At 35.7% G+C, this 72089-nt stretch overlaps 2 protein-coding genes and 1 pseudogene across 3 annotated transcripts; 1 reads left to right on the plus strand and 2 right to left on the minus strand.

Annotated features, from left to right (window-relative positions):
- Positions 1-405, minus strand: part of LOC148873221 (microtubule-associated protein 70-2-like) — a 648-nt pseudogene extending 243 nt beyond the window's left edge.
- Positions 406-12905: 12500 nt separating this feature from the next.
- On the minus strand, positions 12906-17481 carry LOC148873222 (protein VERNALIZATION 3-like). Its single transcript, XM_088964703.1, has 4 exons — positions 17184-17481; positions 16683-16744; positions 14268-14308; positions 12906-13342 (listed from the first exon to the last, which is right to left on the minus strand). Exons 1-4 carry the CDS (start codon positions 17379-17381, stop codon positions 13119-13121), a joined length of 525 nt encoding a protein of 174 aa, XP_088820829.1. The 5' UTR covers positions 17382-17481; the 3' UTR covers positions 12906-13118.
- A 15559-nt stretch (positions 17482-33040) lies between these two features.
- On the plus strand, positions 33041-59572 carry LOC148873223 (uncharacterized). 2 transcript variants are annotated; one of them, XM_088965641.1, is made up of 11 exons: positions 33041-33252; positions 33727-33821; positions 37257-37314; positions 37667-37861; positions 48175-48251; positions 50969-51051; positions 51248-51299; positions 55111-55179; positions 58457-58543; positions 58641-58702; positions 59264-59572. In XM_088965641.1, exons 1-11 carry the CDS (start codon positions 33135-33137, stop codon positions 59433-59435), a joined length of 1068 nt encoding a protein of 355 aa, XP_088821767.1. In that variant the 5' UTR covers positions 33041-33134; the 3' UTR covers positions 59436-59572. The 2 variants fall into 2 exon arrangements, with proteins under 2 accessions (XP_088821767.1, XP_088821768.1); XM_088965642.1 differs by having other exon boundaries at positions 33068-33252; positions 58500-58543; positions 59264-59509.
- The last annotated feature ends 12517 nt before the right edge of the window (positions 59573-72089 follow it).

The following is a 72089-nucleotide window of genomic DNA, read 5'->3' on the forward strand; positions in this document are numbered from 1 at the left end:
AACCAATCTGCTACTGCCATCAAATGATCTTGATGAGCACTTGGCCTGCTTTAGCAATACACTTGCACTACTTGAAGCCACAGATCCAAGTTGAGAATTTGATGACCACCTTAATGAAAAGCCATTGGAAGATGGCCTAGATAGGTTTTCTGCCCTACCAAGGGACTATCGCCTAGAGGTCCCATTGCTTATGCTTCTTCCTTCTAATGTGGTATGGCCATTTACACTAGTCACTAGGGGAGTGTCTCGATCCTTCTTCAAGAACTTTGAGTTGCAATTGATATTTTTCCTAAAATCCAGATCAATCAATAAAAAAAACATTTAGATGAGGTTAAATTGTTAAATAAGCCTTGGATAACCACCACAATTGGTAATTTTGCTCACCTTCAATTGATATGTCCTCATGACTCCAAAGTATCATTCTATTTAGCCTTACACAGTTTTGAAATCCATTCGTTAATTAGAAAATGCTATCATTCTAAGTTTTTTTAACATTTCCCTACCAAATAACCCCGTAGGAAAGAAAATAACAAGTGCCCTTGTAGTTTTTTGGCTTTTCCTCTTTCCTTGAAAAGATGTTCTTGGACACATTTCTTCTAAATAAATTTCAATGCATTTGATTAATCAAGGAGAAGATGACAAAGACCCCAGATGAACTTATTGAGAAACATATCTTCAAGATGAGAAATGTGGCTTTGACACTTCCATTATAATAATTACTGATGAGGGCTGATTTGGCCCTCCAATGAAATTATGACACCTGGCACCTCATGACAGCCAAGGAGCTCGACAGCTCTCCAAGGAGCTCACCACCAAGGAGCTCGACAACTCAAAAAAGGAGCTCGCCAAGGAGCTAGGCAGCTCTCCAAGGAGCTCGCCAAGGAGCTCGGTAGCTCTCCAAGGAGCTCACCACCAAGGAGTTTGGCAGCTCTCCAAAGGAGCTCGTCGCCAAGGAGCTAGGCAGCTCTCCAAGGAGCTTGGTAGCTCTCCAAGAGCTCACCAAGGAGATCACCACCAAGGAGCTCGGCAGCTCTCCAAAGGAGCTCGCCAAGGAGTTCACCACCAAGGAGCTCTATAGCTCTCCAAGGAGCTCGCCACCAGGCAACTCAGAGTTCATCACCAAAGAGCTTGTCCGGGGCCTCATGAGAAGCATTCTGTCTGACAGCCATACCAGAAGACTGTACCCATGCCTCTCGCCTGATGGCACCATACCTGCCAACTCTGGTGGCTGCTTACTGCCTGACAGGACCGTACCCTGCAACGGTTACCTACGCCCACCAGCTCAGCCCTGGCAAATAACGGCTGCGGTAGAGAATCAGAGGTGGTTACATGTCAAATCACTAGTATATAAAGACCTCACCCCTCCCCACCAGGGAAAGGGGGATGAAAAATGGTGGTAATCCCTGCTCTCTAGCTCTCTCATTTCTTTAATATCATCTTCAAGCTCTCTACTATCAGAGTGCTAACTTAGCCATCGGAGTGGCCCCGCCGGGTAAACACCCCTGGGTCCTCTGATTTAGTTCCTGCAGGTTCCTCGGCTCCCGCCATCTACAAAGAGGAGCTTATCATCTCATGCAGAGGGCAGTCGAGGTGCACTACACTAGGAGGCTTGCCACCAAGGTAGCGCACCCAACAGTTCATCAAGGTAGCTCACCACAAGGGAGCTCGTCACCAGGTAGCTCACCACCAGGGAGCTCGTCACCAAGTAGCTCACCACCAGGGAGCTCATCACCAGGTAGCTCACCACTAGGGAGCTCGTCACCAGGTAGCTCTCCACCAGGGAGCTCGTCACCAAGTAGCTCACCACCAAGTAGCTCATCACTAGGCTGTTCGCCACCAAGGAGCTCCATCATCCTCTGAGTCACAGGCTACCTAGGAGCAGGTCAAATGATGAGTTACTTAGCCAAAAAATTGGTACATCACAAAAAAAATTTGGTATATGACCAGAACCGGTCGCATCAATTGGCACCGTCTGTGGGAAAACGCTATAAAAATCTAAGTTCTCATCCTACAAAAAACTAAGTCCTCTCCTCCCAAAAAGCTAAGTCCTCACTTTTTAGAAACTGAAGCTCTCGCTTTATAGTTTCATTTTGTATGAACTCAAAGACTATGAAGGGAGCTAACAGGGTAAGTAGCTCTACCAACTTTACTTTCAATTAAGATAAAACCTCGTCAGTCCTCTTCGTGAGGTCCCCCCTACAAAGATGAGCTCTTTGTGGCTTCTGCAGAAGTTGGCGGTCAATAGACTGCACGAGCGCCCTTGCTGGTCGAGCCTTCCAAGGCTTCCATGTGAGTTGGCGACATAAAGTTAGTAGTGCTGCCCTCGAAGGTCGAGCTTTTAATACCTTCTTGTAGGAGTAGGTGATCGGCATTACGAGGCCGACGTAGCGCAATCATAACTCTAAGGCACCTCACAGGTAGCTCGACACCTGGTCAGCTCGGCGCCTTACAGGCAGCTTGACAACTGGTCAGCTCGGTACCTCACAGGCAGCTCGACACCTGGTCAGTTTGGCACCTCATAGGTAGCTTGACACCTAGTTAGCTCGGCACCTTACAGGTAGCTCGCCACCTCACAGGCAGCTCGACACCCGGTCAGCCCGACACCTCATAGGTAGCTCGGCACCTGGTCAGCTCGGCACTTGGTAAGCCCGATACACATAAGTCCCGGTCGCCTCTTTGAAATGGGCAAAGTCAAGAAGAGTGGACTACGAGTCGCTCCCAAAGCCTACGAGCCACATTACTGCTGAAAAACCCAATCGCCTCTACGACATGGGCAACACAACTGCTTAAGACCCAGTCGCCTCTTCGGCATGGGCAAAGTCAAGAAGAGTGGACTACGAGTCGCTCCCAAAGCTTATGTGCCACATTACTGCTTAAAACCTAGTCGCTTCTTCAGCATGGGAAAAATCAGCAAATGTGGACTATAAGTTGCCCCCTGAGCCTAAGGGCCACAATACTGAACTATCGAAGACCTCCTCACCTTACAGGCAACTCCCAAAACCTAAGGAATTGGATCAACACTTATTAGCTCGTCGAGTTACGGGCCAAAATGAGAAATCTACTCCCTTCGTCGAGTTACTCTCAGCTTGGGAGTGGGGGGGAAATGATGAGGGATGATTTGGCCCTCCAATGAAATTATGACACCTAGCACCTCATGACAGCCAAGGAACTCGACAGCTCACCAAGGAGCTCACCACCAAGGAGCTCGGCAGCTCTCCAAGGAGCTCGCCACCAAAGAGCTTGGCAGCTCTCCAAAGGAGCTCACCAAGAAGCTCACCACCAAGGAGCTCACCAAGGAGCTTGCCACCAAGGAGCTCGGCAGCTCTCCTAGGAGCTCGCCAGCTCTCCTAGGAGCTCGTCAGCTCTCCAAAGGAGCTCGCCGAGGAGCTCATCGCCAAGGAGCTAGGCAGCTCTCCAAGGAGCTCGACAGCTCTCCAAGGAGCTCACCAAGGAGCTAGCCACCAAGGAGCTCGGCAACTCTCCAAGGAACTCGCCAAGGAGCTAGGCAGCTCTCCAAGGAGCTTGCCACCAAGGAGCTCGACAGCTTTCCAAGGAGCTCGACAACTCTCCAAAGGAGCTCACCAAGGGGCTCGCCACCAAGGAGCTCGATAGTTCTCCAAGGAGCTCGCCAAGGAGCTCACCACCAAGGAGCTTGATAGCTCTCCAAGGAACTCGCCAAGGAGCTCACCACCAAGGAGCTAGAAAGCTCTCCAAGAAGCTCGTCACCAGGTAGCCTGGAGCTCATCACCAAGGAGCTCGCCACCAAGCAGCTCGGAGCTCATCACCAAGGAGCTCGCCACCAGGCAGCTCGGAGCTCATCACCAAGGAGCTCGTCCGGGGCCTCACGAGAAGCATTCTGTTTGACAGTCATACCAGAAGACTATACCCACGCCTCTCACCTGACGACACTGTACCTGCCAGCTTTGGTGGTTGTTTATTGCCTTACAGGACCGTACTCTACAACGATTACCTACGCCCACCAGCTCAGCCTTGGCAAATAACGGCTGCGATAGAGAATTAGAGGCGGTTACATGTCAGATCACCAGTATATAAAGGCCTCACCCCCAGGGAAAGGGAGATGAAAAATGGAGGTAACCCCTTCTCTCTAGCTCTCTCATTTCTCTAATATCATCTTCAAGCTCTCTACTATCAGAGTACTAATTTAACCATCAGAGTGGCCCCGTCGGGTAAACCCCCTCGGGTCCTCTGATTCAATTCCCGCAGGTTTCTCGGCTCCCGTCGTCTACAAAGAGGAGAAGATCATCTCATGCAGAGGGCAGTCGGGTTGCACTACACTAGGAGGTTCACCACCAAGGCAGCGCACCCAGCAACTCATCAAGGTATCTCACCACCAGGGAGCTCGTCACCAGGTAGCTCACCACCAGGGAGCTCGTCACCAAGTAGCTCTCCACCAGGGAGCTCGCACCAAGTAGCTCATCACTAGGTAGTTCGCCACCAGGGAGCTCGCACCAAGTAGCTCATTTGACATGCTCGCGACCTGGGAGCATGTCAAATGACGAGGTACTTAGCCAAAAAATTTGTACATCACAAAAAAAATTTGGTACGTAACCAGAACCGGTTGCATCAATTACCATACAAATCAATATAGAAAAGGAACAGTTGTAGCAAAAAATAGTAAGGAAAATACAATAAAGTGGAGGGCAAACTATAACATGCCTAGAAAAACCTTCTCTCTTCAGGCCACTGCTTCATAGGCATAACCTTGTCATTGGCATCTTTCCATTCATTTCAACTTCAACTGCAACTCGATTTGAGTAACCTTTGCACGAGCTAGTTCCAGATCAAGAGTTTTTCTTTCTTCCTAATCAAGGATTTTAAGTTGAGTTTTGCTGATCACATTCAGGATAGATATCTTTTCTTTTGAGAGAGAGAGAGATATCCATCTATTATTTTGAAAGAAACAATAGATATATATTACTTAAAAGAAATATGCATGTAAAAGAGAATAAACTCACAGTCATCTCCTGTACTTTTCGTTGGTAATCACGCACAGCATTTGCAGCAGCCCCACTAGCAAGAACAGCCTCCTCTAGCTCATGGGCAGTTGGCTTAGCTTTTCAACCTCTGCAACCTTTTGCCTATGCATTTTGTCTAAGATCTTATTCTCCTCCTGCCAATAAATATTAGAACCAATCATTCATACAAATAGTAGATGGTTACTAACATGCCAACAGAACCATACAATTGGCTATACACAAAAGTAATTACTTAAATATCAAACAAGCAAAAAATAAAAATAAAACCTGGCAAATTTCAATCTGATTCATTAACTCCTAGTTCTTATTTTGAAGATCCTCAACCAATGATGCTTTTGCCAAGGCAATCTGTACAGTTCTCTCAGCTTCAAGTAGAGCAGCTTCCTTTGATTTAGTAAGCCGAATTGTAGCTTTGCAACCTGACAAATCAAAACCCAATTTCAAATACATACATAGATTAAACATATCCTTGTTGTTCTTCCTCATCTGTACTATATAATGCCAATACTTGCATTGGCTTCACATCCATGCCATAAAAGTTAAATCTGAAAATTTTAATGGCGCCATATAATGTCAATTGTAGCAAACAATAGTTGTCTAAATATTCTAATTTTTAAATCCACTCACTGAGTTAAGATATTTTAAGTATCATAAAAAAAAAATTCAAAACCCAAAAGTCATTTTATCTTTTTACTCTTTTATTTTTACTTGAATACGTGCATGGCATGTGCCTGCCACTAAAACTTGAGCCCATTCACAAGCAGTCGTCTAAGAATCAAATGCATGTATATCATGAATATTATTAATATGCATGTTAACAAGAAACTATGGCAGTGATCATACACAGTAAAACTTGAACATACCTCAAGCTTAGCAAGCTTTAGCTCTGCCTCCAGTGGAGTGATGATGGCTTCAATTGGAGGCATGTCATCATCCTCTTGAGCAGCGTGGACTCTACCAAGTGTGGCTTCTTCTGCTGCAAAATGTGCAGCAAGAGGTGCTTTTTCTCTCATCTTTTATCTTCTTGATCTCAAGGTTCTATAGAAAAAGACAGACAGGCTATGTCAGCACAAAGAAACTAGAAACAAGCAATCCACAAGCTAAGGGGAACGGTCTATGGGTAAAAAGTTTTTTCTTTTGACGGTAATTTTGTTCTTGGTAAAAGAATTACTCAAGTAGAAAACTACCTCTTCTACAACCAAGGGAGAAGAATAATTCCATTCAAGAATATCAGTTCAATTGATATAAGTGTATGACATATAGAATCTCCACATCCAATTTAATGGCAGCTTTTAAGCTCCAAAATAAACATGATTGTGAAATTTAACAAATTTTCTCTTATTTCATTTTACTTTCTTTTCAAGTATATTTCCAGTATTTCCAGATGTATATAAGTGCATGACATATATAATTGAGGCAATGCACAAAATATGTGCCCCCACATTAGAAGACCTTATATGAAAAGGATATACACAATTCTCAAATTAAATTAATACCTTCTACCAAATTAAAAAAAAATCAAATAATACCCTAATACATTGTAAAACCAGATATTTTCTGGTTTATTCTTTTTATGTGTTTTGTTCATTGAGAATTCAAGTATATATACACATGAATACAACCACTGAACCTCCTAAGCTTATGACAACTAGAACTCCTAAGTTTACAAGGACTCAAACATATCTTCCATATCCTATCTGAACTATTCATGATAAGGAAAGGATAAGAAGATATATACAAACAAGATAATACTGAACGGACTCCTAATCCTAACACCCCCTCAAGTTGGAGCATGCAGATTGTGAATGCCCAACTTGCGGAGAAAGTACTCAAATTCTCTGCGACCCAGTGCCTTTGTAAAAATGTCAGCCAACTGAACACTAGTCGACACATAAGCATGACGAATGCAATCATTTTGAATCTCATCATGTACAAAATGGCAATCAACTTCAATATATTTCGTATGCTCATGAAACACTAGATTTACTGCAATATGCAAGGCTGCCTGATTATCACAATATAATCGCATTGGATTTGAATGCATAACTAGAAGAGCCAATAACAATCCCTTCAGCCATTTTAATTCACACGTGGCCATAGCCATAGAATGATACTCTATTTCCGTTGAAGAACCAGCCACAGTATGTTGCTTCTTAGTTTTCCAGGAAATAAGTGATTTTCCAAGCAAAATAAACCATCCAAACAGAGAATGTCGGGACAAAGGACAGCTCGCCCAGTCTGAATCACACCATGCATATAACTGTAAGCCACAATCTGAATGCAAGAAAATTCCTTGACCAGGATTTCCTTTCAAGTAGCGCACCACTCGCAATGCAACCTCCCAATGTCTTTCTTGCAATTGCTGCGTAAATTGGGACAGAACATGCACACAATAAGACAACACTAGACGAGTTTCTGAGAGATAAATAAGCCTGCCCACCAAGCGCCTGTATCGCTCAGGATCAGATAAGAGAGGCCCATCTGTCAAGGCGAGATTGTGATTCTGCTCCAGAGGAAAAGGAGCAGGTTTTGCACCAAGTAATCCAACTCCAGAGATAATATCTAAAGCATACTTACGTTGAGACAGAAAAATTCCTGTTGAGTTTCGGGCAACTTCAATGCCCAAAACATATTTCAATGATCCCAAGTTTTTCATATGGAAACAATCACTCAAATATTTTTTGAAGACTTGAATTGTCATATGATCATTACCTGACACGATAATGTCGTCCACATACACGAGAACAAGCACATGCACCCTGTCTCGACGAAAGGTGAAGAGGGAGTAATCTGAACATGATTGCCGAAACCCATATGTCTTCAAGGTTGTGGTTAATTTAGCAAACCAACATCTTGGCGCTTGTTTCAAGCCATTCAATATTTTAGCAACCGACACACCATACATGGTTTATCCGACTGAAAACCAGGAGGCATTCGCATGTAGACTTCCTCGTGAAGGTCACCATGCAAGAATGCGTTATGTACGTCCATTTAATGAAGCTCCCAATTTCTATCTGTTACGACTGCAAGGAAGGTACGGACAGTAACCATTTTTTTCAATTGGGGCAAAAGTTTTATTATAATCAATTCCCTCAACTTGCTTGTTCCCAAAATCACAAGACAGACTTTGTATCTTTCCACTGTCCCATCAGCGTTATACTTGATTCGATACACCCATTTGCATCCTATGACTTGTTTTCCGGATGGCAAAGGCTCCACAGTCCATGCCTGATTATTTTCAAGTGCTTGTATTTCTTTCTGCATTGCATCCCTCCATTTTTCATCCTTTACGGCCTCAGCAAAAGAAGTAGGTTCAACTCCTACAGTAATAGCTGCCAAGAAAGCACAATGTCGACAAGAAAAATTGTTATAGTTCATATAGTTATCTATGGGATAAGGACTACCTGTAGAATGTGATTGGCCGAGTGAGCTTGCAAAGGGACGCGGAGAGGGACTCAAGTGCTGTATGGTGTGAAGCACATAATCTCTCAACCTTGTGGACTGCTGTTTCTGTTGATGCCCACACCCCAAATGAAATTTATAGTGTTGCTATTGCTCAACATTGCCACCCCCTGACATCAGGACCGTCTTCGCTTGCATTTTCTGTGGTGGTGTCACAAGAATGCATGGGTTCACCAGCATTTGCATTCGGGTCTATGCGGGTTCCTTCTTCTACACGGACTCCTTCTTCAGCGAGTTCACCTCGCTGGTTAGCCTCCATCTCGCCATTTGCTAATCTAGGTAAATAAGTAGATGGTACCAACACATCATCTGTTCCACCTATTCCACAATTAAATTGGCCTTGTGCTTTGTTCGGCTGTGCATCTTCCTTGTGTGCATACGGGAATTAAGGCTCTAAAAAAGTAACATCTCTTGATGCAAAGAACATGTCAGACTCTAAATCATACAAGCTCCATCCTTTCTTTCCAAAAGGATACCCAACAAAAACACACCGTCTGCTTCGACTGACAAATTTATCCCCTCCATGTCCATGATTGTGCGCATATGCTAAGCAACCAAAAACTCGCACATTGTCATAAGAAGGATGTCACCCAAATAACATTTCATATGGAGTCTTTCCCTTCAACAGAATGGACGGTGTTCGATTGATCAAATAACATGCGGTCATGACACATTCCCCCCAAAAATCAATAGGCAAGCTGGCTTGAAAGTGCAAAGCTCGGGCAACATTGAGTATGTGGCGGTGCTTGCGTTCAACCCTCTTGTTTTGTTGAGAGGTCCCGACACAAGTGGTTTGATGAATAATACCACTTTCAGCAAAATAACTAGCCAAGCATACAAACTCAGTCCCATTATCAGTACAAATCACCTTTACAGGTTTGTTAAATTGCCTTTGAACCATAGCAAAAAATTTTTAAAGAATTCATCCTTTCGTCTTATCAACCAGAAGATAAATCCAAACGCCTCTAGAATAATCATCTACTATGGTCAAGAAATAATGAACACCACAAGAAGCTATAGTTCTATAAGGACCCCACAAATCATAATGAATTAACTCAAAAATATCGGATGCTTTATTATTACTAGAAACAAACTCTTCTCGACATTGTTTAGCTCAGAAGCATGCATCACAACCCTTAATATTGTCATCATTATTATTCTTAGTACTAATAAAAGGCAACAACTTAACAATTCTATAAGAAGGATGCCCTAACCTTTGATATCAAATATCACATGTTCTGCTCTCTGTAGTCTTCATTGCTCTTGTTGATGCAATGCTCCAGAAATAATAGAGTCCCTCTCGCTGCTCATCCGCTCCAATCAGCATCCTTGTAGTGCGGTCCTATATCACATAGAATTTATTAGTGAACTGGACAATACAATTCGATTCCTCAATCAATTGCGATACAGAAAGTAGATTGCAATTCAAACTAGGCACATATAAAACACTAGTTAGTTTCAAATGATCATCCAGTGCAACTGTGCCTTCTTTCTCTGCTATTGTCGCTTTCTCGTCTGGTAGACCGGTAGAGCACGGAATGACCTTTATGTCTCTCATCAACTCAAGTCTTCCTGTCATATGATGAGAAGCCCCTGTGTCTATTATCCATTCTAACAATTTTTGCTTACCACTTAGTCATTGACTCCCCTCTTTCTGTGTGTTCAAAATGTTGAGTAACATGTTCCACTACTCACTACTTAGTCCATTTAACCTAGTCTTGGCTGCATCAATTGCTTCTCCTTGAGACGCATTGCCTTGTACAGAGGCTTTGGCTGTATTGGCCTTGACTTGGCTGCCATGACCTTTTCCTCCTACCCCTGCTCCTTTTTCTCTGTTTTCAATCATGTCGACTATTGTGTCTGAAAGCCCACGATTGGTGCCACAAGAGACAAAGAACCGATCTCAGGATCTCCCTAAAACCTGCCGCAGAACGTTGACTCGTCAGAGACTTGTCAAAAATCAGTATGTTCGAGAACGGACTCCCGAGTTCTCTGTTACTCGCACAAGAAGAACCGTCCAAGAGAAGACCGAAGTCGAAGGTCGGAACTTCTGTAGAAGGAGACTGAGGGCTCAGGCTCAGACCTGTATTCCTTTCTTGCTTTCTTCTTCTTCAGTCAATTCTATTTCTGCCTTCCCTCAACTAAGCCTTAGCGACCAGCTCAGACAATAGCAATGGAGAGTCAAGCAATTGAGAATTACAGAGAGAAGGCGGAGATCTACCATGGAGACGCTCTCTGCAAGGAGAAATTGCTACAGCTTCTGGAGGAGATATCGTTGCCCAAGGGTCTGTTGCCCAGGGGTGGCGATCTGAATCTAGAGTGGAAAGCTTGTCCTTTGCCGGTGTCGAACAATCGTTGCTGCCGCCACTGATCTCCAGAGGTCTTGGAACGCAGACCTCTTGAATTTAATTTTTCATGTTATCAATTTCGGTAGCATGCCTAATATACGACTTGTATGCTTGTTTCAGCTTTTAATAAATAATACCTTATGTTTCAAAAAAAAAACATGGACTTAAAAAATGTATTTAATTTTTTATGTTATTAATTAAAGTACCCAACCCTATTACAAGGATAGATTGTGAGATCATGAGTGAGCTAATTTACCAAGTAAAAAATAAATAGAAGGGAAAATAGAATGTTGGGTATATATCAATCATGGTTCAAAGTATCAATACAATTGTGTATCGGTAGAGGTGTTTTGGTACTTTAACTGATACATTTCCATTTTTTTGTAGTATTTTACTTTTTGAATTTCGGATTTTAGTGTAATTATATATAAGATTATTTAACATAAAAAGGGTTTTGCAAAAACACCTGTAAACAGGTGTATTGAGGTCCAAAGATATGATACAATAGACCCCGTATTAGGTGTATCGTGTAGATACTTGAAACCTTGATATTAGTTGTAGTTTCATGCAAAAAAAGGGTCAAATTTTGACACATGGAACAAAAAAAGCTGGGCAGATTGTTTATGAGAGAATGGTGGAGGAATTTTCCATCCAAGCCTATATTAGGAAGAAAAGAGGTGATGGAGGCCCATCACAAGGCCCACATCACCTTGGGGGCGGCAACTCCTAGGATAAGGATAATTCAAAGGATAATCCAAGAAAGAGATAATTTAAGAAGTCCAAGACCCATCAAGAATTCAAGATAATCAAGAATTCTAGATAATCAAGACTTCCAGATAACCCAAGACTCCCAAGACTCATGGATTAGATCTAAGAAGATCCAACGGTGAAGATCCAGCCAGAAGAGTTCGGTCCTATCAAGACCAAAATCAAGAAGAGTTCGATCCAGCTATGAGATTGAGATGTTTAGATCAACTATAGTTTTCTTTCCTAGTTATTCTATAATTTCCAGATGTACTAAAAATACTGCTATTGTTTTAAGTTAATACACACTTCAGATTTTCTCTTCAATTCTTGCCACCTTTTCTCTCTCCTCTAGAGATTTCATTTCTTTCTTGCTTTGCTAGAAGCTTGGTTTGTCCGGTGCCTGCATAGTCAGATGACTTAGGTACAAGTTTTGATTTGTTATTGTTTCAAAATTTACCTTACTTTGTTTGATTGCACCAAAAGTGAAGTAAAATAAGATCCAAATTAAGCAAAATAAAATAAATTCCAAAACAAAATTTGCATTTTTTTTTCTTTTATTTGTGTTGGCAATCGGGTTTATTTTGTGATTTTCAATTAGAAATTCAAGATTATTTTTAATCTTCAATGATTATTGTGGTTGAATGATTTATGCGGGTCTTTAAACTAGGAATATGAGTTTGTTGTTATTTTCATTTAGGTATTGTTCACTTTTTGGGAAGTTATTTATCCTGTGGTAAATGTATTTATTTGGGTAAGTGACAATACTTAGGGAAAATAAATTTTCTATGAACTCCACTTATTTGGGTAAGTGAATATCTTGGTCAATAGTAACCAAAATCCTATTGATCAACTTAGGGATGACAATTTTCCCCATCCCCAATGGGGACCCGACTTTCCTGACCCATCGGGTTGGGGATGGAGATTGTTTTGGCGGGATAGGAACAGGGATTAATAGGAATTCCTAATTGAAGTCGGGGCCAAGGATGGGGATTGAGGCCTCCACCCCGCCTATGTACATTTTAGGGATTTGGGTCCCCTTAGGGAATCCATCCCCATCGGAGATGGAGGACAAATTGTATCCCCAACGAGGATCTGAGATGGGAATTAATGGAAGCTAATTTCAGAATCGGGCAAGGATGAAAATTTAATCCCTTCCCCGTTGCCAATCCTAAACCAAATTTTCCACTCTCAAATTCCAAAAACCGTATGGCCTTTAGTTTCATGTATTGAAGGTGTTGAATGTAATGTTCTAACAGGAGGAATTCATCTTTTGCGTGAAATGCCTGTTTAAAAAAAATAAAAAGAAAAAAAAAAGTATATTCAAATATGAAGGAATGTGCCATTTAATAATGAGATAAACACTTTCACCACTATTGGAATTAACATCAGCAATTTACAAGAGATGAAAATGTAAAGAGATCCCAGGCCGGTTGTAATATCTATATATTCATCATATTGATATTTTATTTATATATATAATACTAACTTTAGATATTTGTAGATATATATAGAAGTAGAAATTAGTTAATAATAATTAGGAAATTAAGATTATTTTGATGATGAGTTAACGTCTTCTTCCATTATAGCCAGCCTCCCTGAGGCAATTGAAATAAACGGCAGCAACCGGCAAGCCGAGATTGTAAAGCTCAGAAAAGTCTCGAGTGCTGAAATTTTGGCGCCAGCCTGGAGCATAAATCGTCTGCCTTCCTGGTTGCTGGAACAACACGAACACATAGCGATGAATCCCCAGTACTGGACGTGGGTTCTCGTAGCATACTATCTCCTGCCCTGTATTTTTTTTTTTTTTTAACCAAACACACCACCAACAACACAATGAATATATCGATCATCACCGCCGGAGAACATATATAGGAAGGCTTCGACTATAATATCAGAAAAACTTGTAACCAATGAATGATATTTATCAAAATTCATGGGTGGATTTTTATTAGTTAAAGTTATTCTCGTATCATGTCTTTTTGGCATATAATGAATGAATGGAGAGGAAATGACCAAAAATGCTATCAACAAATCAGATCTCCTGCGCACCCACCAAAAACCCTACCCACACATCATTACAGCCACACATTAATTGGGAACATCTTCCACGTAAAACACGGGAGATGTTTCCAATGTAGAGCTGTAGTGTCCTGTAGGTAAGTGTGGGTAGGAGATCCAATTGGAGATATAGGGCTGTAGTGTCCTGTGGATAAGTGTCAAGATTATAATTCTCCAACTGGGTTGGGATTTGATCGGCTTAAACATTGGACCAGCAGTTCAATACTTCAATTGCAATCTGCGTTGAATGAAGTCTAAAAGAAATATTTTTGTTGTGTTTCTCTTCACATTAAATGTAAAATGGATGATTTTCTATTCACCAGAAAAAAAAAATAATAATAAATATCCTCTTAATTAAGCAATTAAGATACAATTTTAACCTTGAGTTAAACATATGTATATTACTTTTAAATGCTATTATTACCCTAACACAGTGTTTGGTGAAAGCTCATGACCAGCACTTATTATAAGCTTGTTTCCATGGCTTTGGCCTTCTCCTTGTATATATCTTGGTTGTTACTCTCAATGGCAACTATTGTGTTAAGCAGCTCAACTTAAAGCTCTTCTAAAGAGGATATATATATTATGATATAACGGAAGCAATTGCATTAATCTATAAAGACATTGTACGTACAGATTGATTTAATTTACTTACCATGATTTGGTCCAGCACCATCTGGGATATCTGTCACCAACCTATAGTGTAAAAATTTATAAAAGAAGTTAGCACAGCAACCATGACTAAAAAGAGACTAACCAGTAATTTACCACCTATATATTGCATGTTTTAATTAGAATACTTGATCAGTATTCAAACCACAATAATAGCCATGTATATACATATATATAACCACCTGAGTTTACTGGAATTTAATTTACTGATCAACAATGGAGAGAAGAAACTGCTATACAGGAAATTAAAATACAGATGAGATGAAATGATAGTCAGGCGTTGCTTTTCAAAAGTAATAAACAGAAAATTTTATCAAGAGAAAAAGAGAAAAAAGCAAAAGAGCTAGATACAGGAAGATATGATAGCCAGGGGTGGAGTCATGCCCCCTTATGGTTCAGATAATCTAAAACTTCCCCTCCTCTCACTGTCCATTTCAATGGTTGACCCCTTATATGTCCATCTATATTTTATTTAGGTTTTGACCCCCTTATAGATTGGCCTATACAATTACAAGGTTATATAGACAACGTATAGATGGACAGAAAAAACTAAAGAACGCAGGAGGTCAGGACCGCTGCTGGTCCACCAAAATATCCTCATTCCAGAAAAAAAAAAAGCAGAAAACCACAATCGAGAATTAATGGTGATGGGACGACACGGGTTTCTTGTTAAGGCCCTAAACGTACCCCAGTTCTGGACCAGAACTTCTGGTCCCATGCATCTTCCCAGTCGGGACACGTTTCGCGCAACAATATATAGGAAAAGAATCTTCTCCTCAGAGGTCAAAATGGATTGGACTTCAAATTAAACATATGGACCCACCAACTGAAGGGCAAAAAACCGAAAAGTGAAGTAGTGCAACTTGGTTTGGGCTTGTGCTGAGCATTAGCGCCAGGTTCCAGGTCCCATTCATTCTGTGTAAATTCTTCAAATCTGATACCCCATTTGCACTGCACTCCCCATAGGCTATAGCTATAGAAAAGTAAACTTACCCGGCCCTCCCCCTCATCATCATAAGAAACTGAAATTCAAACACCACAAGAGAAGCATAATTAATTGTTATATATATATATATATATATATATATATATATACTAATTAGAATTAGTATATATCTAAAATTAATTGAAATAATCTATTATATACAGACCCGGCAAAAAGTTGACTCAACCCAACCCGAAAAAACAGGGTTAGGGTTTCATATTTAGCTACTCAAATGTGAAAATGACCCGATCCAACCCAAACCAAAATAAATTGGGTTGGGTCATGGGTCAACTTGTTGACTCAACCAAACCCGAAAAAACAGGGTTAGGGTTTCATATTTAGCTACCCAAATGTGAAAATGACCTGATCCAACCCAACCCAAAATAAATTGGATTGGGTCATGGGTCAACCTGCTGACCCGATTGTTAAATCTAATTGGGATTATTTATGCATTGTTAGAAGTTTTCATTCTTTAATTTTTTCTATTTAGTCTTTACTTTTTATTTTTTACTCATTAAATTGTTAAATGATCATGTTTTTTATTTTATATTTATAATTTAAGATTAATTCTTTTATTTTGACATTTTTCATGTAGTTTTTCTTTATTTTTTTAAATTTCAATTATTTTTTGGGATGACCCGAATTGACGCATGGGTCAAACCTAACCCGAACATTTAGGGTTAGGGAATAGCATTTGACAAGCCAACCTGAAATCAACCCGAATTACCTTGGACCAACCCAAACCCGACCCACCCAACCCAATTGCCAGGTCTAATTGTATATAGCTACCGAGGAGAAGAGTCATTCATAGATCTCCATTAACCATAAAAGGGTTATGCGAGAGAGAGGGAAAAACAAAAAGGGTTCACCTGCCCTTGCATTACTTTAAATTAATGTTTAGATATGTCTCATCCGTGAGAAGAACATTAAATATTATATATATAGCTTCACTGAAATAGAGAAGATATATAGCTGCAAAAATATTTAATTTCTTCTCCACAATTATCATTTCCCTTATCATGTTTGTAGTCATGCTTATTTCTACGGTATACAATCATATTTTGAGTTATCATCAGTCTGAAACCAGTGTAGCCTGTAAATGCTGCATCGCTTAATTACATGCAAGATTTGATGGTTTCTAGGATGCAAATTCTGTAACTCGAGCATGCAATTAATACGACTCATAGCCCACACTGTTTTTCTAGTTTTTGGTACCACGAGACATGTTTCCGTGCTGTTGAACTGTTAAGTATTTGTTGGAATATATAGAGATAAATGGGTTTTAATTATCATTTTGCTGATTTGTAAATTCTGTTCGTGTGGCACAGAAACAGTCTCATGAGAGCATTGTAGACTGTAAAGTTGCACCCTAGAGAGAGAGAGAGAGAGAGAGAAAGAGAGAGAGATGATCACCAGTGCAAATACTCTCTCATGTTTGGATCACATGGGCTCGGAGCATCAGGATCAACCATTACCTACATACAGTCGAACACAACTGGTGATGAAGTCACAGAGTAGAGAAATCGATCAAGAGAAAGAAAAGCAATTCTATCATTGAAATATAAAAAGGAAGCAGTGCATATGCATTTATTTTTGTGAAACCACAGAAGTAATGCACTGATCCATTTGAAACAGAAGTGACAGACCAAGGCTAAAACATAAAACCCTCCTCCATTAATGGTTAAGGTGCTGCCTGTGCCTGAATTATATATAGGGCAACAACGTACAACACAGGCCACAGCTAGCATTGAACAACAACCGAAGAACATAAAGGGAGGATGAGAAATGATCAGGTCTCTGCTACAAAGTGAAGGAGTCAGAGAGATATTACCAACTGAACAGCCATGGATGAGTTAAGGGTTTGGAAGAATTTGAGATGGATCGATCATTGAGACTGATGAGACTAATACTCACCAGTGTATAGAGCTTGCCAGGAGCAGTGCCTCCGACTTCAACTCTGGGCTGATTGACCACAGCGGAGGGCCTAAACTCGCATCCATTATTAACTTCCCTATTGTTGTAAGTGACTCTGAGACGAACAGATCGTTCGAATGGGTCCAACACATCCCCTATGACACCACCAACAAATAAAGGATCCCTTCTGCCAGACATGGTTATGATCAGGACGATATAGATTGCAGCCTGCAGCTAGCAATGTGGTTCAAGTTGCAGATTCCAGCGGGGTGGGTGATAGATGAAAACCATCGTGAGTGGAATGCTATATATATACATATATATATATATACTTCACGCTGCAGGCATCTTATCTTTTCACCTTTAATTCCTCCATGACTAGAATCTGCTTTTCTTCCACAACCTTACTACGTACCAGTAATATATTATATGCTATAGTCCTTCACTCATTTGAAGGGCCATGTGGGCCTACTACTTAAATATTCTGATGAAACATGGAATTCAAATGCAGGTGGAATTTTTTCTAATCATTTCGGAAGATGATGTCACCGTGTTCAATTTCCTATGGCTTGCCGACAGTTGAGAATCACCCCCCAAAAAAAAATTGTTCCTTTGTAGGAAATTTCTTTTTTCTTCATGGCATCATGCTTTTTCTAGTCTTCAATAGCTGCGACAGACGTGATCGATGGTGCTCTGTGATTTCACCGAGTCATCAATTATTTTTTGTGATATATATATACATATAGGAAATTAAGTATATATTAGGGAAAAATATGTTGTTTGGATTGAAGGATATGATTCACCTGGTTTTGTAATTCTGTTCTTAATAAAATATTTTTTCTAACTATTTCTGTTTAATTTGTTCTTAAAGAAATGTAGGACTTACTCAAAAAAAACTTCATTCAATTCATAGAGTTCTCAACCTAATGTATTAGACAGAAGGATAAAAGGTCAAAGCACAAAGTTCTTGTTCACTTAAAGACAAGTACAAGCAGGAAATATGAAGACATATATAGGGTACAAGAGATATGAGGAGTTCGAGAGACCACGTTGTCTGTAGTATAAATGAGGGGACCAAATTAAAGGAACCCAGAATGGAAGCTCTGGCTATGGCTATGCTCTTTGTCTTGTCACTAAGGACAAGTAAATGCAGGCTATATATATATAATATGTTCTTCAAGTATATATATTTATTTACACATTACCATTCTTATATATAAGATAAATTTTCTAGAGAGAAGGTGAATTGTTTGGGTTAGATTAATTTTTTTATTTCGATGCAGAAAACATATACGAAGGTAGGGGTGTCAATGGACCGGTTTTGGGTTGGACTTCGTCCAAATCAAAATCTATTTGGATAGATTGGACGGACCAATATGACATATTGGATTGGACCTGGTCTGTCCATAATGAATTTATATTGCATTGAGTCAATTTCTAGTCCATTGATAGAAGATTAGAACATAGGTGTCAATGGACCAGGTTTGAGTTGAGACCAATCTAAATTAACAGGAATTTGAACAGATTGAACAGTTTCTGGACTGATCCAAAATAGTCCAAAATATTCATTGGACTGGATTGGACCAGATTCATTTGTAATGGACTCACATTGGACTGGACCGGATTGGACCAAATCCAGTCCAATTGACACCCTATATGAAGGTTGCCGACATTGAAGAAAGAAATATGATTAGAATATGAAGATCAGATTAAGATGGATTGTTAGGACGCATATTCACATAACGCTTTTGCATGGAATAAGAAAACAGTCAATTTGAGCTTGAGATAAGTAGACGCCACTGTACTGTTTACTGTTTCATGGAAGAGAGAGAGAGAATCAGAAAACTATTTCACTATAATAAGGACGACTACCAATGATTTGAAGGATATTGGATAAGAGCAATCGAACCTCGTTCCACTTGTCGATACATCTAGACAATAATAAGAAAAACTGGCACAAAACATGTAAAGAAAATAACAAATAATTGTATCAAGTGTTGTAAATATTGAATTTTGATGCTTATTTAATTTTGCCTAGCTCTAGGAATCTTATCATCTTAGGATATATATTATCTATTCGAATAACAATCAATTTCCCAAAAGTGTTTAGGAGTTTTCTAGAAAGGAAAAAAGCCCTAAAAGATGACTACACTTTGGAGGACCTTGGAGAGACTCTACAATTCATTAACAACTAATAAGCAGATAAGAACAAGAAAAGTGACCATAAGCTTTATTTATGATCATCTGGTGAGCGACTCACAAAATATATTAGAAGCAAAATTCTAATAAGCTCCAAAATGAGATAGTATGTGGCTCATTCACATTCAATTTGTCAATGAGAGTGCCTATTAAAAGGGCATTATAATCCCTCCATAAATTAACATTCTTTCTTAATCCCCAACCTTAATTTACTCCCGGTGGAGGGCGGTCGCCATTAAAATTTTATTAATCTAATACTATACTATATATAAAAGTGTGAATGTAGTGTAAAATTTTTTTGGACTAAAATTATCATTTATTTCTTTGTTTGAGAAAGGGTATAAAAATCATTTTATTATAAATTTAATGTCTACTATAATGGCTATATTTGTGTATTTAATTTAATCCATTTCTAATTGTAAGCGTTTAAAATGTAACTTCGATTATTATTTTCCACCTCATTTAATCCCCTCTCATTAAATCTTATACTTAAGGTATGAAATCTTATATTTTAAGTTATTTTTCACTAATAAATGCTACTAATTAGATTTGTGTCAATGTTTTTAACAATATATGTTAAATTTGACTGAAAAATAATATATTTCTTTGTTCAAGTGGTGGTTAAAAAATTCAACCATATGAATCAAATTGATCAACCTATAAAATCATAGTTAGGTAATTAAAATTTTAAAATATAAATAAATATAAAAAATTACAAAAAAAATATAAAAAAAATTAGGTAAGTGTGTTCATAATTGAATGGCTGTAAGTTAAGTTCTTTTTAATATATCTCCTCAATGTCTACTAGCATGATTTTCAATGGATCCATTCCTCATGGCAGGTGGAAGATGAAGCTGAAATGATTGAAGATGGACAACACAGTTAATGCAACAACTTCTTCGCTCTGCACCAGAAGCACCAACAAAAAGTTATGCTTATTATCGGTTCATATCCACTTATCAAAAACATTATTGGTTCATATCTCTCAGCTAAGGTAGTGGGATTTGTGCCATTTTCCTTTACGTTTTTGGTGTGAAAACCCTTTCTTATATATTTTTTTTTGTTTTTTTTTTCATTCTTTTTCTAATTTGGAGGGCTTTCAAATTCCGGGGGTGTCAAGGGTTTGAAACAGCATCAGGAGGCTTCCACTCTGGCGGGTTCAGATCTGTGAATGTTAGAAAATGAATGAGAAAAACTTACAGAGTACTTACCTCCTGCCTTATGGCCGGTAGAACTCGATCGGATTAATCTCTGGTGAGTGGGTTACAAAAGGGGGCTGGTGCGAACCCTTTGGTATCACAGAACACATTGATGGCTTATGACCACCAGACTGCATGTGATGCATGTGTACTATAGTACTATTATACCATTGAACGGGGTACTCTGGAATCCCTGTGAAATGTTAGCTTAAATAGCTGTGTAAATCATACTTGGAGCCTGGAGGTAGTTTCCACTTGAGTGCTTAATGCGAACTTTACCACTCCTGCTGTTGCCAAAACAGAATCCCCTTCATCATTACATGTTAGAAACTAGCCACTGAAAGAGCGCAACTGAAATCCTGTCCATAACTGCATCTTCATATGGTTCTAGTGAATAACAGCAAAAGAAAGGATTCCTTTTTAATCAATCAATAAAATATACCTATAAGAATAAATGATGTCATAATCAAACTTCATGGACTTGAAAAGAAAACAGTGTTAAGTAAAATGTCAGATCCAATAGCAATACCACCAATTCCACAATACATAGCGAAACCCTGGCATTTTAATTTGTAGACCCTGAAAGATGGTTGAGTTGCCACTAGCTAAGATGCTCCTCCTCATGGGTGGGTGAGGGGGGGGGGGGGCAATTAGGATGTGTGAATGAGGTGCTGACAATTGTTTCGATGTTGTCAGTGCCATCAGTGTTCTTCCAGCCTAAAGATAGGGCAGAGGAGAGTGATGCAGCAAGGGAGAAGTTGTTTGTCCCAAAATCATATCACATGAATTGGAAAGCAAACCAGTATCGGGGAGACTGGTGTAATGATCAGCATTTCTTGCATGCGCCAAAGGGTTGAGGAAGGCAATGGAGGTCAGGTCTCAATTGTTGGACATACTCAAAACCTTAAAGATTCCACTTACCACATGTGGGGGCCTGACTGGGGTGTTGTGAGGAAAGCAATTTGTTCGGCATATTTCAACAATGCAGCAAGGTTGAAGGGTGTGGGGGAATATGTTAACTGTACGAATGCCATGCCATGTTTTTCTCAATGGAAGAGTCAGAGACATTCATGCTGGAACACAAGAAGCAGTAAAAGAAAAACAAGACAGTAATGGAAAATTTGAGGAAATTACAAGCAGAGGTGGAGGGAGAAATCAAAGCCAAGGAGAAGGAGAGGAGGGCGAGGCAGCAACAACGGGTGTCAATCGATGCCAGGATTTCATCCACCAAAGAAATTTGCCTTGTAACTATATCATATTGTTTTTACTTAATAATTCTTTTTTTATATTAAAATGAGATATTTTAATGTATATAGAGATGGAGGTTTAGGCTGTACAAATGAGATGAACTATGTTGGGATTTTGTATAATTTTTTTGCAATCTTTGTGGTGCAAGGGGTTGAATGCATCTTTTCCCACTAATTTTTGCCCAAAAAAAATCTTTTGTTGTGGTCTTAAATATCAATTTTATTTTTTTATTTAAAAAAATAAAAAAGAGAGAAAATACAAACTTTATAAACATGGGAGTGTTCTTTACTCTCATCGAGGTATTATTTTTGCAAGTGTAAAAAATATTGAAATTAACCTTCTATATAGAAAAAAAAAACTTAGCTCTTAGCCAGCGGTTAACTAATTGCAAACTTAGCCATAAATAAGGTTACGTGTGGCAATTGGATATGATATAAGCTGGCGATTTAGACCGCCGTCTTATGTAACTGGTCACTTTTGGCAAAACCTAAGCCGACGTTCATAAATGCCAGCACAAATGTAGCCAGCGGTTTAGAAACGCCCGTACAAATGGCAATTTTAAATCTAGCCGGAGGTCTACTTTTATTTGTACCGGCGATTTCCAATGCTGGTTTTTAAAAAGATTTTTTTTATTTAATTTTTCCCGGCAGTGTATAACTGTTGGTATAAGGAGGAATAAGCCGGCAATTTTGACAAACCGCTGGCAATGCTTCAATTCAATGGCCTAAGTTAGTGCCACCTGCACCGACGGTTTTATGTGGATATTAGAGATGTTTGCATTCAATTATTACTAGATGGTCATACTTTAGTGGTATTAGAGAATGGTTTGATTTGGGTAATTGAACCATGGAGGATCAAATTGTTTGGACGCCCAAAATTTAATTTTTCATTCATATTGATTTGGGTTATTTCACTATTTTTTAAAGTTTTGAGAGTGTAAGTGGTGCACACTCATGGGGTATGAGATCTAAACCAATTAGAGTTTAATCTCTTAGTTATAATATGATTTTGAATCGTTAATGGTTGATTGCTGGTTTGATCTCTATTTAAATTCTTGTTGTTACATGTGTTGTTTGGGCAGCTAAATTGCTAGCCGATTTCACAAAAGATGTAATCTTTATTCTTTTATTTTTCATGAGATGAAATTGTATTTAGGTTTCCCTTATAATCATTAGAATTAGGTTTTCTTTATTTTATTTAGTGGAAGACCTTGTAGGTTGTATGTTGTAGCTGAATCTTGAAGTTACAACACAAGAAATCATAATTTGAAGCTAAGGTTAAGCCTAGAATGAAATAGGGATTCAAGCTATCATGGCAGCAACTTGTTCCGGCCATGAGAATCAAATAATTATGTGATTTTCCAGATGTAAAGTGAAGGATTTGAGGTGCTGAAACGTCATGCAAATTGGGCCCAATTTAAGGCCCAACTTAGTTAAAGTTAAGACATAATAAGCCCATCTTAATTAAAGCTAAGTCATAAAATGTTTTTACATAAAGTTTTTTATTCAGTCCATTGTGTTACAATCCTAATTAAGTTGAGCCCATTTAGAAGAAGAAAAATAAAAATAAAAGGAGAAAGAAGAATAAGAACCTCATGGAAAAAAGAAAAGGTCCAAAAGGTTGAAAAATGACAAGTTGTCAAATGAATATCACTTCTTCAAATAAATGGAACACTAGAGAAACTACTCACAATACTTAGACTCCATAAAGAGTAAGCTTTCTAAAGAAAATTTTGATTAAATAATCATAGAGATCAATAGGTTGGTCCCTTCTACTTTATCATAATGTGTTGGCTCAGGAGCCTCAACTCATGCTTGTAATTAATTATAGGGGATCAAGGAAAGTAGAAGTTTGACGAGGGGGAGTTGGTTCTCTACATGAGAGCATCAACATCAGTTGTTGCTTCTATAAAATTAGTGGAATTTTTTTTAAGGAAGGGTTTATACCTTTAAAGATTGTCTTTACATGCTACAATCAAGAAGAAATTTGATTTCAGTTTTTAAATATAAGGTCCCCCCTTTGAGAGGAATTAAGTGAGGGACCTGCAATGAAGAGGATCATTCAATGATCTACAATGCATCACGGTAAGGATGTAAATTCAATCATAATGGGCACAAAGAGACACTCAAATCTAGATATGGACTAAGCACTTATGGCCCATGTGGCGATTTCACAAACACAACAAACAAGTATCAAATACAAGTGAATAAACAAACAAGCTAGGGTTTAGAAGCTTAAGCCCATTTAGGTCAAAACATCATCAACTCACATTATTAATGGATTTATCAATTAAAACTTAATTTTAATTGGAGCCCAACTGCATAAAGCAGTTCAACTCATTATTCTAGTCCATAGCTGATTGGGTTGATCATGCTTTAATCTTATTTGTTGGGTTTCCAATCATGGGCTGAATTGATATATGGATTCACCCATCAAACCTCTGACTTAATTATGAATTTAAATAACTAAACAGTGATGTTCATGGGCTGTTAACAGTCCATCCATGAACCCTAGAATCGATACAACTGTTGAGCCCACTCTAGGTCAAATCAGCCTAGGGTTTAGTTCTCCAATTAACATTCCAATCCAAAGTATATGATCTGAATAATTCCAACAATATATTGATAGTTAAAACAGAAACAAATAAAAGCACAAACATACTCAAACCATGCTAACATAGGCTGGAAGCATGGTGATTAAAATTGGTTTGAAAAAATTCCTTTGGCCTATGTGTTTTCATGTTGAATTAATGAAGCAAAATATGATCACCACCACACTCCAGCCATTCAACAATTGAATCTAGAATAAAATATTATTAAATAATGGAAAATAAGATAAAAAAATATTTAGATCATAGGCCCCCAAAACTACTTAAATGGCATTTGATCCAAGAATCAAATTAAATCAATGTCAATCCTAGATCAGAACCATATATTTAATTTGATACCACTATTGAAAGGACTGATTTGAGACCAAAAGGTCGAACCTTTCTGGGTTTATAGATATAAATTTTAAATCTTTTATCAGTCCAAGAAAGGAGAATTTGAAATTTTTATGGATAAATAATTTTCTACTAGGGATCGATCTAAGGTTAGATAGTCAAATTTGATGCCCAGATTGAATTGAAGATAGCACGACAGCGATTCAAGAACTTGATTTAGCAACTTATGTGAATTAATGTGCACTCTGATATTCGTCTTTGTGTACAATTATTTAATGAATTGAATATTCTATGTTTTTGCTAGAAAAACTTATAGAGATAATAGAGAAAGGCCTCTCCTTTCAACCTTGGTTGAACTAGGGTTTAGAAGTAAGAGAATTGGTGATTATCTCTAACGAAACTCTCTCCTACTCTATCTTATATAGAGTTGAAAAGTTATAGTCTTACTAGGAGTTTCCAAATCAGAGTTCTAACTTAATTAGAAGTTCTCCAATTTGAAAGCCCTCTTAACCATATTTGAAATAAGAAGGATCCAAGCCCATACTTGCTAGATCTGCTACATATTCTTCTTTGGTAGGTGGCTTAACAACGTGCGATTACGTTGTTGAATCCTATCATCTTCCAACAATTTGTTCATGTTCATGATGGCTTTATCAAAACTGAGACCAGAGATTGCACTGAAGTGAAAGTGATCTAGGTTTTGAGAGTGACAAGTAGAGAAGAAGGTGATGTAGGGAGGAAAGAGACAAAGGTTTGGTCTGGTGACAGGAAGGGACAATAGACAAAAGATTTGATCCCTTTCCGGTCATAAGTCCTAGTATTTATAGACAAAGATGGGGTTCTGTCATAGGCAAGGATGCCAGAATCATATTTGGCCTAAGCTTCTAAGTTGATCTGAAGGAGGACACATGTCTTACTGTGGAGTGGAAAGTGGAAACAAATGTATGACTTAATTAACTGCCACTCTCACAAGATCCTACCATGCATGTATCGCCTCTCGGTGTAATGTCTGGAATCATACAATGACTCTCAATTTGGGGACTATGGTCTTGCCTTTCATGAGAATAAGTAGTCCACAGTGGGTTCTGCTTCCTTTTTATTATTGTGGGATACGTGATTATGATTAGGAATGGCAATTTTTTTCATCCCCATTAACGGGAATTCAGGGCAGGGGATGGGGATGATTTTCCCCCCGTGGGGATGGGGATGGGGAAGTTTTCATCCCCATTAGCAGGGATGGGGCGGGGATGGGGAGAGCACTCCCTACCCCGCAGGGACCCCAATCCTCGCCCCGTGGGATCCTCACTAATATATAAATAAATAAATAAATATATATATATATATATATATATATGTATTTATGTATGCATACATTATGTGTATGTATGTACACTTACATCTATATATTAATATTTTTAAAATTATAGTTGAATATGTTTGAACCTTTTCTAATAGGATTGTAAATTTTAATTATTTAAATAAAATAAAAAACAAAATGGTTAACATTATAAAAAATTACGGGGAATGGGGATCCCTGCGGGGATGGAGATCACTGTGGGGATGGGGATGGGCATAACCTTGTCCCTATTAGCGGGGATGGGGACGGGGACAGGGGATAGGGATTTTCGTGGGGATTGGGATGGGAATAACCTTGCCCCTATTAGTAGGGACAAGGACGGGGACAGGGGATAAGTATTTTCGCGGGGACTGGGACAGGGAGCCGCCCACCTCGTTGCCATTCCTAATTATGACCAAGGCTTTTAAAATCGAACTAGACAATGAACCGGTCATAGGTTCAGTGCCCGGGTCGAATGGCCTAACCATTTAAATTGAATGAACAACCTATTCCGACAAAAAACAAATAAAATAAATAAAAATTAATCAAACTATTGAAGGGTTTGAACAGTTTGACCACCTGGATCAACAATTTGCTAACTAAATTAACGATTTTGAGCGAAATAATAATTCTGAGGTAAAACAAAACCAATCACCTGATCGATTCCCAATTTTTCCGATCCGACCATCCAGTCCGGTTCAGTTTTTCTGATCCAACCATGATTATAACTATGGTTGGTTTGTTGCGACTTCGCGGTGTTATATTAGTTTGTCCCCTTACAACTAGGGCTGTCACTGGGTCAGATCACTTAACTGAAACTAATTATATCAGTTCGAGTTTTCTGATTTTGTCTCAATTATTAATTGGATTAGGACTAATTCTTGCCGTTTCAAACTGGTTTAGAGTGAACAATATATATAGGTTTCCTGAATTTATGTAATTTTTATTATATTTTATATCTTGAAAGATATATGTGTGTGTTCTTTAGGGCCCATTTGGCTTATTTTTTTGTGCGGTTTTTTGACCGTTTATAAGTTAGGTAGATCGATTTTTGATCTATTTTTGTTTGACGTGTAGAAGAATTAGCTTCCAAAAGCTAGAACACTAAAAAGACGCTAAAAGCCCATTTTGGGCTTATTTCGGGAAACTCCAAATGAAGTTTTTCGCATCTTTTACATTTTATATTCGCATATAAAGATGCATAGAAAGACGTGCATCTGTCAAACGTGCTTCGGGTTGCTCAGATCATCATGCAAAAGTTCAATGCGTCTTTTGACTATTAGAACTACTAGGAGATTTTCTCAAAAAGACGTGCCAAACGGGCCCTTAGTTGAATCACTCAAAACCGTCACATGACCTTGATTCTGGGTCTACTTTTATTGAAACCTGCCATTCAGTCAAAATAATGTCAATTTGGTCAAAAACCATTTGACTTGGGTGGTTCAACCATTGACCCATTCAACCTGGCCACCAGGTCGTGAGTTGTATACGCAATGTATGTGCAAACTTTCAAAGGCTACAACTTTAAACTTCGATGCCCAATTGGAATGATCTTTTTGTTGAATTAGGGTAACTTTTCAAGATCTATGAGTCTCAAGGAGCCATATGCACATTGTCCTACTATTTACACAAAAAAAACCTTTTTTAATTAGCCTCAAATTAAAAACTAAATTAAAAATATAAATTAAATTTAAAATAATGCGTATAGTATATATAAAATATAATTATACATACAAACATAACACTTGAAATAGACATAGGCATACAAAACGCTTTGAAGAAGATATGTTCGTGTTACGTGCTTCTTTGTTTGTTTCATATAAACTAGTGAATGGCCCCGTACTAAGTACGGGAAAGTTATTATATATATATGAATAAAAATTAATGATTTTTATTACCATTTTTTATTATTGTTTATAAACTGCCATTTTTTAAGACATTCATACAATTTATGGGTCCACATAAATTAACCCTTATATGTCAAACTCGTAAAATTATACGGGTCACTAAATTCAACTTGAACCATTTATTACTTTAATTCAATCATTATTATTATTATTATTATTATTATGGAGCATGCTTTGAATAAACATTAATGATAATTGATGATTGTTATTTCATTTTTTATTATTTACTTACTTAATTAATTCATTATTAATATTATTATTATTAATTATTTCTTTAAATAATTGATTGTTATTATTATTACTTAATTCATTAATTTTTAGTAAGCAATTATTTGATTTAATTTGAATTATTTCATTTTTTAATTATTTATAATAGACATTTAGGGTAGCCTATTTATTTGATTTAAGAGACTTACCATGTTTTATCTAGACAATGACCCCATACTAAGTAAGGGGCAACTACAGTATCATTTAATTTGAAATTTACTATTTAACAATAAAAAATCAATGTCCTGTTGAACAACCCATCCCCAAAAAAGTATCAATAACTTTAGTATCATTAATCTATTTATGAAATAGTAAAATTATATGGATGTTTACAACAATATCACCAATACTGCTTAATATTTAGGGACATATGAATGGATAAAAAGCACTTAAATGATATCCATTCAAAGAGACAAAGAAGGAAAAAAATCATTCAAAGAGCTATTAGGAAAAACAATCCATGCTAAACAATATTTGCAAATGCATTCATCCTCTGAAGTAAGTGATGAAAAATATATGACTACAATCAAATCATCCTGTATGGCTACAATCAACTGATAATTTAATCAGGACTCTAAAGCCCATCCAACAAAGGAAACATGAAAGAAAGGAGAATAATGGGACCATCCTAAGTATGGAAGTCACTTCCAAGTTAGGTGGCAACACTTCTTTTGGTCGATCATGGTTACGGATTTTAAGTCTAAGCTCCTCACATTGCACATAGACTGGCTAGAATTTATCTTTAGTAAAAAGGTAGGGAAACATGTACATAACATAATGCTTTGTTTGAATTATGGGAATTGGGAGATAGAAATAGGAACTGTAGGTTGATGTGACAAATTCAAGTCAATTAGAATACTCATAGATTTTTAGTTTATTCATTTAGTAGCAATTTGAATATTTTTTATTCCATGTCTTTATTGAGTTAATATAGGTTAATAATATATTAATAATTATGAAATCAGTAATAATAATAAGTATATTATTATTACTATTATTTACTAATAATATATTCTTATTATGTGTGTATTGATTTTGAAATCAGTAATATTAAATTATTATTATTATTATTATTATTATTATTATTATGAAATAATTAATTTGTTATAATTATGATTTTTAGTTAATTCTTGAAATAATAATTGCTTTTATATTTATTTTAGTTTAACAATAATGGATAATTGAAAGTTTATAATTAAACTTTAACCAAATGAAATATTTATTGGAGAATAATAATAGCATTAATTATAATTACTTATAATAATAATAATGTAAATAAGTAACACTAATTATATATTTATAAAATAATAAATATGAATTAATATAAATATAAAATGATTTCATCTTGATTAATAATTAACATTATTAAAATACATATTAATTATCATTAATTAATTAACATTTTGAAGTAATAATTATCATTGTTATAATTAAGGAATTAATTATCAGTAAGTAATTATAATCAGTAATTAAATTTTATCAGAAATCATTATTATTAGTAATAATTAATTATAATTATTGATAATAATAATATAAATATAATTATATTAATTAATTTAAGTATTAATTATAATTATTGATAATAATAATAAAATAATTAATTATTTCATATAAATGTATGAATTATAATTTCTGATAATAATTCTAATATAAATATTTAACATTAAATGTTTATTTTCAAAATAATTAATATGAGTTAATATAAAAATAAAATGATTATTTTCGAATTGCTAATTACTATTATGAAAATCGTTATTAATTATCATTCCGAATTAATAATGAGAAATATTATCAGTAATTATTTAATATCAGTAATTAAGTATTAGCAATAATTATTATCAGTAATTAATTATTATCAGTGAGTTTTTATTATTAGTAATTAATAGCTGAAATAAATTAATTAGAAGTTATTAATTATTATTAGTACTCCTCTCTTTCAAAAAGTTGACTCATCGTCATCATCATTAATGACTACAACTTGGTAAATATATAATTTGATAAAAATAGGTAAATATCATTTAATTTATTTATTTTTTATCTTTTAAAAAAACTGAATGAGAGAAAAATAAAATGATTAACATTGTAAATGAAAAATTATTATTAGATTTCAGTTTCCTTTTCGCCATTGCGTGTGCGCATGCACCGGCATATGCTTACATATAGATATGTACTCATCTGAAAAAGACTATCATAGGAGATATTTTTGCAATTTTAACTTGTACTTTTACGAAATTAAAGGGATGAATAGACCACAGTCCACTTCAAAAATCTGAAATTACAATCCCAACTAATCTATTAATAACCCCTTATAAATTGTATCCTACCTAAGAATTTGATAGTGATCCACGGTTAGGATTCATTCCAACTCTAAGGTGGGGTTCAGATTTTTGGAGTGGGTTGAACTATAAAAAACCCAAAATTTTAAATGATCTGACATGGGGCCTAGATGCAACCAAAACTCTTGCCATCAGATTTGAGAAAACGAGGACTATCCTCAAGCTAATATCATTCAAATCCATGGTCCAGTATTGGGTTCTAAATTTGGAGAGAAAGTACACCTGTATTTTTTATATCCAAACAAGGAGGTCAAGAATTCAATTGATAAAAGTAAGATGATATGTCAACCAAACCTTACTTGCTTGTGGGCTTGTGCAAACTTGTAAAGTCATTTATTATTTTGGTTGACTTCATAATTGTACTAAATTAATGGGCCAGAGAAGTGTTTCATGACTGATGAACTTTGAATGGTGGTTTTGATACTGACATGGAGCTTAAAAGTCAGCCTGTGACACTGACAGTAACCATTCAAATCAAGAATCCATAGCTTAATTTTGGGTCCGTTTGGCATGTTTTACTGCACGGTTTTTCTGCTGTTTATAAGTTAGAAAGACCGTTTTTTGGTTTATTTTTGTTTGGTTCGTAGAAGATTTAATTGTCAAAAGACGGAGTACCGAAAAGATGCAAGAAATCCATTTTGGACTGATTTTAGAAAGTTTCAATAAAGTTTTTCACGTTTTTCACATTTTATTCTCACGTGAAAAGACATGCATCTGCCAAACATGCTTCAGATTGCTTGGATCTTCATACAAAAGATCAATATGTCTTTTACATGTCAAAACTATTAGAACATCTTCCCAAAAAAGCACGCCAAGCGGGCGGGGCCAAAGTGTTTGCCCATCCAATGCCGTATCCAACACAACTTCAGTCAATATTTTTCATCTCTCTTTTTTTTTTTTTCAAATTCTGAACTCCATACCATCTCTACTTCATAATTTATTAATTTAATTTTATGTCAGAGTACTATGTTTCACGCATATACTTTCAAGTTTCAAGAAATAACTAAGGCTATGTTTGGTTTTATGGAAAATAAGAGAAACAGAAAGTTGTTTGTAAAATTTTCAAGGAATTTTACAAATTTTGTTAAGAATATACCCTCAACTATCTCTTTTTCTCTTATTTTTCTATTAAATTAATGATAGCTTAAAAGATTATTAGAGTAGTTAATTCATTTTTGTTTACGGAGAATATTGTATTTCAACGAAAAATAGTTTAGGAAGCATAAAAGTCAAAATCTCAACATCATTAAACATGGGAAATTTTAAAGTTAGGTATTCTAAAGTATACTTGTCTGGGTCAGGTAGAGTTATACTCTTGGGCAGTCCTTCCCGAGTCAGGATTAATCCAGTTCGTAATAATGTTACATGGGTTGGGCATGGATTTTCAGTCATCCGGAAGGATTTAGGCCCAAAATTTTGAGCTCTTTTATTTTTAGGGCAAGACCAGGCCTAGCCTTTAAGTAACCTGAATCTAATATAAGGACCTATTGATCAACCTAAGCCCAACCTCAGTGCATCAAATTACCCAAATTGAAAAATTCGAGCTTTACCTTAGACTTAGTCCTTGGGCCTAATTCTTAGGGATGGGCCTGGGTCCAGCCCCGCCTGACTTGCACCCCTATGAACTCGACCTTGTAAGTAAATGTATTGAAAACTAGCTCTGAACCAAACTCTCTACAAGGTCTTAATCGGATTTATTGGATCTAATTTGATAAAACCAAATTACAATTTACAGCAATACTCTTAATTTTACTTTGACAATAAACCTATTTATTTATTAAATTGACAAAACTGACACTAAGACATCATACAAGGATAATATTAGATATTTATCATGAGAAAAATAATTATTTTTAAGAGTAAAAAATTCCTCCATAATTATATAAGAAATTGACAAGTAGTAAGACGGCATCTATATTCATCAGATTCACATCATTTTATTTTATTTTAAACATACCAGGAATAAAAATGTATACAAAATTCAAGAATATTCTGAATGGAAGGCTGCTACGGCTGTGAGGACGGTGTGGGGATATATTTATTTTGGGGATTTTTAGGGTTCAGTGCACCTCAGAATTGGGAAATTGAAATCACATATCTCTCAATTCATAATAGAGATGTGTGACTCTAATTGACGATGGATAGAAAAAGTGAATACGAAATCATATTGACCTATTGGATTGTATATTCTGAGGTGGAGTGAACGATTAATACCCCTAGATTTTGTGCAAGGATAAAATCCAAATTCTTAAAAAGATGGGACAGGAACATAAAGTACTACGTATTGGTTTGAACTTTGAAGGACAAAAGTACCCATTTCCTCTGGTCTGATTTTCATTTCTCACCACTACTGACAGGGGTGTTCTCGTCTTTTTACTGGGAGGGCTTCAACAATTAAAACTGGGATGTGCCCAATTCACCACTGTATTTGCAAAAAATAACAAATTTAGTTGCATATTTGCATAGCTTACCTTGTTGGGGTCTCTAACAGTTGAAGTTTGTTTGAGAAAGAGAGAAAATGGTGAATTTTGGGAAGATTTGGACAAGGAAGACATTGATAGGTCTTGGACTCGGGCAGTTCCTCTCGCTTTTGATCACTTCTACCAGTTTTTCTTCCTCTGAGCTTGCCAGAAGAGGTGTGTTTAATTTCTACGACCTTTTTTTTTTTTTTTTTTCTTTTTTGATTCAGACAATTTTATTTTCTTTCTATACAGTAGAACATTTTGTTACAAAAAGCTTTGTTTTTATTTTTTTATTTTTTTTTTTCCATTTTCAATGTTTCGTTTTCTTTTTAATTCTCCTCTGCTATACATCTTTTTCAATTCTGTGTCTTCAGATTCCATTGCTAGCTGTAGGTGATGTTTCTCTTTCCATGTTCAAATCCATTTCAATTTTAAGGTCCCTCTCTCTCTCTTGTTTATGGGTTTTAACATCCTATAAACGGATTATAATCAAAATCTCCATTTATTGTATTTCTTTGGATAGTTGTTTCATTACTTGGTTTTAATCTCCTTTTCCAATATCTTTCATTTGGGGTCAAACCCATAGCAAATCTTTTTCTTCTTGTCATAGTTGGTCTCTTTTTGCACATTAACTTCACTGTTTTATAGGTATCGATGCGCCAACATCCCAGTCTTTTGCCAATTACGTGCTCTTGGCGATTGTCTACGGAAGCATACTGATCAATAGAAAGAAATGGCTAAAGGTTCTCTCTCTCTCTCTCTCAAGCAAATTCATGCAAATGCACGGGAGTTGAATAAAAATTTGGTTAGATTTGGGTTGATAAATTTGGGTTGGCACTTAACCTTATATAATCTATCTAATTTATACCCATGTTTTATTAGAGAGGGTCAAAAGGGGTTCAAAGATATTTAAGAGAAAATAAAAGATTTAATGAAAATAGGAGATAGGTTTTAATAAAGAGGAAGATTTAAGAATAATTTTATTAGAGAAGAGATAGGTTTTAATAAAGAAATTAAGACATATGAGGGTTTAATTTTATGAGAGACATAGAAGGGGAGATTTTCTACGGATTGCATACAGCTTTTTCTACCATACGTCAAGCCCAAATTTCCAATTCCAAATCCCAGCCTATAGCCCTAAAATCCAAGCTTCACTCATGAGAAACCTCGGGTGTGTTCAGGTTGGGCCCACAGAATTTGAAGCCATTACTCTAACCCTTGTTGTGTTGGGCTAACATGACTCTACCACCATTGCTAAGGGTATATGTGGTATTTTTCTCCTGTGTAATTAAATTTATGATCTACACAAGTATCCTTCATTTGACTTTATTCCCTAATTGGGGCAGAAATGTCATTTAAAAATTTATCATAGTTATAACACTTATGGGATAGAATTGAGATCTGTAGTCATCAGCGAAAAAAAGTAATGGATCTATTCTTCATCTCACAATGCTAATTGTGCATTGGTGGATCTTCATTTAATCAACTATATGTATGTACACGCAAACAAAGCAAAAACCGATAAGAGGGTGATAAAAAACATTTAAATTTTCAATTTTTTTATTATATTTCTTTAAATCTCTTAATTCAATGATTAAATTATTGGGAGAATGACGATTCGGCTCAGGGTCAAAATTTTTAGGCCCAAAATATAGTGGCGTGAGTGTCAGCTCGGAATTGATGCCAATTTATGGGCGGGCATTGATGTATAAACCGAGGGTTGTTGATATTTTGAATGTTTTATAACTCTAAAGTGAAATTCAGAAATCTACATTAAGCCTAAAATATTTAGACAATCATCCACATTTTATGATATTATTAATTAATTTTTTTAATTTCTTTTGATTTAGACATAAAACCAAGGCAAATAATGACATTGTAATAAGCGCTGACATTGACCAAATCCAAATTATAAGAGTGAAGATGTGTTAAACATTCGGAGCTTATATATAAGGAGGAGGAGAAGAAAAAGAAGATGAGTCATACTCGTATAATCTATGAAGCTCTCTCATCGTTAGGTAAAAATCAAAGGCTTTTCATTCTTTAACCTAACCTAATGATAAATACACACAAAAACTGTCAGTCATGTATAAAAGTACATAAACCCATTGGTTCGTAGCCATTAAAAAAACCGGAGAAATCTACCATACCGGAGGCGGAAAGGCATGATACTGAAAGAGCTTTTATCAATCAAAAAATTCCTGTAAATTATGATTAATATCACCTGATTTGTCACTTCTTTAATGATATCAGTTGGTTGTAAGTTTTTCTGATATCATGTCTTTTTGTTATTATAGTAGAACTCTGAAAAAATACCATTATCAAGGTAAGAAGATTTTAATCAATAGGAATTCATCATTACACGTGTTATCACTACAAATTCACGCCTTTCCACAAACTCCTCACCATGGTTTTTAAAAATGAATCGGCCAGGGTCCAGTTGTTAGTTCGAACAGTCCCAACATTCGACCTGAATAGCCGGCCCGTTCTGATAAAAAAATAAAAAATTGGAAAACAGCTAAAACCATTCGAACGGTTCAAACGGTTAACCGTCCGGTTCAGCGGTTTACTGACCAAAATCAACGGTTTTGGGGGAAAAATGGTTTTGGAGGAAAACGGAACCTGTCAAGTGACCGGTTCCTGGTTTTTTCGGTCTACTCCGGATTTGAAAACAGTGCTCCTCACATTATTAAGGGCTGAATTAACTGAACTGAATGCTTATTATTTGTCTTATATTGAATAAAATATTTAAACTATAAAATAATCTTGAATAACAATTTCAGTTTTAGTAGGTACTAGGTAAGGGTGCAAATCAGGTGCCTGACTTGAGGAATTTACGGCATTGGGCCTGGTCTAGTCAAATTTTGGCAAATGTTCAACCCAAGCCTGAGTTGCAGCCCTATTAGTCGGGCTCATAACTTATTTAATAAAAGAAAAGGCAATAGGACTCTTTAATAATAAATATTAATTAGGGTAAATGACTTAAATATACCTTGAATTTTCGCTAGTTTACCTAAATATATCCCAATCAGTTTTTAAAATAGACTTAAGTATACCTTGTGGTTGATCCCACTGGACTTAAACATATCCTCCATCAGTGAAATGAAATGTCACATGTGGGATCATGATGAGTAAAATAAATATGCGGAAAAAAATGAGAAAATGTATTTGTGTTAAAATTAGAGGATAAGATTAGAAATGGAGTCACTCAAAAATGAAAAGATGTAGATTACGATGGTCTGGTTATGTCCATAGAAGATCTTCATTTGTAAGTACCTGTAAAAAGCGATTTGTTTCAAGTTGAAGGGGGATAAAAGGGGTATGGGTAGACCAATCAGGACATGGATTGAAATAATAAGAGATGATTTTAAGCACTAATAATTTAACCAGAATGGAATGGTGAAATAGGACTCATGTAACGAACCCCATATACTTAGGATAAGACTTGATGATGATGATATGGATTTGCATCAATGGTTCTTATCTGAATAGAGTGGATATAAGTTTGGGTGATGACCCGTTGACCACTATCAACTATAATACTTTTATGTCATATATAGTTTATATATTTGCTTACATATTTATTCACATACTTGGTAAGATTTTAGTTGTATTTAATATTTTTAAAATGGATTTATCAGAACCAATTTAGCTTTGGTAGTAGATTTCTTTGCCTTTTGTAGTCATCTCATAATTCCTTTGTTTTTATTTTTGTTTTATATATTTTAAATTTTCAATCAGATATCATGTGTCCCATCTACCCAAATTTGTTTTTTGCCTGCCCCTTCGACTATAATAGTCCCACTTTTATATATCAACTCAATTTAGTAAATAGGCAACTAAATTTAAATTAGAAGATAAGAACCATTATCTTTTGACCATTAAATTTATCACTATTTGTTTTCTTTAACAAGTTCTTGAAGGTGCAGCAATCCATATTAATTGTGTTCATGGACTGAGTTTGTGTGTGCATATATTTCATATTAGACTTCTTCCCAAACTCTCTAAATCTACTTTTTTTTTTTCTTTTGTATTTCTAAAGATAAAGTGATTCAATGTAAAAACTCCTAATTATCTTTTTGTTTTCTTCACTATCCTATTATTATCTCACTTAGATATCTATTATATATTTTGCTTTTAATTGAAATTTATCTATCTTCTGTATTTTGTTTATGCAGGCAAAATGGTACTATTACTTTCTACTTTCTTTCGTTGATGTCGAAGCCAATTTTCTTGGTGAGTCTAACATAATAAAACATAGTATGAAATGAACACTGAAACATGATCATATATGATGTAACCTTCTATTATGCATGGAAAAAATCTAAATTTCTAAACATTTCATAAAAAATTATGTATTATTATTATTATTATGTGATGCAAGTACCCACAAAAATTACACTTTAAGCCTTACTTAATAAACCCTCAATATTTGTTATAGAAAATGTATTATTAAGTTAGATAATCATCATTTTCTTGATTTTCCTATTAAAGTTGAATGAGGATTCATGTAGGCTTGGAATCATCTTAGCTTTAGCTTAAAGTTTAAAATTTGAAGTTGATTAGATTTTTAATTCATTTTATGCAGTGGTGAAGGCCTATCAATATACATCAATAACAAGCATCATGATGTTAGATAGTTGGATAATCCCATGTGTCATGTTCCTCACTTGGGTTTTCTTAAAAACTAAATATCAAATCAGAAAGTTTGCTGGCGTAGTAATTTGTGTTGCTGCGACTATTTTGGTTGTCTTTTCAGATGTCCATGATAGTGGTCGGGCAGGTAAACTTTCCATTAATTACTGCATTTTTTTGTTTATACTCGTACTCATGTTATTTCTAGGTTTTCGAACATACCTTTTCCTAACCAAATAACGTTATCATCTTCTTAGTATGTGTTTATTTCGTTTAATTTTTTCATTCAACGTTTGTATTTTATTTACTTATAAAACCGAGAAAAGTATTAATTAAAATTGTTTATGACAATTAGGCACCGCATCACCATAACAGTTGATGATGGCGGATTTGGCCCTCCAATAACATCATGACACATGGCATCTTGGAATAGTTGGATGACATATAGACACCACCTAAGCAATGACTTGGAGTCTCAGATTGTGATTTCTCTTCGCCCTAACCTGGCGACCTGCATTCACCACCAACCTGGCGACCTCGACCACAACTCAGGTCGGCTAAAAACACATTGTCTAGGGCCGACCTATAGCACCTCATCACTGGCCGAAGTGACATCGACGCGAGGAGCAACCTCCCTCAAGGTCGTACTAGCCTGACTGAGGTCCAAGTGGCGACCTGCGAGACGTGCTCGCTAACAAATTCGGCAATGCATATCCCAACACTCCCACGTTTCTCAGAAGTTGGCCCACGTACTGAAAGTTCTCGAGGGTGGTCAACGTGCATGGTGGTTACCTCTGAGGATTTCGGACCAGTTAGGTACGACCTCCCAAAAATATCAGATGCGGTGTGTGAGGCCCATACCGAACAATGCCTATATAAAGGCACCAAACCCAAAGATCCAGGAGAGAAGGTATGCGAGATTATTTGCTCACTAGCTCTCTCTACACTCAAGCTTTCAGCTCGCAACCAAGATAACACAATACTGACTTAAGCATTGGTGCGACCTCGCCAGGTTAGCCGCCCTGGGTTCTTTGATCTGTTTTCTTGTAGTTCGAACCAGCTCACTATGCAACCGGCTTCCAGGTTATCTTCCAGATAGGAGCTTCCAGATCGTGCATCATCAATTGGTGCCATCTGTGGGAATACACTACAAGAAGCTAAGTCGTCACCTTCTAAAAGGTTAAGTCCTCATCTTCCAGAAAGCTAAGATCTCACCTTTAAAAAAAAATTAAGTTCTCACTCTCTAATTTCCATATTTTATTAACTCAATGGCATTTTTAAGCAACACTAACATAAAAAATGAAGAATCAATTATCGGGGGGCAAGAACATCTGTGGTGAACCTTGAGAACCCCCCCCCCCCCAATGACAATCAGATGCAAGCATGGGAGAAGTCCAGTGCATTCATGCCACCACAAAACAACCAGTGGCAGAATGACCTCAATAACCAGCAGTCAGGCAACAAGCACCTCGGAGTAAGGCCGCCCTTGTAGGTTGAGCCATTCATAGTTCCCACAGGAGTTGATGGCCAACTGATTAAGCAGCTCTACCAACCTCATTTCAGCCCGGACAATCCTCGTTAGCCTTCTTCGCGAGGTCTCCTCTACAGGTTGAACCCTTCACGACTCCCACGAGAGTTAGCAGCCTATGGACTGTGTAGATGCCCTTACTGGTTGAGCCTTTCAAGGCTCCCACGCGAGTTGGCAACCTATAGCTAGTCGAGCTACTCTCGTAGGTCGAGCTCCCTATGGCTTCTTGTAGGAGTTGACGACTAGCATCTTCGAGGGCTGATGCAGTGCAACCGCGGCATTGACTTATCATCTGACGTCAAAAGTAATGGAAAAACCTGCAAACAGAACAGAAATGAATAACCAGCCCGAGCAAGCCTCAATGATCTAACCCAAACTACTTCCAGCCCGAATTGCAAAGCCTCACTACAGATCGAGCTTTTATGGCCCCCCTGAGAGTTGGAAGCGTGTTGAAAGTGGAACCGCCCTCATAGGTTGAGCCCCTTATGGTTCTCGTGAGAGTAGGCAGCCTGTAGACAGTAGAGCTGCCCCCTCAAGGTGAGCCTCCCATGACTCCAATAGAAGTAGACAGTTAGCGGTTCCAGGAGCAGTATGCCATGATCTTGCAAGCACCTTCCCGAGGAAGCCAATCTCAAGTGATGATGTAGAAGTAGCCACATCTAAGGGTACAACAAAATGATCACCCGCTTAAAAGAATTGGTCAGGCCACACGTCAGCTAAATAATATTATGGAGAGTGGACTATGAGTCACTCCCAAAGCCTAAGGGCTATGTTGTCCAGCTGACAAAAGACCTCGGCACAATATAAGTCCCAGTTGCCTCTCCAGCATAGGCAGATAAGTCCTAGTCGCCTCCTCGGCATATGTGTGCTAAGACCCAGTCGCTTCGGTATAGGCAACTAAGAACCCAGTCGCTTCGGCATGGGCAAATAAGAAAGTAGCTCGTGCGCAGGCAGGTCGGGCATATACCCTACAATGTTTGTTCACTTCGGTGTACATTGAGATCGAGTTATTCCTACTAAGGCATAGCTCGTTAGCTTGACACTTCAGGAGTAATCCACATTTAGAGAAATCCACATCAACTCGGGCATATACCCAGTCGCCTCTTCGGCATTGGCGAAATAAAAAGCAGTTCACGTTCAGCCTCATCGGTGTGCATAGAGGTCAGGTATATACCTATAGTGTCCATGCCCCTCGGCTTACATTGACCTCGGATTATTCCTAACTATGCCTAGCCCACCAATTCGACACCTTGGGGTATTCCACACTTAGAAAACTTTTACGCAATGGAGTGGAGGACAAAATACAACACCCGTTTAGCATACTAATTCGACATCATGACAGACGCAAACTTGGCCGATCTCTTCACAGTTGACCTCCACCTAGGCTTTAGGCTCCGCATCAAACTCGTTGGCTACTCTTTTGAGAACCAGCTCGAAGGACACTGCGTCGAAGTCTACCTAAGTGGAGTGACCTGATAAAGCAATCACACAGTTAGAACCCTTTCTTGAGGACGACATGATGAGCTTTGCTCTTGAGGTACTTAGCCGAATTGCAGAACCCCTTGACAGTCGCATCCCTAATAAGGTAAATGCCCTCGGGGTACCTGCTCATTGATGAGGGTAGATTTGGCCCTCCACTAACATCATGACACATGGCATATCAGAACAGCTGGACTACATCCCAACATCACCTAGGTGCTAACTTTCCTTAGCCAAAATGGGGTCCCAGCTGGCAACCTGCCTTTGCCGCCAACCTGGCGACCTGCCTTTGTCGTTCACCTGGCGACCTACTTCTATCACCGACTTGGTGACCTGCCTCTGCCATTGACCTGGCGACTTGGTGACTTGCCTCTGTCGTCGACCTAGCGACCTGGCGATTTGCCTCTGTCGCCAACTTGGCGACCTACCTCTCTAGAAGCTTGTTAGTTGTCTCTAAACCTTTCGGGATTACGCCGCGTAACTGTAGGCCTTATCCTCATCCCGCCCGAATCGGAGGGAAACGGTAAGCCTTATTAATTGGCACGTTATCCTCCTTCCAAAGCAGAACAGACCCCTACGTCATGGGTCGAGGATTTTGGGAGTGTTTCGCGAGACCCACGGCAGCCCAACTATATAAGGGCATCGGCCCCTGAGACATAGGTAGATGCACAATTTAGTTCTCGCAACTCTCCATCTCTCTCACATTTAGCTATCTTAAAATTTCTTATTCGCGGACTTAAGCATTGGAGTGCCCACCCCAGGTAAAGCAACTTGGGCACTCTGACATAGTTTCCTTGCAGGTCACATCAGAGCCACCTCTCTAGCTCATCACCATTCAGTTAGGAATTAGATCCACCTCTCCAGCTCGTCACCATCCAGCTAGGCATCAGAACCACCTCTCTAGCTCGTCACCATTCAGCTAGGCATCAAAGCTACCTCTCCAACTCATTACCATTCAGTTAGGCATTAGAGCCACCTCTCCAGCTCGTCACCATTCAGCAAGGCATCAGAGCCACCTCTTCAGCTCGTCACCATTCATCTAGGCATCAGAGCCACATCTCCAGCTCATCACCGTTCAGCTAGGCATCAGAGCCACCTCTCCAACTCATCACCATTCAGTTAAGCATCAGACCCACCTCTCCACCACTCTAGCTCATCACCACTCAGCTAGATGTCCAAGCCACCTTCCAGGTAAGAACCATTCAACTAGGCGTCCAAGCCACATTCCAGGTAGGGATTATTCAGTTAGGGATTATTTAGCTAGGCATCTGAGTCACTAGTTAGCTGGGAACTGCCAAAACGCCCATCATCAATTGGGGCCATCTGTGGGAAACGCTACAAAAGGCTATCTTCTCACCCGATTCTCTGAGCCTCAAGTAGTAACATCTTCAAGCAACAACAACAACGCTTGATCGAAAGAACCCCCTAGGGGGTCTGAAGCAAAATGATTAGCCCAAACGAGTTCTTGTAGTCTTGCCCGGACAGAATCTCCCTAACTGTGAGGCCACCCCCATATGTAGAGCTCTACGTGCTCTCTGCGAGAGTTGACGGCCAACAGAATGTGAGGCCACCCCACAGGTCGAGCCCTCCATGGTTTTCGTGGTAGTTGATAGCCAACAAACTGTGAGATCGCACCGTAGATCGAGCCCTCCATTCTTTACGTGGGAGTTGATGGCCAAAAATGTGTGGAACTACCCTCGCAGGTCAGTCCTGCCGAGGTGGCAAGGTGTCTGTAGGCTGAGCTGCTTAGAGAAAAACTAGACTGTCAAAATTCCAATGACCTGGCGACCTAGAGACCAGCCTCCGAACTGGCAACCTGCTTCCGCTGACCTAACGATCTACTTCCACCGACCTAGCGATCTGCCTCTGCCACCGAGATGGCGACCTACGTAATCAGCCCGGACGAGCCTTGTCAGTCCTATTCGCGAGGTCGCCCCCACAGGTCGAGCCCTCCGTGGCTCTCGCGGGAGTCGACGGCCAACAGACTATAGTCGCCCTCGCGAGTTGAGCCTTTCAAGGTTCCCATGCAAGCTGGCAACCTGCAATTAGTAAAGCTACCCCCGTAGGTTGAGCTCCTTGTGGCTTATCATAGGAGTAGATGACCAGCACCTTAGAGGACTGACATAGTACAACTATGACACTGACCCGCTATTTATATTCCAACATTGACGCACATAACGCAAGGGGAAGCTAAACCACTTGCAACATCAAGGACCCCTAAGCCGACATCGAAATATGTTGGTAACAGGCCAAAGGACCTACGATGAAGCACAAATCTACTCCCTTCGCTGAGCTGATCTCAACTCGGGAATGGGGGGCAATTGATGAGGGCAGATTTGGCCCTCCATTGACATCATGACACATGGCATATTAGAATAGCTGGACTACATCCCAACATCACCTAGACGACAACTTGCCTTGGCCAAAATGGGGTCCCAACTAGCGACCTGCCTTTGTCGTCGACTTGGCGACCTACTTCTGCTGCCGACTTGGAAACCTACCTTTGCCGCTGACTTGGTGACCTACTTCTGCCACTGACCTGATGACCTGCCTCTGCCATCGACCTAGCGGTCTACTTTTGTCGCCGACCTAGCGACCTACCACTATCGCCAACTTGGCGACCTAGCGACTTACCACTATCGCCAACCTGGCGACCTAGCGACCTACCTCTCTAGAAGCTTACTAGTTGTCTCCAAACCTTTCGGGATTACGCCGCATAACTGTAGGCCTTATCCTCATCCCACCCGAATCCGAGGGAAACTATAAGCCTTATTAACTGGCACGTTATCCTCCATCCAAAGCATAACAGACCCCTACGTCGTGGGTTGAGGATTCTAGAAGTGTTTCACGAGACCCACGGCAGCCCAACTATATAAGGGTATTGGCCCCTGAGACCTAGGTAGATACGCAGTTTAGTTCTCGCAGCTCTCCATCTCTCTCACATTTAGCTATCTTAAAATCTCTGATTCGCGGACTTAAGCATCGGAGTGCCCACCCTAGGTAAAGCAACCCGAGCACTCTGACACAGTTTCCTTGCAGGTCACATCAGAGCCAACTCTCCAGCTTGTCATCATTCAGTTAGGCATTAGATCCACCTCTCCAACTCGTCACCATCCAGCTAGGCATCAAAACCATCTCTCTAGCTTGTCACCATTCAGCTAGGCATCAGAGCCACCTCTCCAACTTGTCACCATTTAGTTAGGCATTAGAGCCACATCTCCAACTCGTCACCGTTCACCTAGGCATCAGAGCCACCTCTCCAGCTCGTAATCATTCAGCTAGGCATCAGAGCCACCTTTCCAGCTCATCACCATTCAACTAGGCATTAGAACCATCTCTCTAGCTCGTCACCATTCAGCTAGGCATCAGAGCCACCTCTCTAGCTCGTCACCATTCAACTAGGCGTCAGAGCCACCTTTCCAGCTCGTCACTATTCAGCTAGAAATCAGAGCCACCTCTCCAGCTCGTCACCATTCAGTTAGGCATCAGAGCCACCTCTCCAGCTCGTCACCATTCAGCTAGGCATTAGAGCCACCTCTTCATCTCGTCACCATCTAGCTAGGCATCAGAGCCACCTCTCCATCTCGTCACCATTCTGTTAGGCATAGAGCCACCTCTCCACCTCTCCAACTTGTCACCATTCAGCTAGACGTCCAAGCCACATTCCAGATAAGGATTATTTAGCTAGGCATCTGAGTCACTAGCCAGACGGGAACTGCCAAAACGCCCACCATCAACAGTGAAAAAATGCCTAACCATTGGGAGAAGCTTTAAAAAATAACTTTCCCAAATGGTAGGCATGCACAGAAACCAAAGTCACCTTTTGCTATTATCGATGCTATGGAGGAGCATGAGGGGAATTGCTGAAGTGGTGCCTATGTAGTAGCATTTTTGGAACCCTGGGAATTTATTCAATAAACGCTGCCACATAGGCGCCACTTCAGCAGTTCCCCTCTTATGCTCATCTATACGCATCGAGAATAGCAAAATGTGACTTCGGTTTCTGTGCATGCCTACCATTTGGGGAAGTTATTTTTGAAAGCTTTCCCCAACACTTAGGCATTTTTTTACTATTATACTGATGTGGTGCCTACTTGTCATAAACGGTTGTAATTATTACTTTTCTTAGTTTTGCAAGCAAATAAAGTACAAAGGTTGAATGAAAAAACGTAAACGGAATCAAACCCATACATAATCATATTGCAACTGAACAGTTAATGCTATATGTGTTTCATTAATTTGTTATTTTAATGATTAGAAACTAATTTATTATCCTTGTTTTTGAATTATTTATATTACCTATTGGTTGTTAGATTTTATTGAGTTTCTCAAATGATGCTAAATTTTAAATTATACATTAATTAGGTAATATATAAATATCTCATAAAATTGTTCATATTTACTTTCAATAACGGCCATATATAAGTTTGCAGCATGAATACTACTAATTAGGCTGAGAAATCAGAAACGAAAAACCATGTCTTTTCTCCCATCAATTAATGGCAAAGATACGCAGACATAGAGATATTACCCCTAGTTTAAAAGTGAATTCAGTTAATGACCTAGTGATCCATCTGGTTGGACCATTCAAACTTTCGATCGGATCAATGGATCATAGGTTGACATTAAATCTTTGGGATTTTTGGACTGCAATCCCCCTCAGAATTTTTTTTTGCAGCTTCCTTCTAGTCTACTAGTAGCCCCCCCCCTATAAACCACATCCTGTCCGTGAATTTGGCATCAACCCACAGGTAGAATTCAGTCCACCCCTATGAAATCCTAGCTCCACCTAGGGGTGGATTGCATCATAAAAACCCATAAATCTTTTTGTTTATTTTCTTAGCCATTTTCATCATTAATAACCAAATCCTCATTGACCATACTTAATTTTGTTTAATGTGATGAATATATAATACTATAGATATGGTCAACTTTTTTAAGTTTCTATATGTAAATAGATATCATATCTAAATCATTTACCCATTCAAAACCTGAGCAATTCATCCATTTATCCAAGATATTTGAACATGTTCAGATTATTTATTCATCAATTGTAAAGTTGTGAATCGAAGAGATTAAAACTTGTTTAATCCAATCAGTTACGAATTGAAGCCCCCTATTCAATTCATCCATTCATATCTGAACCTGTTCAAATTATTCATTCATCTATTGAAAACCTGTGAAACCAAGAGATTAAAGCCGCATTAGGCATTCCTTAAGGATTTATCTCTTTTTTGCTGTTAAAAACTCAGTGTTCATAAAGCCCTTTTAACTGCAAAAAGGAGATAAATCCTTAAAATAAGGAATGCCAAATACAGCCTAAAACTTGTTCAACCCAATCGCTTACCCATTCAAGCCCTATTTCATCCATTCATAAAGAAATGTAAACCCATTCAAAGTATTCATTCATCTATTTAAAATCTAATCAATTCATTTATTCAACCAACAAAGATATGTCCAAAATAATTCAGTCATCCATTCAGCATAAAAAAGTATGTAACTATGTCCAAGCATTCACTCATCAACAAATTGGTAGGAAACCTACTAAAACATATCAGCCATCATACCCAACTTCATATGTAACCTACTAAAACCATGTTCAAGCATCCAATAAAATAATGGTAGGAAACCATGCTCAGATTTATCAATCAGAGCAATACATGTTGGATCAAGGTTTCCAAAGCCATTGGTTCTTAGAACAATAAATTATTTTTATCAAATCAAAGATGTTATTTATTTATTTATGTTTGAAAAAAAAGTAATGTGTTGACTAAGAGAGAAGGGTAACAAGAATTATACAAAAAAAGGTAGAAACATCCCTACCCCATGTCCTAAAACAAAGAAGATGATTGACCAAAAGGGCCTAGCCCAACTGCTAAAGACAGCAGAAGTGCTAGCCCCACTTACATAGCCAAAAAACCCACACCTCGGCCATACCTCTCCACCCAAACGGAAGGGACCCAAGACAAGGATTGGACAGAAAAGCCATAAAAACAGAGCCAAAAGACATAGAAACAAGGCAAGCGCCATCCAAAGAGCACACCATCGGGATTTGTTCTCAATACACGGCAGGAATGTGCTGTGGGGCGCCCTCTTGTGGGGGGCTGATTTGATCTCTTCAAAAAGGTCAAGTGGGCCCATTTTCTTGTGCGGGGATGATTTCTAATCAGCCCCCCACAACGTCTCACACCACATCCCCGCCGTGTATTAGGAACATCTCCTGATGGTGATATCAAGAATGGCAATGTCATCATTGGGAGATGTTCTCAATACACGGCAGGGATATGGTGTGGGACGTTGTGGGGGGCAGTCTTGTGGGGGGCTGATTCGGTCTATGCCGGGATAAGACCTCTAAAGGGACTCCTTTTTCAGGTTTTTCAGGTGTGGCCCATAAGAGGGATGCTAGTCCACTCACTTCATCTCAAGCCCAATCACGCCTATTAGAGCTGCTGAGCACCATTTGGAACAGGTTTAAGCCCATTCTTGGGCCCACAAATCGTGGGAGGCCTGTGTCCGATCCTCCTTTAAATCAGATATGTCGGATGCAATGCCAGGTCCATCTCACTTCAATACCCCCTCTGTTGCCTATGACTGATAGCCTGAATGTGCCCATCTCAATGGAGGAAGCTGCCCGACAAACGGATCTCCAGCACCCGGGCCAGGAGGGGTGACAATCAGGAGACTGGATCTGCTCGTCACACCAACTTGACAGGCACATCCCACCATGCATTTGGAATATCTCCTGTACTTATACATTATTATACACGGGAGATGTTCTCAATGCATGGTAAGATGTGCCTGTGAGGTCAGTGTGAGGCGCCTTGTGTAAGGAGCAGATTCCAATTCAAGAAATAGGTCGAGGATTTTTTTTTTTTTTTTGTGCTAGGCTGTGGTCTTAATATTTCAGATTTGAAAAACCATTTCAGATTTTAGAACACGTCTGGTATCTGAAAAACAAACTTTTCAAACTTCAAATGTCTGAAAAGTATTATCAAACGCCACCTATATATCTAATGCTCTTGCCTTTTTTCCAAACACTAATTATCAATATATATGGTAGTTTAATTCTCATTATAAATAAACTATGTAATCTTTTTCAATAGGGATGAAAGTAGACAACTTAGAGGTTGTTTTAATAAACTTTCTATGATGGAAAGAGACTTTTATAGGAAATAATGAATATTTTGAAAGGATTCACTTCATGCAAACAATGACATCCTATTTATTTGGGGTTCCACATACCTATATATCTTATTTTTTGCCACCATCTTCAATTAAAATAGATGAACATCATTTATTCATTTATACAAAGCATAGAATTTGCTGCTTGCTAATAGTAATTTACTTTAATAGAATGTTATTTCCCAAAGATAGAAATTGATTCTTGATAAATATGCATGATTTTGTGATATATATGTTTCGTCATCTTAAGCAATGTATAATGTATATTTTAGGAGGGAGTAACCCCATTAAAGGAGATTTCTTTGCGATTGCTGGGTCTACACTTTATGCAGTGAGTAATGTTAGTGAGGTAAGGAATTTATTAACTTATTGGCCTTGGAAAGCAATTTGATTTCTGATTTATCCAAATTTGCAATACCAAAATAAAATAGATTTGTAGAATTCAAATTATCATTACTTTTAGGGGGTGTTCTCTTTTTGGATTTTGAGAGGGGGGAAGTTGGTTAATAGGATTTTAGTTCCTATTGACAAATAATTTCATATTCTTTTTTCAGCTATATGTGGGGATCAAGGAAAGTTTATTTTCTTGGGTATCATTTACCTAGGAAAGTAATGCCCATCTCTTAGGTGGGTAAATAACTTTCCTACATAAGGGGAAAGTTGACAACACTTGAATGGGACAAAAATGCCCCTTTTAATAATGGATTTTTATAGCTAAAATGGTCATTGCCTTATTTACCTGAGAAATAAAAGAACATGGGTAAATGCACTTACCTGGGTAAGTGTTTTCTAGGAAAAACTTACCCAGATAATTGCATTTACCCAGATAAATAACTTACCGAAAAGCGAACGGGGCCTTATTGTAATGGGTACACAACATGGGATAGCCTTCCCCAAACCCTAGACCCCACAACCCGAGTGAAGACAGGATTTAGATCCCAAGTCTCCATTACAACCAGCTAGGGACTTTTCTAATAGACTTATTGGCACCTTCACAAAATTTAAATTATTAATATCCAGCAGATTTCTTGTATTTTCTCATTATGTTTTCTGACCATCAAATTAAATCACATGAATACGCAAGATTCAAGCAAGAATAAAATGGAATGAAATAAACTAAGTTGGAAAAGATAGATTTGGGCAAAATTTGACATAGAGTGAAATGGATCAGAATAAGAAGAACAAGAAATATTTGGGCAACATTTTAGTAAGAACATTATAAAATCATTTTGAGCAGAATTTAGACAATTGGATTTCAGGAAGATATCATACAATAGGAATTAAACTAATTTTTTTTGGAAGCAAATAAATGCACTATTTAAATAGAAAAGGAAAAATTATATAAATATAACAACTTGAGCAAATTTTGAATTAGAGTGAAATGAATTATAATAAGTAGAACAAGATTTAGATAGCATTTAGAAAGGACAAAACAAAATCATTTTGATAAGAATTTAGGAGATTGAATTTTGGTAAGACACAGTACAATTAGAACTGAACATATATATATTCTTTTAGTTTCAGTTAAGATTTTAGGCCAAAAGGCATTCTCTAGCAAAAATAGTAAGGCAAGTTACCTTCATCCCCTTGCAATGAAAATTGCAAAAATTTACCCAAATAAATAATAAAACACCCCAATTGAACAATCAAGTGCCCATCCCCTTTCCCTTAACCCCCCCAAACCCTGGTGGCAGTGGGATTTGATCCCAAGTCTCTACTCCAATGAGTCAGAGAACCTACCAACTGAGCCATCATCAATTTTGACATGTTTTTGTTACCACTGGTTTTTAGGGCCTGGTTCTCTAAACATTGATTTATGGAATCCAAGGATATGATCAAATAGCTAATTCACAATCTAAATCCACTATCACATGTCATTCATACTAATTGCCTTAATTACTTTATATTTAACAAAAAAAAAAGCATAAGCATTTGGAGATGTGCCACATCAGAACAAATGTGCCATTCATACTTTTTGAAGAGAATGCCCAAGATAGAAATGCACATAAGAAACTATAAGGGAATTAATACAGCCTTAATAGAAGGGGGAAAAGGAGAATTTAAGTGTTGACACCAATATTTAAATATATCATTTGAAAAGGATACTTTCTCAATAGTTAAAGTTCCATAAAGGAAAAGAAAGAATTAATGGATGTGTAAAAAACTGCTAAAGATTTTAATTAAAATCATCATAATAATCATTATCATCCTCTAAGCCTTGTCTCAAAAATATAGGTAGGCTTCATGAATACATTTTCTGCATTGTTTTTTGTTCATTGTCATATCCATTATTAAGGTGTCATTTGGCAAGTCTTTTTAGGAAGATCTTTTGATAGTCTAGATGGCCAAAAGATGTAATGAGTTTTTGGGGTCTTTATCTCTAAGGCTCAATTTGGAAAGAGTACAAATGCAAATATGTACAGCGTAACAAACTAGTACAAAATATAAGGTTTTGCACTCTACATATTTGCATTTGTACTCCTTCCAAACTCAGCCTAAAGATCCAAACCACTTGGTAAGTGTCCTAGTCTACCATGATCTACAGAGCTATTAAATGAAAGACTTTAGGTGTAGAAAGACAGAAAACTTCATTTGAAGCTTCTAGATTTTTTGTCATTTTGGGCTTCCATTAGCTTTTTAGGGCAGAGGTCTTTCTGGCTTCTTGTCTTTCATTACCAAACATAAAAGGACCCAAATTTGATCTTCTAAGATTTGAAAAGCTTTGAAAGGCCACATGAAAATACTTGCCAAATTCCTCCTAAATTATTAGCCCTTAAATCATTTCTCACAACTTTAACTCATGTCCTTTTACTTCATTTATTTTTATTTAAATTTGCAAACATTAATTTGTTGGCTTTGGTAGAGTCAAATTAATTTATACAAAAAATTGGAATAATAACTAAAAGCTATAAATATGTCAAATAATTTTTCTTGATTGATTAGTAGTTTAAATCTCGAATACTCTATTTAGTTATATAAATTGTCATTTTTTCCACTAAATGGATTCTTATATTACACTGAACTCTTGAATTTCTTGGTAAAATCAAGTTTCTATGTTTTATGCAGGAATACTTAGTAAAAAGTGGCAGCAGAGTTGAGCTCATGACAATGTTAGGATTCTTTGGCGCTCTTATCAGTGCCTGTCAAATGTATCCTCTACTTATTGAAAACAATGAATTCATTATATGATTAATTGTTATTTTCCACTTATTGCCTCAATGAATTTAAAGTTCTCATATTCATTTAATAGAAGATTTTGATATTAAAATATGAATAAGTACAAACATGGATGTGTTCTATTGGATAGATTTTACTAGATATTGATATCCTTAATAAATTTTATAGAAGCATACTTGAGCGTCAAGAACTCCGTTCTATACAGTGGTCATCCGGGGCGGTATCTCTCTCTCTCTCTAAAGGCATTTGAGTTACTACTTTTCACTTCATTGAATTTCCTTTCATTAAATTTTATATGTAAGGTATTAACTCCTATGTTATGTCTCATCAAATCCTATAATGAAGGTTCTTACCAATAAATTCTATTAATTAGATCTAAATTTAATACTTTTAAATATATATATATGTATATATATATTAAATTAACCCAAGAATACAGCTATTCTTTCATCTAGGTGGTTCGCAAGAAATCCAAACTTTTTAGTAAAATGGATCAAGCCACTATGTCATATTTAAATAATAAATCTTTTTAAATAAAAATAAATATAAACATTACAAAACAAAAGTTTTCTAGAAAAATTTGGAAACATCTCTAATATTTTCTATTAATTGTATTAAAGAGAAATAAATGTGATGAACAAGACTTATTTTTATTGACAATGGTAATGATATACAAAATTTAAAACCAAACCAAAACATGAAATTGTTTTCTTATTTGGTAGTGAGTCATAATTCAAACTTTTGTTCAAAAGTTTTAACAATTGATGTCATAATTAATAAAATGATAAAAATTAGAAATGACAAAAAATACAAAAAAAAAATTATAGAAAATATTTGGCCACATCTCTAATATTTTATATTAATAATACCAAAAAATAATAAGTGTGATAAATGAAAAACTATTTTTATTGATGATGGAAATGAAATGCAAAATTGAAAAGCAACCTAAAATGAAGTTGTTTTTCTATTTGGTGGTAGGTTATTAGTTCAACCATTTTGGTCAAATGTGTTAACCCTTGATGTAATAATTACATAATAAAATTATGAAAAAAATAAAAATATTAAAAAGTTATGATAATACAAAAAAATATAGGAAACATTTGGGCACATCTATAATATTGTATATTCATCATATTAAAAAAAGCTAAGTGTAATAAATAAGAATTACTTATATACACATAGATATATCAGAAAATTGTAACAAAAAAATTGAACACATATTATTACTACCGTTATCACTTATCATCATCATCATCATCATTTAAAATTACCATATGCAAAGAACGTCCACATTTTGTAGTTTATGTATATTATGATCAAGGGATCTTTCATGTGGAAAACTAGTTTGGAGCTCAAAATAAGCATCAAATTTGCTCTCCCCACCCTTTATATTATGGAAAAAAAATCAGCATAAACCATAATGCTATGTGTACAAAATAGGTCAAATTCCAATGTCTAAGTTTTATATTATAAAGTCAAAGCTTTGAACAGCTAATATTAATTATCCACAGAACAAGATGAGTATAAGTTACCAATCTAGTGGTTTCCTTATTTGTTGAACTGCTAGTTTTCACCTCAATATCCTTCATTCTTCATAGCAGAAATTAATAGAGTTAATTGTATAGGAAATATCATTAGTGAACCTTTTCAAGCATGAATATGTGTGTTGGCAGCACCTACCTATCATTTTTTGTATGTTTATTTGAAATAATCACATTATAATAAAAGTAACAAGGCAATTTTTTGCACCCTAATATTCAAGGAAGAGTCTACCCATCAATTTAATAGAATAATTTTTTACACATGTTTGTTATTGGCACTGGTACCACAAATTCTAGGTCCATTAAGGAAAACAAGTTACTACCACAAAATTCACCTTGATATATATATATATATATAATTACTCTTCATTCTAGAATTTTTTCCTTTTTTTATTTTTTTATTCCATGTCATTTTTGAAACAACCAATGAGATGCTCTCTTTTCCTATAAAAAAATACCTAAAGTATCTATCTCTCCCACACATTCCCAATAACCCAAATAATATCCTCTCCTAAAATTCCTAAACTACCTTCCCCACTATCCCCCATTTTCTTCTAAATTATCTCTAATTCCTATTTATCCTCCCCCCCCCCCCCCCTTTTATCTATATCTATCTAAACAAAGTTTTAATTAAGAAATTAAAAATAATTTAAATATTCAAAAAAAATTATGAAATAACTTTTAAAATTATTTATTAGAAGCATAAAAAATAATTATAACTGATTTAATATTATTCATATTATTAATAATTTTATATTTTTACAAAATACATCATGAAATTATGTACTAACAATATAAATTATGATTTTCTAGGTTATTTCATTTAAATGTTATTCAAACAATAAAAAATTAAAATAAAAATATAAAATATTATTTAAATAATTTAATAATTAAATATATTAAATAGTAAAATATTAATAATAGTGAAATAATTATATAACAAAATATTTAATCTTATGTAATAACTTTAAAATAAATGAAATTTAAATAATGAAAAGTTTTAAATATTTTATATATTATTTAAATATTTAAATAACTGATTATTTTAAATAAAAAATATTTAACATAACTAAATTTTAAATATTTAAAATAACGAAATTATGTAATAAATTTAGAAAAAATATTAAAATTAGAAAAAGAATTGCAACATAATATTTGAATTAATAATAATTTAATATTTTGAAAATTAATAACAAAATTATGAAATAATAGTATAAATTTTAATTTATGTATTATTAAATTCAATAAATCATTAATATTTTAAAATTTAAATAATGATATTATTTAAATAACTAAATATCATTGTAAATAACTAATTTCACTTATATCAATTAATAATTCTAGAAAATAACTTTCAAGAAAAATAATATTTATTAATAATAATTTTAAAACCTTAATCTATATTTAGTATATATTTATCTATAGTAAAACTAATATTTGTTGTATTTTCGGTAATTATATACTGTTTTTAGTGATAAATATATTTTCAATAATTATTGGAGATTAAACTACTATTATTTAACTTTTTAAATTTAATTTTTTGTATTTTTGTTGTAGTTTATTGATTAATATTTATTAGAGATTACACTATTTATTGACTAATTAAATATATTTTTTAATATTTAGTGTATTTTTCTAATTATTATAATTATATTAGTTATTTATTGTATTTTCATTACCAATATATTTTCAATAATTGTGTATTTTTTTATAAATTTTCAATAGTTTTTGGAGTGTTCATAGGTTGGCTCAGCTCGGTTGTAGGCTGTTTGGCCAACCAAATAAACCTGATTAGGTTGGGGAGTTAGTCACCTAAAACCAACTAACCACTAGTGAAAAATGACCAACGCGGGTTGTACTGATTTGGGTTGATTTTGGGTTTGTTGGTCAGTTCAAAAGATTTAAACTTAAAATATTAAATTTAAATTTAAAAGAATAGTAGAATTATTAAAAAAAGTTAAATATTAAAGCTATGATATAAAATGTTTTAGACTAAGAAATATGGGAATTTTTCCACTTTCCCATATTAAAAAATTATATTAAAAATATAAGATATTAATACATCTATGGTCAGGTAGTTCGATTTTGGTCGATTTACAAATGGCCAAAGTGAAATTGATCTAAGCTGGTCGAGTTAGGAAATTGTTGAACCAAAGCCGACCAGAAATAATAGAAAACTAACCAACTCGGATTGGGTTGGTCGTTTCATCAATTTGATGAACAACCCTAGCTAAAATTAATTATTGCTATTTTTGTATTGTAAAAAAATTATTAAAAGTAGTGTATAAAAAATAAATAATTATTAATTATTTAAAAAATAAAAAATATAAAACAATTGTATACTCTTATGTGTTCCTATTATTTAGATTTCTCTTAACAAATCCTATGCATCACACGGGTCTCCACTAATATTATTACAAAAATGGAGTTAACAGAAAAGTTTATAACCAAAAGTTATGTTAAGGATTTAATTCTTGTATTTGATTTCAGGTGCTTCCTCTTGTTGGGTTTTCTGCAGCAATGTTTCTATTTTACTCCTTAGTGCCATTGTTGTTGAAGGTATGCATTAGAGTAGCATAACTTTTATCGCATCTAAAAGGCTAGAATTATTCTCCCCCTAGTACGTAGGATTATGTATTGTCTTAGATTAAAACTTGAGATTTATGATGGGGATTGGGTTCTACAATTGTACAAACTCCTTTTCATAGATTGGTTTTAGATTGGTTTGTATCATCCTAATTGAGTGCTTCAATTAATGACGAGGGGATGAATCACAATATTCTTCACAAACTGTGGTTGCAATAAATATTCACTTAATCAATTTTCTTCAGTTATTCGAACATTTAAAACATGCAAATGATCGATTGAATATTTATTTCCACAATTAAAAGTTGATTTCAAACTACACAATCAAACCTAAATCATATTTGAAGCATTGAGTTGTGATGAATCAATTTTTTGTGTTGTACCAATCTTTTGGCTAAGTATCTCGTCATTTGGCCCGCTTTCAAGTAGCTGATGACTCAGGCCAAAGTAGAGAACTTTGGCTGCCGAGCTGAGTTGAGCTAGCTAGGCTAGGTGGCGAGCTGATTATAGTGTCTAGCTGCCTATGAGGTGCCGAGATGACCAGGTGGCAAGCTGCCTAGGTGGCGAGCTGCCTGTGAGGTGCCGAGCTGGATTGATGAGATTCGTTGCTCTTTAGAGACCTGCAAGGAACCAAATGTCAGAAGACCCGGAGTGGCTAACCCAGCGAGGTCACTCTGATGCTTAAGTCAGTACTCTCATAGAAGACTGCGAGTTAAAAATCACAATGTATGAGAGATAGAATATGCTTGCTTCTTACCTACTTGCCATTGGGGTTGGTGCCTTTATATAGGCATTGTTTGGCGTGGGCTTCACGCACCATATCTGAGATTTTTGCGAGATCGTCTAAGTGGTTCGAGATTCTTGGAGGTAACCGCCATGCACGTTGACCACCCTCCAGATCGTTCAGCACGTGAGCCAACTTCCAAGGATCGTGGGAGTGTTAGGATATGCATGCCGACTTTGTTGGTGAGTACATCTCGCAGGTCGCTAGGTCACGCCTGGGCCAGACCGCCAGATTGGACACCATCAACTTGGCAAATTGTTGCCTGAATGGTTCCGAGTGTCATCTATTTGTTTTGATGCACCATGTGTCACAATATCATTGGAGGGCCAAATCTGCCCTCATCAAGTAGCAATGATATAGTTTAGAGATAAGGAGATTATGGAGATGAACAAACAAACCAAGATTTGTACAAGTTCAACCCCTCCTAGGCCTATATCCTATTATCAATGTCACCACTTTGAGAATTTGTAATCCACTGTTTACTTGATCTTCATAGATTCCAACAAAACCTTTTATATAGCAGATAGATATGTTTTATGGGTGCTACCTGAACCTTTCTCTGACAACCAAACTTTACGAGTGCTGGTAACTAAAATTTAAGTTAAGTTGACGATTAATTCTAATAAAACAAGTTAATATAAGTAAACAATCTACTAATGAAATTTTAAACATTACATTAAAACAAGTTAGTACTATTTGGCAAAAAAGTTATAACTATTGATGAAAATTTAAACATTACATTAAAACAATCTATTGATGAAATTTTAAACATCTCTTAAAACAAGTTAATTAGTATTAATTCTTTGTCTGATCATGAAAATTTTAGGATAGGAGTGTAACTCAAGCGAGGTGGGTCGTGTTGAGGGTCAATCCAAACCCAACCTAAACCTAAATTTTCCAACAGGCCCACAACAACTTGGGTTGTGTTGTTGTGATGTTGCACATACTTGGCATGGAGAATTTAAACCCAAAGTGAATTTCTATGCATAAGAAATCTACACCTAAGGCTCGTTATATAACTATATTCTTCAGTCGTACATCTTTCAGTCCCAAACCCTCTTTGTGCTTTAGTTGTATGAAAGGCTCTCAGGTGGATCTTATTCTCCCCCACTGTGATTCCCCAACCACAAATCACGACTGAATTGATTAAGCTTAGAACAAGTCATTTAAGGGAATAGGTATATATGTTCATAGGGTAAACCGGAATAGCTTCAAGTGTTGATTGACTTAATCAGAATGGCTTTATCTGTATGAGATAATATCTCCACAATGTACTTCAAATCAACTATCTTGGCCCTGCTAAAAAAAAGAATAGATTTGCCACCCCGAGTATATATCATGTCAATCAGTTATCAACTTAATTGATACTAAGAAAATCTGTTATACAAGGTTTGTAAAGGTTTTTCTATTTTTTCCTTTTTTTTCCCTACTTTTTTCTTCAAACCAAACACACACTAAACAACTAATCTTGCCTTACAACGATCTACCGACCCATCTACTTTATATTTCACTTTGTATATGCACTTAGTTCCAATCAAATTCATAGACGAATGATATATAGGGCACACGCTTCCAATGTCCCATTACGGACTAGAGCTTTGAACTCATGAGCCATAGCAGCATGCCAATTCCGATCTTTGGTCTCTTGGGCTTAGGAGCTTGGTTCAGTGATATCTTCAGTTATGCTAGTGAATAATGCATGTGGAAAGGGGTATTTTTGTGAAAAATGGGACTGCGGCAACTTCTTGTCCATTAAGGGTGTCAACGGACCAGTTTTGGATTGGACCCCGTCCAAACCAAAATCAATTTAGATAAATTGGACAGATCAACAAGACATATTGAATTGGACCAATCCATATGTAATGGTCCAAAGTATTTATTGGATTGGATTGGATTGGGCCTGGTCCCTCCGTAATGAATTTATATTGAATTAGATTGGATTGAGCAAATATCTGTTCCATTGATATAAGATACAAATATAGTTGTCAATGGACATGCTTTGGGTTGAAACCAGTTTAAATCAAAACTTATTTAAACAGATTGGACAGTCCAGACGTTGGATTAGACCTTGCCCATTTCTAATGGATTCACATTGGACTGGATCGGGTTGGACCAAATCCAAAATATTCTTGCAACAGTATATGGTACATGCCCTTAGTAAATTGGTTTAACAGCAACAGTTCACTTTGCCCTAAATATTAGCAATAGCAATGACATGATCATAAAATCTACTATTGTAGATTTTCATAATTAAGTAACTTCTTAGCTTTACACTTAATGTATGTATGTTGTATTTTTAGTTGTATATTAAAGTAGTTCCATGCTTCTACTTGTACTCATATCACAATCCAATGAACACTATAATATTACTCATAACTGCAAATATTCTGTCCAAATGGCACTTTAGGTCCTATGTTTTCACCACTAAAAAATTTTTGACATTGAAGTTGTCTTTATTCCTTATAGTTTAGTGGGTCCACCATGTTGAACCTCTCTCTACTCACCTCAGATATGTGGGCTGTCTTCATTCGCATATTTGCTTACCATGAGAAGGTATGGTGGTCGATTATATTATACCCTTTTTATTACCAAGAGTTTGTTAGCAAGTGATCAATTGCTTTCTAATTAAAAATGGGTTAATCTTTATTAGGTTGATTGGATCTACTTCATCGCATTTGCTGCTGTTGCAATTGGACTTGTCATTTATTATGGGTATTCTCTATTTGGAAGACATCATTCACCTTCATACATTTTTTATTTATATTTGTTTGTTTTTGTTTCTTATTTTCATTTTTATTTATTGTTTATAGCTAGGTATTTATGATAACTTGTAAATCATCTTTGTTGGGGATAAAAGAAATAATGATTTAATCAGGCCATTATGATTTTTATGTCTTTACAGGCTAAACACTATTTTTTTCTATTATTTAGAAATATTATATTTAGGATATTTACTGTTATGATCAGTTTGCCTAACTTTTGGAGTCAAGGCTTAGTTTGGAAGGAGTATAAATGCAAATATGTAGAACGTAAAACTTTATATTTTGTATTATTTTCTATGTATTTGCACTGTTACATATATATTCGTATTTATACTCTTTTCAAACTGAGCCCAAGTTAAAAAAAAAAAAAGTTATTAAAATGATTCTCAATGCATGGCCTATTAATCCCCTAAACCAGTAATACATTTCTACAAGATGCATACATCAAATTCATTCTTTTCATATGATAGGAAATTTTATTCCTAACCTCGAATCTCATAATACTTTGTAGGGGTGAAAAAGAAGAAAATGAAATTGGAGAACAAGTCTCTGAAGATAACATTCATCAAACCTTGGAAGCACCTGAAGAAGGTAGAGGGCATCTAAGTCAAGGATCCACAATAGAGATCCCTAAATCAAAAGATGATAAACATTTTGAAGAGCATAATGGAGAAGTAGTATAACTGCAAATAGTTTTTGTTGATGTGTATATTTGTCAGTTCTCTATTTGGAGATTAATATGCTAAGAAAAGGGACCCATATGATATTCTCTCTTCTTCCAGTGATTCTCCTTAAAATCTTCTATTCCTACATCTTATCAATTATATTGATACAAGAGAACTTGTTTAGACTTCAAAGATATCAGGGTGGTTTAATATGGAAAGATAAAGTATGCTAGTTATGTGAACTCAATATTGAAGTTGCAAGGAAGAAAGGAAAATTACTTTTGCTAAGAGATTAGATCACTTTGCCTACAAATATTTTGTTTTCCTATATAGACAAACTATTTTTGTGGCTATCTCTGTATTTTCTTTAAAAATGTTGACAAAAATAGAGCAAATTTCTCATAATTTAATTTGGAGGAGTAGAAAAAATAAATAAATAAACATAATTTAGTGCATTGGGAGGATGAACATATTCTAAAATATTATTATGATGCATTAATGTTCGGCCCAGATCTCTCAACGTTTCTAATAGAGATATTAACTCATTCAATCAAATGTATGGGAGTGCAAATGTAAATTCTCATTTAATTTTGTTTTGGGTTTTATTTAATTCTACTTCATATCTTAATTTACTTCATTTATACTTCAATCAAACAAACTAAATTAAAATTTGAATAAAAAATAAGTCAAAATTTACACTCGAATCATTCGCATTGCCATAGTTTTGCATCAGTGTAAATTTATTTACATTACAACCAAACACAACCTAAAAAACTTGTCATAAAAAACTCCACTATGTCTTATCACATTTCAGGTCCACATGCAGTGCGTGGGACTGCTATAGTCCCATATCATACCTATACCTACCCACTTTATATAATTAAGAAAGAAGATATATATCGAATTTTGCATCAAAATTTGCACTGATAAGAAGAACAAATGAGACAAAAATATAATTTTTCCATTTGCATTGAGAAGAATAAATAAGACATAGACATATATATATATATATATATATATATATATATTATTTGCACTGATAAGCAGAACAAATGAGACAACAAATATAACATTTTTCAACTGATTTGGATTTATATGGCAAACAAATGAAACCTTGATGACAGATGTAGTTGTAGTCTGGTACAAGTATTCTGATTATTGGCATTGCTTTCAGAGTAGATCAGAGCAACAAACAATTCTAGGTCAAATGGATAAAGAGCAATATAAATGGATCGATGGCCCTTAAATTAAACAAGTGACGATATGCTTGCTTTTTACTTTATTCTACACCAATCAATGCTATTGCTAGTAACCACCTTCATTGACACAACTTCTCGCAAGAAATTAAATCTTTTGTTGAATAAAAACAATGATAAAGTTTTGAGTCTGAACAGGCTGCATTTTGGAATCATCTTTTTGCTTTTTAGCTTTTTAAAGAGTCAAACACTCGTTAATTAAACCAACTCAAACCAACCAAGGCTTCCCTTTTATTGCATGTCCACCAATTAAAGAGCAAAAGGGAGAGTTTTTAAAAGGAACTTTTGAAAAATATTAAGAAACATGGATGTAACAATACGAATAGACCCGACCTGAAAAAAAATATAGCAAATTAAAAACAAGTGAATGGAAAAACTTAGGCTGTCTTTGGTTTGCAGGAAAATGTAAGGAAAGGAAGGAAAATGTAGGAAACCGATACAAACCAAACAAATTCTTATTGAAATTAATTGAGTCATGACAAATATTCGTTTTTAAAATCAAATTTTCTGCCTCTTAGAGTATTTTTGTTGATTTAGAAGGTTTCCAGCGATCGACTTCTAAGTTAAGATATAATAACTCTGAGCCTTAGCTAGTGGTGCAATTTATATAACGAAACAAAACACATTAAAATTAATATATTAATAACTTAATTGAGTTACTTAAATTATTATGTTAGTTTAAGGAAGGTATTTCCATAGATCAATAATTAAAGGGAGAGGTTGGTCAAGCTACAATGCAGATTTAAGTGATTAACACATTAGTCTATAAGTCTATTTAAGTTAAATAAAAGTAACTAACTTAGTTTAGGCTCCATTTGGAAGAAGTACAAATACAAATATGTAGAACGGCCTTAGGAAAGGCAAAGGATTAGGTTTGGAGAGGGAACCATACTCCCCATCCTCGACCCCAATTTCTAAGTAACTTTTGGTCGATCCCTAACTATGATGCCCATCGGAAAGAAAAATGAACCCCATCCCTGATCCTCAATGGAGACGAGTTCTGCACCAGGGATCCAATTCCCCAAATTCTTTTTCCATTTTAATTAAAAGTTTGCTTTGAAAAAGATATTTACTTAAAAAGAAGGAAAACAATTCATTAATCTAAATTTGTTTAATACATAACTAATATCTGTTTGAGTTGAAATGAATTTAAATCTAATTTAAAAATATATAAACAAAAATGTTTTACAATATTAAACATATATATTCAAACTTTATAATATAAATAATATTTTAAAAATATTTAAAATATTACAACCAAGGTCGAGTGGGGCAGAGACTGCGCTCCCCATCCCCGTTGCCAATTGGGTATTTAAATTTATCCTCATCCTCTTCCCCGCCAGAGTAGTTTCCATACTCAACCCATTTGGGTTGGGGAGGCTGGGTACCTAGTGGGGATGGGGAAATTGTCACACTTGGCTTAACTTACCTAATAAACCTGGTCCAATTGAAAAACAATTGACCTGACCTAAATAAAATAATTTAATTAATTAATTAATTAATTAATCATTACTATAAAAGTGTTCATTACTATTAATTAATGAAATTAAGATAAAATATAATTAAATTAAGTTACTTTACTAATTTTTGAGTAAGTTAATAAAACTAAGTATTTTATTCATTTTATCTAATAAGTTAATCGTGTAAAGTTTGTTGATTTTTAACTTAGTCCCTTATTTTTATTTTTTGTTACTTTTTATTTTCAATATTTTCATTATAAATATTACTTTAAAAAAATTAAAAATGTATGTTAATTTAGTGAAGTTTTCTCTTATTTTATTAATTAATTAATTAAAAAATATGTTTCTAATTTTTTGTTTTTTTAATTTTTAATTTTCCCTCATTTTATCATTTTTTGTCTACTAACAAAATTGTTAATGATTTTTTCTATTATAATTCCCTATTTTTATAATTGTTTTGTGATTTTATAATTAACAAAATTTTTTCCCTTATTTTCTCTTTTTGTTTCAAAATCGCATAACCGGGCCTAACTGATCAAACCATATACGACATTCAATTCAATATGATGAGCTGGTAATTAAAGCTAGTGGGTAGATGGTTTTTGGGTATTCGAACAACTTTACTCTGCTCTTTTTGTTTTCAAAATTGCACAATTGGGTCCAAGAGATCAAACCAGATTGATCCAGTTCGGTATGAATCAATAATTGAAGGTAGCGAATTGAATGGAGGTGTTCAAATAGCCCGACCCATGAACTTTATTTTCTTGATGCATAGAGATTTTAGGCCCTTGGTTCATTTCTTCTTATACATTCTTCTTCTCCTACAGGCTAAGCAAGTTGGGGAAACAACCCAATCCATTTGATCTATCACATAATGTTTCAAGCAGAAAAATGTTTTAGTGAAATTTTAATTAATAGCAATTAATATTTTAACAAAAATATGTTAATTAATAGTGTTATTATTTATTTTCAAGATATATTTTCTAAAAAACATATAAATAGATTTGGCGGACCAAAATGGGTCAATCGAGATTTATTCGAATTGGTAACTAAATAAATTGGGGTGATCACTTTTTCCAATCCACTAGAGTCATCTTCTTGACCCATATTTTTGCTATAGTGTTTTCTTGGTGAAAATAATAGTGTTTCAAAGTCAATACAAATAATGATGTGTGGGGCCCAAAGCATCCCATGTAGAGATAAATATAGATTTTCTAATTACTATATTAAAATATTATTTATATTCGTAATTAATTATTAAACTTTATTATTTTTCTTATTATATTATTTATTTCTTCTAATTACTATATTAAAATATTATGTATTATTTTTCTTAAACATTAATATTTTAATACATTGATGAAAAATTGAAAACATGTTCTATATAAGGTGGAGAGAGATAGAGAGGAATAGAGAGAGAAAGAAAGAGAGGTTTTTAAGGAAAGAGACGTTAGAATTAGTTGGTTCATTGGGCATGTGAGATAGATATAAAGGTGTTTTAGGAGGAAGTTTTAGGTTGGGGATGGTTTAAGTGATTAGGAGAGAGAGAGAGAGAGAGAGAGAGAGAGAGAGAGAGAGAGAGAGAGAGAGAGAGAGAGAGAGAAAGAGGGCTGCTAACATGGCAACATGAGAGAGCTAGGAAGGATATGAGGAGGAAAGAAGCACAATAAAGGAGAAGCCTTGATTGGGGAAAGGGAGAAAGAGGGGCCTATTGGAGAGAGTTTTATAAATTCTAGACCCTAATTGTACCCTCTCTAAAACCCATAGTGGGTTGGATTTTCAGAACCCAAACCCTTCCCATACATGAAAATTCAAAACCTTCCTAACCTTATCCTTCCCACATTTGAGGGTGGGTGGGTTGGATTGACGGATTGGGTCTAGAACCCACATCTAATTCCCTATTATTTACTATTATATATTAGTAATAAACAAGTAAAATAGTGTGAACAAACGTCAAAGTTTCCAGTTATTTGATTAAATTGGTAAAAACACAAACTATCAATTATTCTTTACAAAAAATTCAAAATATTATTACATTTAACACATAAAACATAAGTTCATATGCCTTCTAACAATATGTTGGTTGGGGAGGGTTAGGTTTAGCCTAATACCATATCCCGCCCATACCCATATGGGTTGTGAAATCCCAAAACCCATCCCTACAATTTTCAAGGGAAAACCCCCTCCCCGTTGGGGTGAATAGGGTCAAGTATCCACTGGATAGGGTAGAAATTGTCATACGAGGAGGCAAGGTTCTAAATATCAACACAAACCGATATGCCTACCACCTGTATCAGTGCTTTTTTTATGTTTTACTTATTTTTTTCAAAATCGGTTCAGAGGGGCCGCTTTAAGGCCCGGCTACCCTCTGAACCAATGGTTGACCCAATACAACCCATGTAAGGGCATATCGAGAAGCCACCAGCACGATACGTTTCGATCTATACAGGCTGATGCGTGTCGATACTTTGAACCTTGGGAGGAGATATCACCTTAATGAGGTTGCATATATCAATTACATAAAATAAATATAATAATTGATTTCCTTACAAAACCTATATCTATATCTATATCTATACTTTTATTAAAAGTGTGAATGAGAGTATGAAATTTTTGTTTGACTAGAATATCTCAAAAAATCTATATCTATATCTATATCTATACTTTTATTAAAAGTGTGAATGAGAGTATGAAATTTTTGTTTGACTAGAATATCTCAAAAAATCTATATCTATATCTATATCTATACTTTTATTAAAAGTGTGAATGAGAGTATGGAATTTTTGTTTGACTAGAATATCTCAAATTTTGAATTTGGTCAATCTCTAATTGTAAGGATAGAAATGCAATTTCAACAACCGCTTTTCTCTTCATTCAAATCCCTTTCATTAAGTCTTATATTTAAAGTATTAAATCCCATTAACATTTATTGAATCCTATTCTTGACTAAAATACCCCTATATTTTAATTTGATCCCTTTGGTACAAAATGTAATTTAAACTACTACGCTCCTCATTCAATTCCCTCTCATTAAGTGTTATATTTAGGGTATTAATTCATATTCTTTCACTGAATCATATATTAATTAACCATATTAAAGAAAAATAATGTGACAAAGACTAATTGTTTTTTATTGATGATAAAAATAAAATATAAATTTAAAACTAGCTTAAAAATGGAGTTATTTTCCTGTTTGGTGGCAAGTCATCAATTCAACCTTTTGGGTTATATCTATCAATCCTTGACATCATAATTAAATAATAATAAAAATTAAAAAAAAATGAAAATACACAAAAGTATAACAAATACAAAAAAATGCTGAAAACATTTGGGCACATCTCTAATATCAAATATTCATCATACTAAACAAAAATAAGTATAAAAAATTAGAATAATTATTGTAGACATAAAAATATAAAAAAAATGTAAAAAATTTTGAAAGTATATAATTTACTATCATTGTGAAAAATTGCAATGTGCAAAGTACATAAACACTTACTAGTGATATTAAATGGAAAAAACAGTTTATGTGGCTCAGGCGACAATCCCTCCCATTCAGACATGTGGCACTCTAATTTTTTAGAAAAGAGGATCTCAAAAGTGGTTAACTCAACTTTCAAATAGAATACCTACCTTAGAAGTTCTTTATGCAAACACATTCAACTTTCAAATAAATGTGGCTATTTATAAAAATACACATAAAAAAACTCAACATAAATTTATCGAATAAATAGTAAATACTGATTAAAGTGGGTTACTGTTTACAAATAAAACATCATTTAATCTCTTAAATCATAATAAAAACAACATAAATTAATAGTGATTTTTAAACAAAATTGGTTATAATAGATTGTGAATTACAAAGTTGTAAGATCCATATTAATTTTTCTAATTTCTTTTTTTTATAATTGAATAGTAAATTTCAAACTAAATGATATTGTAGTTGCTCCATACTTAATACGGGATCGTTGTATTGTGTCTATTAAAACTTACCATATAGTTTGCATGTTACTAAAACACTTGCTATAATTTGCAACCACTTTATTTAATTTACCTTCTGTCACGATTGTTTTTTTTTTCATTTGGAAGTGATCAAGTAACCTCGTAAAATGAGTAAAAACATGTGAAAGGGCCATCCCAAGGTATTTTATTTTGAAAGGGGTGAAGTATAAAATCCCCCCTTGAGGTTTTGGACAATCATAAAAAGCTCCCTTAAGGTTTCAATTTCACTTTAACAAAAACATCTCTTAAGCTTAATTTGGAAAGAGTACAAATGCAAATATGTACGGTACAAATACATACAAAACAATACAAAATATAAGGTTTTGCACTCTACATATTTGCATTTGTACTCCTTCCAAACTAAGCCTTATAGTTTTGAAAACCTGCAATTACTTCCATTCCATCTAGGAATGACAACAGGGCGGGGTGGGGACGGGTAGCCTCTCACCATCCCCATCCCCACCAAAATCCCCATCCCCATCCCCGCTAACAAGGACAAGGTTATCCCCATCCCTGTCCCACAGGGATTCCCATCCCCGCAAGGATCCCCACTCCCTGTGATTTTTTATAATGTCAATCATTTTGTTTTTATTTTTATTTTATTTAAAAAATAAAAATAAAATAATTAAAAATTACAATCATATTAGAAAAGATTCAAACATATTCAACCATATTATTTTTAAAAATATTAATATATAGACGCATGTATAGATATATACATATATAAATGTATGTGTACATATATACATATATTAGCGGGGATCCCACATGCCGAGGATCGAGGTCCCCGTACTCCCCGCCCCCACCCCATCCCCGCCGATGGGGAAGAAAATTTCCCCATCCCCATTCCCACATGGGGAAATTTGTTCCCATCCCTGCCCCATTCAGGGCAGATCTCCACCGGGATTGGGGAAATGGAAAAACTTGCCATCCCTATTCCATCCTTGTCCCATAAGGAAAATGTTGGCCCAATGCATTAATTTTTTTAAAATACCTAATTTACCCTCATGTCTATGAATTCATATGGAGATACACTAAAATATCCTTGAAAGAACTTATGGTTAAAAAAAATCTCCAAGTTAGATTGAAAAGAGTAATGCAATTTTACTCTATAAACTTGTCAAGATCGAGTGAAGTTTAGAAGGGCAAATCTGGCATTTTGAATTAGGTTGGAAGATGACGGAAATTTCGTAACTTCAAAGTATTCGTTACTGGGGCAAAGGTGGAAGGGAGCTAAATACAGTTTTTTTCAAACCTCAAAAAATATTTTATGCTTATTAGAAGCCTAAATGGAGGTTTTCATATTTTACCAAAAAAACCCTAGCAGCTCTTGTATGAACCTTGTAAAATGAAACTTAAGGGCAAAATCAACATTTTGTTTGATTAATTGGTCGAACCGACGTTAGGGTCAAAAACATTGTTTCCTAATTGGTCGGACCGACTTATCTCATAATTTTAGTAACAAAGCTAATCCGATCTGCTTTCCCGAATCAAATAGAAACTCAGTGCAAAGGCTCCCAACTCTTTTCATTGTTTTGAATCTCATTCTTTTAGACAAAGTGAATTATCAATTGCAAATAAAACCTGCTTTACCCTCTTAAATCATATAAAAATTCAACCTAATTTCACTAAGTAAACAGTGGATCCTAAACAAAATATTTAAGGGTCTGTTTGGTTTACAGTCGAAATCGAAATTAGATTTGGAACAATCTATTCCTATAGTCTATTTAGTTCAAACAAGAACTGAAATGGGTAATAGAACCAGCTGGAATGGAATTTCACTCCTAAAAGAGGGAGAGAGAATGACAATTCTTCCACTAAGAATGAGAATAGATTTCGATTCCGTCCAACCAAATAATTAAAATTAAAATGAGCCTTTCCGATTCCAAACCTCATTCCCACAAACCAAACGATCCCTAAATATAATTGCCCATTATGGGTTGGGGCGATCATTAACTAGTAAGACCATGAACACAAAACCTCTTGCTGCTGCATCACGCAAGTATATGGGGCAGCAAGAAAAGAGGGTGCTGATGGAATATGCATGTAGGCCCAATGGCCCATTTTAGATTAGACCTGTTCATGAGCCGGGCCAGGCCGAACTCGGGATAAAGATTTCCCTACCTTTCCCTATCTTTTCCTTCAGACCAAAAATAGCCTTAAGGGGGATTTGTCCACAATGGTTAAGTTCTTGTTGGAGGTCTCTTATAAATTCCTTTTCCAACAATAGATCTCCCATTATTTAGTGTGATGTTTAAAACGAATAGGGAACCAAGTAGCTCATTTGTGAAAAAAAAAAAAGGCTCTAACCATTTATTATTGTTTTATTTGACCTAACAAGGGTTGTACATTGGGCAATTTGGATGAATCAAAAAGGGGGTGTTTCCACTTGGTTTTTTTTTTTTGATATACAGAGTATTACAAAAAAAAAAGAACAAGAAAAAACAAGAAAAATCTAACAAGACGACTTCTATTCAGTAAAATGACCCAAAGCATCAAAGAAACAAATAAAATTTAGTTTGGGTCATTTATACTGGAACAAAATATATTGATATCGTGACCCATAGACCTGTTTATACTCTTCATTAATGGAAATATGTTAGGCCCGAGCCCGAGCCCGAGCCCAAAGCCCGACCTAATAAAAAAAATTAGAATTTTTCCCTATTCAATTATCAATGTAAATTAGAATTTATTTACATTAAAAAAAGAATATAAATTCAAAATTTATTTACATTAAAAAAATATAAAGAAAGGAAAAAGGATGTAGAGAAGAAGGGTTCAGCTGGAAAAATAAGGGAAAGATGTGAAAAAAAGAGGGGTATTTGACTAGGGTTTTTAGATTTAATTATAGGTTGGGCCGGGCTCGGATCAAACTATTTTGACAAATCTTGAGCCCGACTCAAATTTATTATGGGCCAGGCTTTTTAACCTGGGGTTAAGCCCACGGGCCCATATACTTGTTCAAGCCCGTCCGGGGTGAACAGGTCTGTTTTAAATACATACCACCTCGCCTACATTGTAAAAGTTGTAGTTTTGTAGTGGTCTAAAGTTAAGGCTCTCTTATAATTATTAATTATAAGAGAAACCTTTCCAAGGATATATTGCTTTCTCCAACGTATAATCTTTATCATTCAGTGAACAAAATCCCCTCAAACGATTGCCTTATTAAATGAGTATCTTTGATCTCAAAATTCTCTTTTTCTTCTTTGGAAAAGAAAACAGTCTAGATTGGATGTATGGGAATTAAAACAGAATACGCTTCATTCATTCTCTCTTTATCCATCCCTTTAAGTTCTAACAGTTGGCAGCTGATGCAGAATTGATGTTGTTGTCGACATCACTCTCATCTATGGAATATTAATGAAAGAATAGAATAAATTATCAATTTTGTTTTTTCGGGATATTTGAATGAAAAAATTGCTAGGGTGATACAATGGAGAAAGATAAAAGATGAAAATATCTATAAAAAAGAATAAACAAAGAGGCTTTGTGTTTTGGGGCTTAAAAGCAGATTGAATTTTGATTTTAACCTTTTTTAGAAGCAATTCTTAACAAGGATTTAAAACATTTTTAGCTTATTTTTAAAAGCAAATTCCCCATTTTTATTCTCCAACCCAAAGCTCAAAAGCAAAAACTTTATCCAAACAGAACATTATATACATAGCATGGCAAATCTGGAAATGACATATATCGATCGATGCCTATCCAAATCTGTACATTTCTATTGGGTTGGCATTTCAGCACTAGCATTTGACCAAACCAGATTAGACTCATCCCAAACCCATAGCACCTTATCCAATTAATTTGCACCATATGTGTGTTTAATTTAGGCCGTGTATTTTTTTTGGATTTTGAAAAGGGAGAAAGTTGGTCAATGGGATTTTGGTTTATATAGACCATGAATCTCATGTTCATTTTTCAGATTTATGTGAGGACCAGGGAAAGCTTGTTTTTCCATGTATCACTTACATGGGGTAAGTGAAACCCATCTCCTAGGTGGGTAAATAACTTTCCCACCTAGGGGGAAAGTTGCCAACACTTGAATGGGATAAAAATGCCCCTTTTAATAATGGATTTTATGGCTAATATGGTCATTGTCTTATTTACCTAGAAAATAAAAAAATATGGGTAAATGCACTTACCCAGGTATTTGCATTTACCCGAGTAAACGAGGCCTTAGAGTTAGGCCAACCTGAACTGAACTCAACCCAAATCAAAAAAGAAAAAAAAAATGTAGATTTATGTTAGGTTAGTTTAAAGTCAGTGTTAGTGTTGAATAATACCAACTTGATATATAATTGGGGATTAGGGTTGATGCCATGAACAATCTACAATCTCATTGAATCTGAACCCAATGCATCAAAATTTCAATTGTATATTCATATATGTTGAGAAGAAGAGGAGAGAGAATGATGATTGAGCTTTTTATAATAAAATCATGTGAAACTAGTTAATTTCTTCTGAGTCTATGTTTTAGAACTGAAAAAAAAACTTATGGCCAATCAACTGGTATCATAAAAAAGGTGATCAATCAGGTGGTATTCATCAAATCCGCAGGGTGCTTTTGATTAATCAAATCTCTTCTGATATCATAGATTTTTCCCAGATTTAATTAAAAGACGATGAACACCTGGACTGATCTATAGATTCACACAAATGACCAACGTCCATTAACCAGTCATCAGCTTGATTTACTTTTCTCCATGGATGTGAAAGTAGACAACATTCAGCTCAGACAATCTGCAAATGATGAATCAGTCATCAATAAAATTATTGGTTTTCCATGGGGACTGGTCTTTCTTTTCAAGCACTCTATGATCATCAGTCTTATCTCTCCAATTTGTATATGTTCTTAGTTCCTGAACTCAATAGCTAACTTATGGGCGTGCAGTGGCATATCCTATTTTCTTTGCTTTAATTTGGAAAATATTCTCCTTCCCATCTTTACACCAACTTCACAGTGAATCGCAAAAATATCTCCCATACTTGATGTTATCATTCATGGAAAGATGTTCTCAATACACAACTGTGATGCATTGTGAGATTGGTGTGAGACTCATTTTGTGAGGAACAAATCCAAATTCATTTTTGAAGAAGTGGCTATTAAATTAGTAAAGATAATTTTAAGGAAAATCATCTAGTCGATGTTTCAAAATTTTTGCTTACAAATAGGGAATCTGGTTCAAAAGCTTTGCAAAAATGTTCCTCCAATCGCAACCTTTTCCTACCAATTCTGCTTTATAATCCAACTCTACCTACTTGCTTCTAAAATGACTTTTAAACATCCAGAAATAACCTTTTCTTATTTATCATTATTATTGTTCAGAAGACCTCCCTCAAAGATGGGTAGCTTTTCAACTCTTAGTTTTTTTTTTTTTGTACAACTATTTTTTGTTTCTATATTTATTTAATTAGCAATATAGGTTTCCAATGACATTAATGTAGAAGGCTAAATTTACGTCAAAGAACTAGGAGAAAGAATACAAAGGGACAATTTTTTATTGATTTTGGCATAATAGATTAAATTGAAAAAAAAAAACATATATGAAATTGATGCTAGCTAGATTTAAAACTCAATAAGTAAAAACGGAAATTTTGAGCAAAGATTTTCTTGCACCACTCTAATTTGTGCAAATAAGGAACATTATTTATTTGATTTGGTAAAATTAAGTTAATTAACCCAATAAAAAAGGAATTAAAATCATATATTTGTTATAAATTTTTTTTAATTTTAGATAAGAGGGGGGGGGGGGGGGGGAGGGAGAGTTAATTTAGGAAAGAGGAGTTTTGGTTGAGCATTAAATACTACTTAGGACCCGTTTGGATGGCTTCTGCTGTCTGCACTGATGAGCACTTCAGAGAAACTACCCAAGGTAGCTTCATTTGGAAAGTTGATTTTTCGGTTCATGTATTTTCAACATTCTGATATGTTACCAAATAAGGCTTCACAGCTT

Source organism: Nelumbo lutea, chromosome 1 (genome assembly GCF_056320005.1).
Source record: "Nelumbo lutea isolate HS-2025 chromosome 1, American lotus-T2T, whole genome shotgun sequence".
In the NCBI taxonomy this organism is placed as follows: domain Eukaryota; kingdom Viridiplantae; phylum Streptophyta; class Magnoliopsida; order Proteales; family Nelumbonaceae; genus Nelumbo; species Nelumbo lutea.

Bases quoted from the DNA above. Each gene is read 5' to 3' on its own strand.
- LOC148873222 (XM_088964703.1), bottom strand. From the start codon at position 17,381: ATGTCTGGCAGAAGGGATCCTTTATTTGTTGGTGGTGTCATAGGGGAT. The intron at 14,309-16,682 runs GTGATCATCTCT...TTTACACTATAG, and splicing joins ATGAGAGAGTATTTGCACTG to GTTGGTGACAGATATCCCAG. The intron at 13,343-14,267 runs GTAAGTAAATTA...AAAAAAATACAG, and splicing joins TGGTGCTGGACCAAATCATG to GGCAGGAGATAGTATGCTAC.
- LOC148873223 (XM_088965641.1), top strand. From the start codon at position 33,135: ATGGTGAATTTTGGGAAGATTTGGACAAGGAAGACATTGATAGGTCTT. The intron at 33,822-37,256 runs GTTCTCTCTCTC...TTGTTTATGCAG, and splicing joins ATAGAAAGAAATGGCTAAAG to GCAAAATGGTACTATTACTT. The intron at 51,300-55,110 runs GTATCTCTCTCT...ATTTGATTTCAG, and splicing joins TACAGTGGTCATCCGGGGCG to GTGCTTCCTCTTGTTGGGTT.